The 72089-nt window shown below is 39.9% G+C and overlaps 1 protein-coding gene and 4 gene segments (V, D, J or C); 2 read left to right on the forward strand and 3 right to left on the reverse strand.

Moving 5' to 3' along the window:
* Window positions 1-2475: 2475 nt before the first annotated feature.
* On the forward strand, window positions 2476-23421 carry LOC135781668 (uncharacterized). The gene is made up of 6 exons (XM_073813274.1): window positions 2476-2683; window positions 3265-3401; window positions 5261-6083; window positions 6161-6267; window positions 6718-6862; window positions 23099-23421. Exons 1-6 carry the CDS (start codon window positions 2476-2478, stop codon window positions 23419-23421), a joined length of 1743 nt encoding a protein of 580 aa, XP_073669375.1.
* Window positions 23422-24876: 1455 nt separating this feature from the next.
* On the reverse strand, window positions 24877-25365 carry LOC135781667 (Ig kappa chain V region K29-213-like). The segment is given in 2 exon segments: window positions 24877-25202; window positions 25317-25365. Coding segments are annotated over 2 exon segments (375 nt in total).
* Window positions 25366-48067: 22702 nt separating this feature from the next.
* LOC135781665 (Ig kappa chain V region K16-167-like) lies at window positions 48068-48558 on the reverse strand. The segment is given in 2 exon segments: window positions 48068-48393; window positions 48510-48558. Coding segments are annotated over 2 exon segments (375 nt in total).
* A 19410-nt stretch (window positions 48559-67968) lies between these two features.
* On the reverse strand, window positions 67969-68437 carry LOC141281489 (Ig kappa chain V region S211-like). The segment is given in 2 exon segments: window positions 67969-68285; window positions 68389-68437. Coding segments are annotated over 2 exon segments (366 nt in total).
* A 105-nt stretch (window positions 68438-68542) lies between these two features.
* LOC135781664 (Ig kappa-b4 chain C region-like) lies at window positions 68543-70582 on the forward strand. The segment is given in 3 exon segments: window positions 68543-68584; window positions 68957-69008; window positions 70152-70582. Coding segments are annotated over 3 exon segments (417 nt in total).
* Window positions 70583-72089: the final 1507 nt, after the last annotated feature.

Here is a 72089-nt window from a genome sequence, read left to right on the forward strand (position 1 = left end):
AGCAGAGAGTTCCGTATTCTGTCGACTCGTTCTCGTGATAATATGATGTCGATAGGTCTGCGCAACACCACTTCAACTCGAACAAACTTCACGCCTAGTCGTCATTACAGTATTTATGGCACAACAACGTATGTTGTCTATGGTAATTAGTTGCGCCAAAAGAATGTGTCTTGCGTCAGTTCACGTTTGTTTTAAATTAAGACCATTCTAAATTGACAATAAAAATGATGCCCATCCTGTTACGTGTTGATTATGTTTTATAAACCGTCAAAAAAAGGAAAAAGTAGTTATACTGCAAGTCCATCTGTTTGTGCAAATACTGAAGTACAAACATTTGTGATGAAATTGCATTTATAAGGAAAAGCATTTTATTGCAATAATAAACTTTTAAATGTCTTTCAATATTTACACTTTCAATTTTCATTTATTACATACCTACATACATTTATTAATCTCAAACCAAACATTAAATTACAACACAATTGCAACTTTGAAATGCAGGATCTATTGATATTGTTCCCAGCATAATCTCACAGGGCAGCAGGCATCCAGGCCATCTATAATTCCATCCATAATAGTAAGACCTTCATCTAAAACATACAGAAGCTTCACCCTGCGTTGCATAAACATAGCCGTGACATTAAGACTGCGTCTTAAGAATTATTCTAACTAACTATCAATTAGTTAGGGCTAATCAGTCTTATTATTTGGATTTAAATTAGACCAATCTACCTTTCTATGTAACATACTTAAAACGTTATGATCAGTCTTGAAGAAAAAAATTCATGACTAACTTTAAAGACTAGTCTTAAAGTTTTATGCAACCGGCTACTGTGGTCTGCTGCTAACTTTAAAACATTCCATAAAAGATTTAGTGGTTGTGAAGACAGTTGGATTGTTGGCTCCAGTCTCATCTGTGTACAGACCGTCTTTACACACGGGCCATACATTCAGCAGAATGCCTCACACCCTGGACACCCCTTTTATCACCCTCCTAGGTAGACAGTGAACCTCATGGAACATGGACTTTATAGTTATGCAACAGCTTTTCCCCAGAGCTGGGCAGGCTGCAGAAGCCATATCCAGCTTCCCTCATACATGTACACACATGCACTCATGCAGATAACATAAACACATAATACATAGATGTACTCATGAATGGGCAGTATTTTTGATACACGTATTTCAAATACAAAATAGTATTTGTATTTGATAGGGTTGATTAAAATGCCTTTGTATTTTGCATCAAAATACGTTAGTGTTTTGTATTTTTAAAGTACTGTAACATCATACAAATGCAATTAAATTCAGATTACATATCTGGCTTAAAATACATCTAAACATATTGAATTGTTGAAATTATAGAATGTTTGTTTAACTGCTAAAAAGGAGTCCAACAATTTTATAAATAAATAACTAATTGCTGAGTATTGTCCCCCTTGTTAAAGTAGCTGTTAGTAGGATCATGATATTTTGGGTTGCAATAACTGCCTGAAACACATATTATTAGATAACCATCAAATGATTAATTAGTTAGAAACTAGTTGCTATGAATACAGGTCCCATCAGTGGTCATCTAATGAATAACTTGTTTAATGACAGTGTTGGTAATGCAAAGTAGGCCCTCGTTACTGGTTGCATGTCATATTTTTGCATGACTCAGAGTCAATGTAATGGTAAAGCAATCGATTAATGGAAGGTTTGCGAAGAAAGTTCATGCTTCCTTGTAAAAGTGTTTTTTAGTATTTTCAAAATACAAAAAGTAGTTTATTTTGATACACTTAAAAGTAAGGTATATTTGGTATTTTATTTTAAAAACACTGTAATCTTTGCCCAACTCTGGATGTATGTAACTGCAGGGTTTAAAGTTTTAATGGAGTTTGTGCAACAATGTATTTAAATGTCATTTTTATGTGATGCAAACTGGATTGTTCCAACAGAATTATATAATTTATAGATATAATTTATATATCAAATTATTTATTTCATCATATTGTTCAGGGTTCAAATAAATGCTATTGTGGTACAATAAGTTATACGGCAGGAGTGATTTGATATCAGTGTTAGTTACTGATTATTAAATTAAGTTTTTAGATTCGACAAAAAACAGTCTGCATTCCAGTCCACGAATTTACGTCAACTCGGATATATATGTCCCACCTCAACCCGGAAATGATGTCTGAAACGGCGCTTTTTTAAATTTTCCTAAACACGTTAATGTTCTAATGTTAATACATTCATTCATGTTACTTTATTCAAAAGTTATTTCCAAGTTTGATTTGTAACATATCCTTAATCCGAGTTGTCTGGGAACGCAGCATAGCAAGCTCAACCCCCAGATTGGCACCATGGCCTATCTCTAGTTAGCGCGCCGAAATTCAAAAGTAATCAAGAGACCGCGAAATTACGCGCATGCACTGACTGCAGCATTATAGAGAAGGTAGAAGCGGTATCATCAAGATAGAACGGCTGAAGATGTTCGCCCTTGTCGAGTGGAATGAAGAGGCAGACAATGAAAGCTGGAGCATTGTTCCAACATCACACATAAAAAACTTCGATAATAATAAGTACTTAGACGGACTGGATGAGAGATCTGTATATTTAATTGAATGGAGAGCTGGACTAAAGAAAAAACCTAGAGGCGGATGGCCTTTGTACGAGGCAAAGGTGCATAAAGTTGCAGGTAATTTCTCAAATTGTATTATAATTTACACGAAGAAAGTAAAAAATGTAAATAATTGCTGAATTGCATACGTTAATCCACATCCCCTAAATTAGGCTAACGTTAACGTTATAATACAAAGCTGTTGATCAGATTAAAGCATAACGTTAACTGTTATAACGTATTGTGTGCGTTGCATTTTAATTTTGTTAACGTATAATGAGCTATAAGGACACCCTGCAGTGGGTCAACGATACGATCTTTAACGTTAACGTTAAATGTTTGTCTTGTGGGAATAATATATTTTTTAATTAAGCTTTTAGATGTATAAATAAAATATTTCCCATATAGATCTAGAAGTTAAACAATACTCAAGTTAAGTAAAAACACGTCAAATTTGTCAAATGTAAACTTAACGATTCCCATCAGTATGTGTGGTAATTGTGAACACCTTCCCCTATCATGATAATTATTGTGGGTGCAAAAGCGCTTAAGTTACATGCGCATGTGTGCACTACATTTAAAGTGTGTGAAAATATGATCAGCTTATGTTGTTGTTATTGTATCTTTTGTTTTTGAATGTTCCTTTTTGTTTTCCACAGAGAGACAGTCCACCCTAGAAAAACTTATGAGTACAAAATGTCAGTCCAGTCCAAAACTTCTAAGCAAAAGGAAATGCAGGCCAAACCCCAAGTTTGAAGTGGAGACCAGTAATTATGGACCACCTAGCCCCAAAAAGGTTAGATTTTTTTTACTGAGATCCAAAACTAGCATCTGCATTCCAAATGTAAACAAATTGGCTGCCAGCTATAAGATTGTTGCTGAAAGGAAAACTACACATTTTTTCAACATTTTACTATGTTCTTACCTCAACTTAGACAAAATAATACATACCTATCTTTTATCAATGCAAGCAGTTCATCTTTGTATAGCACATTGTGAATGTGTCAGCATTTAGCCTAGCCCCATTCATTCTTTAGGATCCAAACAGGGATAAATTTAGAAGCCACCAAACATTTCCATGTTTTCCTTATTTTAAGACTGTTAAATGAGTAGTTACACGAGTAATATGGTGGCACAAAATAAAACGTGGTGATTTTAAAGCGGATAAAAAATTAGAACTATGTTGTATGGCGGAAGAGCACTTAGGCTGCGTTTACACTTCGCATTAACGTGCGACCTGTATCCGGATGTTGTCCACATACACATTGAAAAGACAAGTGTTTTGGTCAGTCGTCTGTTTCTATATCATTTAACACATTTTAAGTTACTTGAAAACACGTACAAACCATAATAACATTAACCAAAAACATTTATTCAGTGTTGGTTTTATGCAAAGTAAGTTACTTATAAATGTGTTTGTATAAAATACACTAGGCTACTTCACTTCTTACGCACTATAGAGGGAGACATGAACAGGAAATTTAGGAAATTGTTAGCTCTTTTAGTTAAATCATATTCATAAATCATAAATCAAAAACGTATAAGTTCAGGCTGAGCAAATCAAAATCCCGTTATTAAGGCAGACTAAAAAGTTGGGATGGTCATCCTAAGATTTCACACGGATTTTGTTGGTGATGAAAAGCATGCGGGTGAAAGTCAAGTTCAGGTAACGTCGGCTGAAACGTGCATTCCCAGTGCAGACGTTTCAGATAAACAAAGATAAAGCCTTTAAAGATAAAAATTAATAATAATTAAAATGTGAACATCACGGTTTTTGGGTTTGCTATTTATTCTCTGCTGTTGGCTTCTCAGTAACACTGTACAATACGGGATTGCGGTTACCGCGACAACCCTGAATAAAGTAGCCATCTGTGATTGACAGCTAACCATCCAGCACGTCTCCCTGAACGGGATCTGATCACACACTTTGATGTTGACAAATGTAAACACACTGTGTCCTGCTATACTGATGATCAGGTCTGCGTGAACGAATCACCAAGATCGCATGTTAATGCAAAGTGTAAATGCAGCCTTAGTTTGCAGCACTTCGACGTCTGGCACAATAACATCATCAGTTCACAGGAGTGATGATGTTACTGCGCCAGAGGTCAAAGTCTTCTGCCATACAATATAGTTCTCATTGTTATCTACTTAAAAAAATCACCACGTTTTATTTTGTGCCACCATACGTGTAACTACTCATGTAAAAGTCTTTAAATACCCACCCTGGTATTATTTCTGTGCTTACTGTTTGTATTTTCTTCATGTTTGTCTTATCGTTTAACAAACATGGCTCAAACTGTTAATCAAAACTGTTGTGATCTGATTCTCTATACAGTATGCTGTCTGGTTCACTCTGTAGTTCCCCAAATAAAGGTGATTATTAAACAGCTTGAAATTGCCAAAAAAGAAATACTCTAACTGCCACTGGTAATTTGAAAAAGAGGCCGAAGAAGTGATGTAACTCATTTCTGTAGTGTAGAAACATCTTGGGTGATTTTTACGTGCAGGCAGTTCCTGGTTGTGAGCTGATCACATCAAGAAACAGAGGCAGATAATTTCATGGAAAGCATAATATCATTTCATTTTTTTCATCATCATTTCATTTGATAGTAATGTTTTGTCTTATTTCATCTTTTGTCATGTTTTATAAAGAGGCAAAGTAATGGGGAAAATATGGACAGGGAGCTTTTGGAGAAAATAAAATTACACCATGGATTTAGTTCTGCTACTTCAGATACTCCACCTTCACCTACCTCATGTCCACCTCCCTCATCGTTGTCTGCTCCACCTTCGCATACCTCACCTTCTTCCATACCACCACTTCCTAAAGCTCCACGTGCACCACTGTCAGCTCCACCTACACCTTCCTCTTCATTGTCTGCTCCACGATCACATACCTCATCTAAAGCTCCACGTGCACAACTGTCAGCTCCACCTTCACCTGCCTCATGGTTGTCTGGTCCACCTTCATTTACCTCACCTAAAGCTCCACGTGCAACACTGTCAGCTCCACCTTCACCTGCCTCATCGTCATCTACATCACTTACCTCACCTAAAGTTCCACGTGCAACACTGTCAGCTCCACCTTCACCTGCGTCATGGTTGTCTGCTCCACCTTCACGTGCCTCACCTAAATCTCATCATGCACGACTGTCAGCTCCACCTTCACCTGCCTCATCGTTGTCTGCTCCACTTTCAAATACCTCAGCTAAAGCTCAACATGCACCACTGTCAGCTCCACCTTCACCTGCCTCATCGTTGTCTGCTCCACCTTCAAATACCTCACCTAAATCTACACGTGCACCAATGTCAGCTCCATCTTCACCTGCCTCATCGTCATCTACATCATCGTCACCTACATCATCGTCACCTACATCACTTACCTCACCTTCTCCTGACATGATAGCAGAATTAAAGGCGGAAAATGAAGCCCTCAAAATGGAGTTAGACAACTTGAAAACAAGTGTTATCAGTCGTAAGTTATTAAAAAAATCAAAATATTTAACTAATTTAAAGGTTCACTCTAATTCTTTTAACTGTTTTGTTCTATAGAAATGCCAAAACTTCTCAGCACAATGTGCAAGTTGGAAAAATGGCTTGAAGTGAAGGAGCAGAGCCCATTCCAACAAAGGGCATCACCTTCTACCATACAGGAATCTGTGAGTATGCAGTTTTTTTGTACATGGTCAATAATTTGTGTTTTAACCAAACTAAGTTATGAATTGGAGTTTTAAGTTCAGGATAGTTTCTAATGTTGGTGTTAGAGCTGTAGCGTCATGGCCCCTGAGCTTTGACATAAGCTGCCTCAGAGACACATCTTAAAACACACCTTTCCCCATCTACCTTAGTTTGTTACTTGGTCATTATTTGCCATATGTTAGTCAGACTTTATTGTGTTTCTGTATTATCTGTGGTGTCTTGTTCTTCGGTTCTTGAAAAATGTTAAATAATTAAAACCTTATTATAATTAATAGTACTAGTAGACTAGAAGTTGTGGATGTTGTGCAAAGCTAAATTGTATCAGGCACCATTAAAAACTTTTTGTTAGAAAATTGTTTTATTTATTAATATAACTTTAAATATTAATGTATGTTTGTCCTCCCCCACAGCTTGAAATTTACCCAGACTCAGGAGTCTGTGTGCCGAAAAATGTGTTGTGGTCAGCTAACCATGCAAACACCCCAACGACCATGGCACGGATGCTTCTAATTGGAGTGTTTGATATAGATACACTTCTAAAAAGCAATCTCAGAGGTATGTCATCGGTCATAGTGTGTGCATGTCTCTGTATAATTATTGTTTTTGGTAATTATGTAGATCGAACTTCATATCTGATCTCTTTGGGTAAGGGGACAAAATAAAAAATAAACCCTCATTTACATTCACATTTTAACAGAGGTGTAAAGAGTAGCTGAAAGCCATACTTGAGTAAAAGTACATATACCTTTCTTAAAAAATTACTACAAGTTACAAGTCACCAATTAAATACGACTTGAGTAAAAGTCTTAAAGTAACCCAAGTACTTAAGTAATTTTACTCGTACTGAATGTTGGCTCAAAGATGCACTAGTCCTCAACACACAGAGACATTGTAGGTCAGTGAAAAACAAGAAAGTTTATTTATGAGGTTTTACTTCCTAATATACAAAAGAAATCAAACACCTCAATATTTCGACATGGCAGGAAAAACACAGGTTAAACATAATCATAGTCTTTTGACTAAAATTTAATTTAGTTTTAGTCATTTTAGTCATCTAAATTGATTTAGTTTTGGTCTAGCTTTAGTCAACTTTAGTCCTATTTAATGTTAGTCTAGTGTTATTGTGTACTTGAATGTACCATGCTGACAAATATATAGCCTTACTGTTGTGATATTATATAGGGCTATCCTAAAAAACTTATATTTAAAAAGATTGTTCATTTGAAAGATTCATTGAATTTAATCATTTTTTTAAGGTAAGTGGTTGCAATCAATTTATTTAAGCTACATTTAAGCAAAAAAGATAAGTAAATTAAAATAAAATATAACACTTCTGTTTAAATGTAGCTTAAATAAATTGATTGCAACCACTTACCTTAAAAATATTGATTAAATTCAATGAATAATTTTTTTCAGTGTAGCCTACCCCTGAAAAAAACCGTTAACTGAAACATTGACTTAAAGACAACGGAGAAAGACTTAACAAACCAAATGTCCCTCAAAAAAATAATAATACTTTTCTAAATAAATGCGACTTATAGTCCAGTGCAACTTGTATATGTTTTTTTCCTCTTCATGATACGGTAAATGTGAGGACATTGACATTGTACACTTCTTATCCAGCTTATAATGTACTTAAGTTACTCAGGCAATCAGTACAGGACATCGCTGGCTTATTTTGGCTTATATGTTAAGTCATATCAAGTTATGTAACAGCTCAGGTTAGCTAATAAACATCAGTATATAAAACATTTGTGCTTGCCTTTGAGTTGCGGGATGACCCTCCTGCAATAGCGCTTCACGTTTGTTTTTATTGCAGCATCACAAGTTTAACAAAGGGTCCCTTGACAGAATCAAAAGTGATATGCATCCATATGTTTGCTCTTTATCTCTTCTCTGAGACTAGACACAAATTTTTCTCTACAGTTTATGACATACGCAACAAGCTGATGTACCGCCGAGTAGATTTTTACCTCTGCCTTTGCGCTATGGTGGCTCAATGCAAGCCGTTCAGCATTTGACATCAAAGTATCGCGAGACCAGACTTCTCCATATGCATTTGATTCGCTCTCGCAGTACTTTGATTTCAAACGATTGCCCTGCGTAGCGCCACATGAAGTCCCTCAGTTGTGTGTGTGCATCTAACCTTGCGACCACAGATTCTATCCATCATCACCCTCTGACACTTTCGTCTTGTTTATATTTGTTGATGAATAAACAATGTAGCGAGTAACGGTAAGTGTCAGTTCAAATGTAGTGGAGTAAAGAGTACAAATACCCAATCAAAAATGTAGTTGAGTAGAGAGTAAAAGTTGCTTATATTTTTGATACTCAGTACAAGTACAAAGTAGCTCAAAAAGTACTTAAGTACAGTAACGAAGTACATTTACTCAAGTGCTTTACGCCTCTGCATCTTAACATGCTTTATAAATAAATTGAGATGCACTGGTTACACTCCACAGGTTGTCCAAAAACAAAACCTTGCAGGAGCAGGCAGGGATGGGTCGAAATTAATTTTTGTACTAGTATTTAAATTGCAATTGTTCATATTAATAATAGAATTTTTGTATTTTATTCATGATTGATTCATTACTTTATTATAGACATTATTGCTCTGTAGTTAAATTAGCAAGTAAACCTATGGAACGTTTTTGCGGACAATATTTAAAAGGAATTGCAAATGGTATTTGCAATTGCGTTTCCTACTTGTGGGTGTAAAAACTGTGACTTAATTCAAACACAAACGCAAACTGTTTGCATTTCCTTTTACGTGAATGTACAATATATGCCAAATTTCAAATGTAAAATCAAAGTCCATTTGCAATTGAATTTCCTATGTCTTTCGAGTTATGACCCTGCCATATTTCAATCTCAATTGCAATTCATAATTTGCTATTTCACTTCCTCTAGCATCGCGTACGGATCTTGCCAAAACTCAAATGAAATCGCAATCCTCTTTGCATTTGCGTTTCCAATGCCTGTACTTAAACTTGTCAATCACAGTGTTGGGGGTGGGGTTATATTATAGGGCGTGTTTGGAAGCTACGTCACTCACACGCTTCACTGCGCTTAAACGGCCACAAGGGGGAGCACAAGAAAAGCTAAAATAATAAAGCAGAAAAATGTTTATACATTTAATTATATAATACCTCTGTTATATTTCAGCAATTAACTAAATAGGCTTAAGCACTGTTTATTAGCTTGCATTAACTTGCTAGTAAAGAAAGATGCCATTTTAAAGCATTTTAATAAAAAAAGCTCATTCTGTGTTAATCAGATGTGATATGAGCTAGTGAAGTATCAAGTAAATGTGGGTACATTACTTTAATTCATGCTAATAACATTTTATTTTAATAGTGATTGGTTATGGAAGGACGGGGATGACTGGTTTCTAATGCGTTTTAACTGAGAACAAAAAACACGCGCTTCTTGCGTTCTCCTTAAATAAATAAATATTCTTTCTTCAGGGTTCTAGAGCATCAGTCCACATAAATTTCTCTCACCCTCTCCAGAAATATTGCATTTGCAGCTTTTATCCTGTTTCCCCACGATGATTAATGACGAGAAACATCTCATGCTGCACCTGACCCTTACGAAAATTAACCATGGTTTTACTACAGTTAAAAAAAAACATGGTTTTGACAGCCATGGTTTTCAAAAATCATAGTTAAACTATGCTAGTGTATTAAAACCATGGTTTTGCTGATAGTAATCAATACACCAAAAACCATGGTTAATACACTTTTACCACAATAAAACCATGGTTAATTTTCGTAAGGGGAACTTTGGGACCGCTCGTCTTCCGACTCGCTGTCACTCATTGCTGACTCCATTAAGCCACCGACCACTCTTTGTTTTGTCAGACAGATTAACATTTTTACATTGTTTTACTGAAAATACCAAGGTTACAAAATCTTTGTTAAACTTTTGAAGAAAATTAGGTTATATGATATTTTGATACATAATAGACTGCATTAATTTTATAATACATTTAGTCAATAAGTCAGCTAAATGTTCACATATTATTTTTCTGATCGTAATTTCATTTAGCATACTTCATTGACTGATTTATAAAATAATACCTTTTATAATAAAACACAAGTGTTTAAAATAATACACTTATGATACACGTCTAATAATACACTTATAGCGTTTGACATGAGATAATGTCAAAACATTCTGCCATATTATTACTGACAAAAAAATCAATTGAAGGTCAATAATCAATTAATTAAGATGCGTTCCTTTAATTCATAAAACTCACACTTTTGAAACGGTGCTTATCTGGTTAATAATTGCTGCAATATAACTGAGGTAATATATAATTTAATGTATAAAAAATGTTCTGCGTTATCATTTTAGCTTTTCTTGTGCTCCCCCTTGTGGCCGTTTAAGCGCAGTGAAGCGTGTGAGTGACGTAACTTCCAAACACGCCCTATAATATAACCCCACCCCCAACACTGTGATTGACAAGTTTAAGTACAGGCATTGGAAACGCAAATGCAAAGAGGATTGCGATTTCATTTGAGTTTTGGCAAGATCCGTACGCGATGCTAGAGGAAGTGAAATAGCAAATTATGAATTGCAATTGAGATTGAAATATGGCAGGGTCATAACTCGAAAGACATAGGAAATTCAATTGCAAATGGACTTTGATTTTACATTTGAAACTTGGCATATATTGTACGTTCGCGTAAATGGAAATGCAAACAGTTTGCATTTGCGTTTGAATTAAGTCACAGTTTTTACACCCACAAGTAGAAAACGCAATTGCAAATACCATTTGCAATTCCTTTTTAATATTGTCCGGAATTTTATTCCATATAAACCTTTTAAAGTTAATGAATCACATCTTCATGATTTCCTAACATTTCTATTGTATGCTTTCACTTTACCTATAAAATTATAAAGGGGGCTATAATTCATTATAAGCATGGGCTTCATAGAATGTGTACTGAAATTTATTGCGTAATTAAATGGTATCAGAGTTTTGATTTCGTTCTAATCTCTATTTTGCTATTTTTTAGGTGGCACTTCCAAAAAAGGCAGCGCTGGGGAAACAAAGGAGGCACTGGACAGAATCAAAATTGATGCAATAATGAGTATGTATATTAATTTGTTAATTTGACTAATTTATTTGTCATAGTTAAATGTTAAATCCAATTATTTATATTTTTTACAGATGCAGTAATCCAGAAATTTCCTGGAACCACCAGAGGCCAAATCGGAGTGGCTATTAATCAAAAGGTCACTGAGCTGCGGGCATCCAAAAAGACTCTAGACACATAAAAAAATTAAAAAGATTTTAGCATTACCCACTAGCAAAAGGATCACCTTGTGATGGGTTTAATTTAGTTGTTTTAACTGTTTTAATAAAAAATATAGCGTAAAGTAGGCTTGTTTCTTGTTTTGTTGTTTTAACAGTTTTAAACAGTTTATTTTTATAGCTAAACGTTTGTTTGTTTCAATTTTTGTTGTAACTCTTATTAACTTTTGCGAATTGCAGGTTTTTTTTAGGCTTAGGCTTGTTTTATGTTTTGCTGTTCTAACTGTTTTATTAACTTTTGCGAATTGCAGTTTTTTTAAGCTTAGGCTTGTTTTATGTTTTGCTGTTCTAACTGTTTTATTATTATCTTTTGCAAATTGCCTGTTAAGGCTTGTTTCATGTTGTGTTTTTTATTTAAATAAAAATGGTTTTAATAAAGTCTTAATGTTTTAACTGTACTTCCTTTATGTTCATTGCACAGTTTAACTTTTAAGGCTTAAAGCATACTATGTGCATTGGACTTCAAGTTATATAGGTAAATGCATATAACCTATAAAAAATGTATGTTTTGTAGTTCATATACGTAATATAAGAACATATGAGACAGCTATTTTGAAAACATGCATTTCTCATATATGCATAACATATATGTTGGCACCATGTTTTTTTTATAAATGCCATTTATATATTTAATATATATAAATTAAAAATATATTTTTCATACATTTCATTTTAATATGTAAAATACATACTAAGGCTATATAAAAACATATATGCAATACATATATGTCTCATGTATATCGACAATATGCTATGCCTATATGTGTAATTCATATATATATTGTATATTCATACAATCAAATATGTCATATGTATTATTAATTATATATGTGACATATATGTCAAAGACTGTATTTTACATACATCGACATATATATTTATATGGACAAAATGTATATGTCAATATATGAAATTGTTCCATTTTCTAATAGGTTTCATATATGTTAAGGCATATATGTACATACATGTTTTTACTTTCTATGTGGATATATTTAATATATGTACATTTCATATGTGTTCATATATTACATTTCCGTATGGGTCAACACATTGATATTAGTACTGTGGAAACTCTGACAGTAATAAACTCCTGAATCTTCAGTCTGAACTCCACTGATGGTCAAAGTGAAATATGTGTTTGATCCGCTGCCACTGAATCTTGATGGAGTTCCTGACTGGAGGCTTGTTGCATAATATATGAGGAGTTTAGGAGCTTCTCCAGGTTTCTGTAAGTACCAAAATAAGCAATTACTACTATACACTGCACTGCTGACTTGACAGTTTATTTTAACTTGTTGTCCTGGTTGAACTGCTGTTATTGATGGACTCTGAGTAAGAGTGTACTGTCCTCTACACACTGAAAGAAACAACAAGAATGAAATATAAGACAACACTGAAACAAATCAATATTTCACTCTTCAATGAATTAATGATCATGATAAAAATGTTACAACACAAACCTTGAGTAAAGACTGTGAGTGTCCAGATGAAGATGATGATAAAAGTCATTGTTGTTCTTTTGGTTTGTGTGATGATGAAGATTCTGTTCTGTTCTGATCTCAGTCATGAAGTGTTAAACTCACAGCACTATAAACACTCACACATCACTGAAGCATGACAACACAATGCAAAGAAGACGACAGGAAACTTCTGCTCCTACAGACTACTACACTATCATTATTCAATGTGTACTTGCATTCTGAAAATATTAATAATTATAAAATCTTATAAATATCAAATAAATATAAAGTTTTAAATTAAAGTAAAAACAAATGTCCAAAATATATTCAACATTTATCTATCTAAAGCTGTGTATGCAGTGTTCACACAACACAAGTAAATAAATGAGAACGTCTCGGTTACGGATGTAACCCTCGTTCCCTGAAGGAGGGAACGGAGACGTCACGTCGTGACCGACGAATTGGGAACTCGCTTAGAGAGACCAATCTGCTTCGAATACTACTAAAACGCCAATGAACTTGGCATTGAGATATTTGCATAATGCTGGCGCCGCCCCGCCAGGTGCGTATATAAGCAGCAGGTGCAAATAGGGAAATTAGCTTCTTTTTCGCTGAGAAAGCCGGAAAGTGTGACCGGCCGTAACAGCAGGTGGCAGCACCTGTGGCGACGGGACGTGACGTCTCCGTTCCCTCCTTCAGGGAACGAGGGTTACATCCGTAACCGAGACGTTCCCTTTCAGTCGGTCACTACGACGTCACGTCGTGACCGACGAATTGGGAATCCCTACCAAAACGCCACTAGGGGCTGACCTCTTCCAGTGTCTGCAGAAAATCCTCCAAAATCCCCTCGGGGAAAATGGAGAAATAGGATAGGGCAGGAAGGCCGGGCACTAGATGTTCCTTTAACCCACAGAAGTGCCAGCGACTGGAAAGCGCCCTACCTGAGCGGGATAGGAATGCTGCGGAAGCCACCGCCCCTCTTAAGGGCTAATGGTGGACGATGAGAAATAAAGACAGCCGTGGCTGTGTAAGCAAAGCAGTGCTCTGCTAAGGGAAACGTGGGCTGGTAGGATTAACCCCACGGAAAAATACTCACAAAGGAACCCGGTGGGACACAATGTGGAGCCCGAGCCAACACGTAGGTTCGCGAGGATACAGCTAGTGAAGGCTGACAGCCAATGCTCCGCAACAAAGGCTGCCAAGGCAGCGGAGGAAGAACAATTCAAACCATTACGCATTTTTGTTCTGAAGGCCTTCCATACTGACACAGTTATGAAGCATCAGTTGGAGGCTGCAAGCCGACCTGCGAGTCTGTTCTCCGTGTCCTCCCTGGTGAGGAAAGAACACGAGAGGATACAGGCTCGATACGAACACTGTAAAATCTAATGAACGTATTAGGTGTCGCCCAACCAGCAGCTCTGCAGATGTCTGTTAGCGAGGAACCACGAGCTAAAGCCCAAGATGAGGCAACACTCCGTGTGGAGTGCGCTCTCAAATTAAAGGGGCAAGGAATACCCTGAAGATTATAAGCCAGGGTGATAGTATCAACTATCCAATGAGACATCCTCTGCTTAGTGACAGCTTTCCCTTTCTGCTGGCCACCATAACAAACAAAGAGCTGGTCTGAGGTCCTGAGGCTTTGCGTGCGATCCACGTAGAGTCGCAGTGCGCGTACGGGGCACAACAAAGCCATGGTTGGGTCTGCGTCCTCCGGAGGCAGCGCTTGCAAGCTCACCACCTGGTCTCTGAAAGGAGTGGTGGGAACTTTGGGCACGTAGCCTGGTCTGGGCCTCAATGTTACACTCGAGGCAGCAGGACCAAACTGAAGGCACGAGTCGTCAACAGAGAATGCATGTAAATCCCCTACTCTCTTCACTGAAGCCAATGCTAGCAGGGTCAGAGCTTTCATTGATAAAAGCTTCAGACTCGCAGACTGCAAAGGCTCGAACGGGGGGCCTGAAGGGCTTTCAGCACCATGGACAGGTCCCAGGGAGGAATAGAAGGAGAGCGCGAGGGGTTTAGCCTGCGAGCGCCTCTTAAAAATCTAATAACCAAATCATGCTGGCCAACTGTTCTGCCGTTGATAAGTGAGTGATGAGCAGAAATAGCAGCGATATCAACTTTAATGGTGGAGGGTGACAGCCTACCGTCTAACCTATGTTGAAGATATAAAAGCACGATGTTAATAGGGCATTCTCTGGGGTCCTCGCGTTGCGAAGAGCACCAGGTGACGAAAAGGTTCCATTTAAACGCGTCAGCCCGTCTCGTGGACGGAGCTCGAGCCGCGTCGATTGTGTTAGATACCGCTTGTGGTAAATCACCTAAACCTTGCGCGCGCTCAACGACCACACATGGAGATCCCACAGGTCGGGGCACGGGTGCCATAATGTGCCCCCTCCTTGAGAAAGAAGGTCCTTCCTCAGGGGAATCCGCCAGGGAGGGGCTGTCGCGAGGAGCATTAGCTCTGGAAACCAATTCTTGCTCGTCCAATATGGGGCGATCAGTAAAAGGCTCTCCTCGTCCTGCCTGACTTTGCACAATGTCTGTGCGATTAAGCTCACTGGGGGGAATGCGTATTTGCGCATCCCCCGAGGCCAGCTGTGTGCCAAAGCGTCCACGCCGAGGCTGCCCTCGGTTAGTGAATAAAATAGGCGACAGTGGGTATCGTCCGGCGACGCAAACAGGTCTATCTGCGCACGACCGAACTTCTTCCAAATTAGCTGGACCGTCTGGGGGTGGAGTCGCCATTCGCCGGGGCGCGCAGCTCGAGAAAGCGCGTCCGCCGCTGTATTGAGCGAGCCCGGAATGTGAATGGCACGAAGGGACCTCAGATGCTTCTGACTCCAAAGGAGGAGATGACGAGCGAGATGCGACAGGTGACGGGAGCGCAAACCGCCTTGACGGTTGATATACGCAACGGTCGCAGTGTTGTCGGTGCGTACTAGTACATCCTTCCCTCGCAGCTCCGTAGCGAAGCGTACAAGTCCCAGATATACTGCCCACAACTCTCGGCAATTGATGTGCCAGTGCAACTGGGGTGCTGTCCACACCCCTGAAGCTGTAAGCTCGTCGTACGTGGCACCCCAGCCCGTGTCGGACGCATCTGTATGTACAACAGCATGGTGAGCGATTTGTCTCATGGACACACCGGACCTGAGAAACGCGGGGTCCGACCACGGGGGGAATGTTAGGCGACACGCAGGTGTAATAGCTACACGGTGGATGCCGGCGCGCCACGCTCTCCTCGGGACTCGATCGTGAAGCCAACGCTGAAGCGGTCTCATATGGAGCAGTCCGAGCGGTGTCACGGCCGCTGCTGCTGCCATATGCCCCAGGAGCTTCTGAAATTGTTTCAGCGGGACCGCATTCTTCCCTCGGAATGAACCGAGGCAAGTCAGAATTGACTTGACGCGCTCTTCTGTTAAACGCGCCGATAAATCGATCGAGTCCAGTTCCATACCGAGAAAAGAGATCCTCTGCGTGGGGCAGAGTTTGCTCTTTTCCCAGTTGACCCGAAGACCCAAACGGGCGAGATGCCGAAGCGTTAAATCTCTGTGCTCGCAAAGCGTCCGTCGAGAATGCGCTATTATAAGCCAATTGTCGAGGTAAGCCAATATGCGAACGCCGCTCTCTCTGAGGGGTTTTAACGCCGCCTCCACTACTTTCGTGAACACACGGGGAGAGAGGGAAAGCCCGAACGGTAAAACTTTGTACTGGTATGCCCGTCCCTCGAATGCAAACCGGAGAAACGGTCTGTGACGAGGGAGAAAGGACACATGAAAGTACGCGTCTTTCAGTTCTATTGCCGCAAACCAATCTTGGGGGCGAATTGAATTGAATCATTGCTTCGGTGTTATCATCCTGAAAGACCTCCTCTGCAGAGATTTGTTCAGAACGCGCAAATCCAAGATCGGTCGCAACCCACCGCCTTTTTTGGGTACTATAAAATACGGGCTGTAGAAACCCGACCTCATCTCGGTTGGAGGGACCGGCTCGATCGCGTCCTTCGCCAGCAGGACTTCGACCTCTGCACGCAGTACGTGTGCGTCGGACGCTTTCACCGTGGTGAAACGAATGCCCGAGAATTTGGGTGTGTGCCGGATGAATTGAATTTCGTAACCGAGGCGGACAGTGCGTAAAACCCAACGAGACGGGCTGGGAAGCTGAAGCCAAGCCCCCAGGGACCGTACGAGGGGAATTAACGGCACTACCGGGGTACCCGCGGTGGGGCGGCTGGGCGGGACAGGTGGTACTGCCGGTACGTCTGCTGAGACAGCATAAGTATCTACAGAATGTGTGTGTGTGACACTGACCTGAGCCCGCTGAGGGTGACGGTCGTCTGGTCTCCTCAGCGGAGAGCACAGACTCCGAGGAGGGTGCTGGTGGTCCCGTCTCCTCAGCGGAGAGCTGGAACTCCTCAGGACACCCGCTGGCGATAGAGGAGAGGGAGGAAGAGCATGTAAATGCCCGCTCACATCTCTCTCGATCCTCTGGAGACCTGGAGAAGGAATAGTAATGCACTCTTTTTGTGGTTTTGTGGGTGCCGGCTGAGAAGCCGGCGGAACAGAAACAAAACGAAACCAAAGATTCTCCACCCGGCCCTCTACCGGTGGAGGGAGCGATGCCATCACCGTCTCCCGTAGAGTGATCCCATCCAAATCCAGGTCGCCCGTCTCAGGGCCGCTTCGATTTCCGTTTACCACGGGAAGCGGGTGGGGCGGGCGGGGCGGGCTGTCGACGGCTGTTCCCCCTCCGTGGCCTGGAAGATGTTCTAGTGGGGGGGGTGGAGGCAGCCGCTGCAGGGCGCCCTCGGCGAGGAGCAGAGGGCCCGCCGGCGCTGGAGGGCGAGATGCAGGTCGCTTGCGCCGGGGCATGATCTGAGCGATCGCCTCTGTCTGCTTCTGGGCGGCGGAGAACTGCTGGGCGAAGGACTCCACCGACTCACCGAAAAGACCAGCCTGGGACACTGGAGCGTCCAAGAACTTGTTCTTCTCCGCATCCGACATGTCCGCCAGACATAGCCATAAGTGGCGTTCCTGGACCACCATCGTGGACATGGCACGACCAATTGCCTGCGCTGTCACCTTCGTAGCGCGAAGAGCCAGATCAGTGGCAGCCCGGAGCTCCGAAAGGACAGGCGAGTCGTGTCCTCCCTCGTGCAGATCCCTCAAGGCCTTCGCTTGGTGAACCTGCAGCAACGCCATAGCGTGCAGGGCTGAAGCCGCCTCTCCACATGCCTGGTGGGCAGCGCCCGTTAAACCGGAGGACTGTCTGCAGGCACGAGAGGGGAGGGTTGGGCGGTCCTTCCAAGAGGGAGCGTTAGCCGGACACAGCTGCATCGCGACCGCGCGCTCCACAGGAGGGATCCCCATATAACCCTTAGCGGCTCCGCTGGTGAGGGAGGTGAGGGGGGAGGGCTGAAACGGCCGTAATCTCATAGAAAACGGCGACTTCCAGGTTCTAGTCAGCTCCTTGTGCACCTCGGGGAAGAAAGGCACCGGTGGAGAGGGTTGTGAAACCCGGGCAGCTCCAAAGAACCAATCATCCAGGCGGGACGGCTCGGGCTGAGGGGGGGAACCCACTCTAACCCGACGGTCTCCGCCGCTCGAGCGAGCACGGCCACCATCTCTGGATCGAACTCCGGCGTCCCAACCCGACCGGAGAGAGGAAGGGCGTCGGGGTCCACGTCAGGGGGAGGAGGCCCACCCTCGGATGCTGCGGCGTCGGTGGACCCGGAGGGCGGCACGATGGATTCTAGAGTCATCGTAGAACACGACGCTGAAGTCTCCATCGGCACATCAACCGGCTGTGGATGAGGAGGCTGAGAGCTGGAGGACGAATCCCCCGACCGGCTCAGCACAGTGATGCGGAGGTCGTCCTTAGAGAGCTTTACGGCCGCACCGTGGCGGCGTTCAGCACTCGCATGATGAGGGTTGCGCTTTTCCCGGAGGAAAGACAACAGTCTCCGCAAATCCACAAGGGACATGTTCTCGCAGTGAGAACACTTACCCCCAGCGAACGCTGCCTCTGCGTGCTCGATGCCCAAACACGAAAGACAACGCTCGTGACCGTCCTTCGGACCCATGTATTTGCCGCACCCAAGATCGCACGGACGAAAAGCCATCCTGAAAAGGACGCTGATGTCCGGATATACGAGAGAGTGGCTGCCTTTAACAAGGCACAAAGCTCTCTCGTATCACTCTTTTAGGGAAATTCACTCAGATGCTTAGTTGATGAGCGCACAGGAAGGCAACGCACACACTAAACTCAAAACAATAAACAGATGAAGAGCCGTGGAATTAAGCGAAGCGTCCGCTGTGGTACTGCTAGTCCAACCAACTTCAGCAATCGAATCCCAACAGAGTAAAGTAGCTTCTCAGTAGCAGATACTGCCGGCTTTCGAAGCGATAAAAAGCTAATTTCCCTATTTGCACCTGCTGCTTATATACGCACCTGGCGGGGCGGCGCCAGCATTATGCAAATATCTCAATGCCAAGTTCATTGGCGTTTTAGTAGTATTCGAAGCAGATTGGTCTCTCTAAGCGAGTTCCCAATTCGTCGGTCACGACGTGACGTCGTAGTGACCGACTGAAAGGGAACTAAATGATACAGAGAGAAAACTGGAGAAAATACATTAAAAAAATCATAAAAGATTTTATAATAGTGTTGTGCTTAGCATTCTTAACCTTAAATCATTCAGAGATTTTTACAATATTTGTTTGTGTTGTGTTAGTGTTGTATATTCTGCTGTAGTTTGTGTTCAGTCAAGTGTGTAGAGGTTTTTGTACAGTCGCTCTATTAGTTTGTATCACTGTGGTGGACTTTCAGCAGCGGCACCAGACTCGATGTTGGCAGTAAGTAAATAATTAAATAATAATTTTAAGAAAGTAGATCATTGTTTTTGAAAATATATAGGGGAGAGTGGGGTAAAGTGAGACATTGGGTAAAGTGAGACACCCCCTGTATCTAGGCAACGGAACACATTTGTGGTCCTATGACCATTATGTTTTTAAGCCCCTCAAATTTCCCCTTGGCCATGAAGGACAGGACCTCATGCTGCTGTGGTTAACATGTTTTTTTCACAAAAATATATTTTTTGCTTGTAAAAGTAAATTTTCTTGCTGTCAACTTAATCAACTGTTGTGCCAAAGCAAATTGATTCAGGTAGAAAAACTTATATCACACATGTTTATGAACTACCAACATATAAAACCTTGTGTTGATGCTAGCTGAAGATTAGCCTGAATTTCCAAGAGAGAGTGGTGGGGTAAAGTGAGACAAATGATGTGGGGTAAAGTGAGACACGAGGCACAAGTTCAGTTTAGTCTAAAACATATTTTAATGTAATATTACATTACATATGTTTTATTTTTAATGTTATAAACATTGCAGAAAAACCATTATGCCTAGTCAATACACCAGGAAGACAGCCTGGGGAAAAACACCCCTTGAGGAGATGGAGAGTGCAGCTGCTTAGGTCAAGGAAGGAAAGAATTCTCTAATGCTATGTACACACCAAACGCGAGGCATCATAGTACTGTGGGTTCACACCAGACACAAGTTCAACAATTTGCGCAAGTAGATTACATACAAAGTCAATGCAAAGACGCAATCAGACACGTCCTCGCATGTGGCGATGCGAATGATGTGATATGGGTGCCGTGTTTTCCACGAAAACACGCGCTATTCGCCGCAAACATGTTCCATTACACAATGTTAAATCCTGCGAGTAATCTAGATCAAGTAACGCACTGCCCCGCATTTGGTGTGTACGTAGCATTATTCACTCTAGATTACTCACGGGATTTAACATTGTGTCATGCAAATTTTTCGTTCGAGATAAATATTTTCAACTTGGGCGAAGACATGTTTGAGGTGAATAGTGCGTGTTTTCGCGGCAAATGCTCCGCTCATATGGCGTCATTCACATCGCCCCAGACGAGGATGCGTCTGATCGTGTCTTTGCATTAACTTTGAATGTAATCTACTTGCACAAATCGTTGAACTCACGTCTGGTGTGAACCCACAGTAAGAGCAGCTGCAAGGGATAGAAATATTGATAGATGGTTCTGATTGTCTTTTGCGCTGACCCGCAGACACTAGCTGGCTCTAAGGGTCCTTTGTTCTGACCCCCAGACTGCGTTCTAATCTAACTGGTTCTATATGTCATTTGAATGTTAATTAAAAAAAATTGAATTGTCGGAGCCAATGGTCTACAGTGGGCAGCGCTCCGACATGTGGTGCTTTCACACTTTCTGGGAGTTCGATTCCCGGCTCGTGGTTATTTGCCGATCAAATACCCTTCTCTCCTCCCTGTACTTTCCTGTCCTCTCCAAAACTCACTGTTAAATAAAGGCAAAAACTGGCCAAAAAATATAACTTTTGAATTATGTTATGTTGTATTTGATTTTGGTTCAGAGTTACTGTACTTTCAAGTGTTTAAAAATAATGTTCTTAATTGACCAATCCCCTTGATTCTGTTACTAGTCCAACATTAGTTCTGGAATGTGTGGTTGTCAAGCTAGCCGTCAGGATTTTATCTGTTACAATATGTGCTGTTATGGTAGTTTCAGAGTGTAAAAAGTAAGTGGATCAGTTTACCCCGAGCTGGTTCACTTTACCCCCTTGATTTTTCTGGTCTGTCTCAGTTTACCCCTAAGCTGGGGTAAAGTGAGACACAAGACCACTTTTTTTAAAACAATCATATTTTCACTGCTCTTCGTCCTGAATACATTCTGGTAATTTCCATAGCTAGGAAACATCCTGAATTAATGGGAAATGTGTAAATTTGACTGATATATCATTTTAGCTCGCTTAGAGGGGAGCAAATGTAAAAAATGTCTCACTTTACCCCACTCTCCCCTATCAGGTATGAAACACAAAAAGTGATGCATGTTTTACCATATTTATTTGTATTAGAAAGACATTGCGTACAGCTTAAGATTTTTGGTGTAATATTGTGAGTAATATTTGAACTCAACACTTTGTGATATTTTGTTAGGCTCACATTATGTTTGTAATGTGATTGATTTCATGTTCACTTGAATTTAATTTAGACAAAAAATCAAGTTAGAAAGCATTATCAGGTGCAAGACCTAATGGCATAAATGATTTTTAAGTGTATACTAAACTTGTAAAAAATTATTTGAATATTAGTATTAATATAATTTATAAATGTTATACAATTCAATACAGTTTGACACAACTATGAAGACTTCAACTGTCTGTCCTTTCCAACATTTCTTAATATTTTCTTTCATAATCATGAATATGGCTCAGTTTCCCAAACAGAGCTTAAGTTTTGTCCCACGCTAAAATGTAAAGCTGTCTTAACTGAAAACAGTTTGCACTGAAATATCTTAACATATCAGTGCCATTGTTTTGTCTCAAGGTGCACGCCAGTAATGTTTATTGTAAGATATGTTTGTTAAAAGTAATTTAATAACCATAATACAATTAAGCCCTAGTCTTTAATTTATATAAACCCTATCCAGGAAACTGCCTTTCTACATTTTTTCATTGATATTTTCATTAAAGTACAAATAGTATTTCTGTGATTCAAAGTCTTGAGATAACCATGACAAAAATGATATTAGCCATTTAAAGCAACACTATGTAGTTTCCATGTAAAAATGACTTACAGCTCCCCCATGTGGTTGAAAAGTGCAACAGTGCCTGGTATCAGACACTCTTTTGCAGGCAGGGGGAGGGGCGGGGCTCTGTTTCCTACCCTCCACCGCCACTTTCAGAGTGTGCTTGTAGCAGCTAGGAGGCTGCTCAGGTTGCAGCAACAGTACAATTTGTCCAGTTAAAAGTTGTTCTATCACTGAAATAATTTTAGAGACATTATTTAAAGGTAAAAAAACTACATAGTGTTGCTTTAATGCAGCTATATGATTAAAAAACCTAAAACTTCTTCAGGAGACCTAAACTTTCTTAATTTTTAACATGAAAAGAGTTTTTAACTTTCTTGTGTGAGTTATTGACTATTGATGTGATTGTCAGGCAACAGTCGTCCTAAAGTGAGCGTCCTGCCGCCGTCCAGTGAAGAGATTTCCACAAAGCAAACAGCAACACTGATGTGTGTGGCCAACAAGGGCTTCCCCTCAGACTGGAGTCTGAACTGGAAGGTGGACGGGATCAGCAGCAGGTCTCAGTACAGCAGTGTTGCTCTCCTGGAGAAGGACGGTCTGTACAGCTGGAGCAGCAGTCTGACTCTCTCTGAGCAGGAGTGGAGCTCAGTGATCTCAGTCAGCTGTGAGCTCACACAGAAAGACCAGCGTGATAAAGTCACTGGAGAATTGAGGAGAGATCAGTGTTCACAGTAGATCCACTCACTCTCACATCAAGACTAACAGACTAACTGTGTTTCTCTTCATTTCTCTCTCACATCAAACAACACAAGTCTATGTCTGCTTTATTCATTCACTCGTGATTGTGTGACAATTCATCAAATAAAATCATATTCTATCTTTATGTCTTTGACTCATTTTGTCTGTTTTGAATATGAAAGCTTACATTTTATAAATAAACCTGACTCAATGAAGCTTGAAAACACCTGCAGATGAAGTAAATTTACATAACTGTCAGTCAAATGAAGAACCTCAGACATGCAGTGATCTTGATCAATGATTATAAAGAGATATTGAAGTATAAACATTTGTTACAGGGTTTGATTGATGTGTCAGTGGGTTTAGTTTGATAGTTATTCTCATGTGACTCCTTTAGTATCTGTGATTCACTGTATAAAATTATTTGCTGTCATAATTTTTTGTTTAATCAACTTGGATTTACAAGTTTTTTCCTACTAATAGACCCCTTCAAGGTTTTTAAACATTGAATGACCATCGGGTGCTCGTGCAGCATGGGGTCAAACTGTTCATACATTTTCTAGTTTAATCTAACAGGGCTGAAAAATGATGAATTACCTGAAATGAAATGAGCACTACAAACACAAGCCTCTTGATCTTTGCATTGTCCCAGTCTGCACGTTTAATTGCTTGCAGCCACAGATGTTGTATTTTTTGTTTTTGAGATTCTACAGGAATCCCGAAAAACTTAACGGGAGGCCTGGTGTGATTTTCCAAGCCCACAACGCAAGTAGGCATTTTTGACGATACCGAATAACACGCAACTCAATCTGCTGTAATGACTTTTCTGACCCCGACATGCGCAGTGGGAACCGCATGTGCCGTGAACTGTGAAGGGGTCTATACTAATCTTGACAAGAGATGAGTTGTTATAATTCAGAAATTGTAGTTGAAATGAGTTAAAATTGTAGCAACTCATCTCTTGTCAAGACAAATAATAGTAAGTTGAAATGACTTGTAAATCTGAGTTGATTTAACAAAACAAAACAAAACAAAACAAAAATGAAAAATATAAATAAAGCAATAAATATTTTTTTACAGTGCATCTGTTGACTGAATGATACTGACTGATGTTTCTCTATATGTGTGAGTATTATCAGTTTTTATAATATTATGAATTAAGCTGAAATACAATAATAATAAAAATCATCAATGCGAAGCTGTTTTAACACAACAGAAAATAATAGACAAACAAAAAAGAAATTATACGATTTACAACAATAAAAAATAAATAAATAATCAATTAAATGTATAATTGTCTAGAAAGTTGGCTTTCAAATAAACTATAGTACAAAATAAATAAATAAGCTGTAAATGATATAAACTATCAGCATCATCATCTGCAGTATCTGTCAGGTGTATGAGTTCAGTCACTGTGAGTCTGACTGACAGAGGTTTTTGTATCACTCTTTATCACTGTGTGTACACATATTTACTGTCGATATAGTGTTCACTCTGACAGTAATAATCTCCTGAATCTTCAGTCTGAACTCCACTGATGGTCAAAGTGAAATCTTTTCCAGTGCTTGCTGTTCCACTGCCACTGAATCTTGATGGAGTTCCTGACTGAAGGTTATTTATGTGATATATGAGGAGTTTAGGAGTTTCTCCAGGTCTCTGTAAGTACCAGGCTAAGTTGTTGCTATATATTCCTACATCTATATGACACTCTATTGTAGCTGTTTGTCCTTGTTGAACACTTTTTACTTTAGGTTGAGTCAAAGTTATTCCTCTCGATTCTATAAGAGAAAAAAAAATAGTTTATAAAACATTACTATCATATAATACTAAAAATTAACATAAAACAACTACACCAGAAGTAATAACAACTCGGTTATTCTTTCATTTCTCACCCAGAATAAAAACTGAAAGAGTCCAGATGAAGATGATGATGAAAGTCATTGTTGTTCTTTTGGTTTGTGTGATGATGAAGATTCTGTTCTGTTCTGATCTCAGTCATGAAGTGTTAAACTCACAGCACTATAAACACTCACACATCACTGAAGCATGACAACACAATGCAAAGAAGTGGGCAGGATTATAAGCGACTTGTGCTAGTAAACTAATATACACCCATTAATAAACATATTGTACTAAACTGAGTAAAAACTAATTAACAGATTACATTTTTAAAACAATTTGTGTGAAGCTGCAGTTTTTTCTGTTTGTTATGATCATATGAAGAACAGAAGAATCATTATAAAGTGAGAGATGACAGCTCATGAAAACATTTATCATGATGAAAGTGGCATTTTGATAAAGATTGACTGGGATCACTCAACCCGCAACTCCAGCAGTGTGTGGGGACCTCCCCGACCCTTTGATGGGCCCTGATATACATTAAATTAATATTTGTTTGAATTTTAACTGAACTTAAATTTTTAATCTTTGCAGTGAGGGAAATTGTCAGTTAATTAATATATAAACAAATATTTTACTCCCCCCATGCACTTAACCATGTGTGCTGCTGTCCAATCAAAAAAAAGGTTTTTGTATTACGACTTTTTAAGGTGTTAGGCATTAATTCTTAATTTACTCACAGGCACATTAAGACGCATTTTATTTAACTAATCAACGTTCTAACGTAAATTGATCAACGTCTGCAAAATCCTAAGGATTATTTTAGGTTTCTGTTTTCTGTGAAATAGTTGACACATGTATAGGACAACTAAAACACAGATTCTGTGGACTGAATGAAATGGCAAAGTGCTTTGGGTTTTTGTGCCCTGGTCCTCTACTTCGCTTTTTTGACAAGACATATCTCCAAAGCACAATGTCACAGGTAAGACTTTCTAGTTTAGTTCTTCTCAGTATGAAGAAAGCACGCCTGCAACATTGACATTAAAGCTGCAGTGAACAAAATTTAGAAGCAAAACGCTCAGACTCAGAGAGTGCAAAGATTTCGGTAAAGGTTACTAACTTTTTAGGTTAATGTCAATCATTTATTAAAAATGGTCTTATTGTCAAAAGTGTTTTTGTAATGTATGGAAAGTTCTCAAAATGTAACATATAATCTTGTGTTAAATTGGCTGAGAAAGGTAAACATCTTTATAAAAATGTAAAAAAGTTTCAGGTTATATATTAGGCCATACTGTAAATATGTCCGTGTAATTTATTCTACAATCTTAAAAAAGTAGAAATTAATCTCTTAGTCTTAGACAGGCAGAAACTGAATGTTTCCTTCATCTGGGCTAGGGCTGTAAACATCATATAAAGAGTTTGGTTCTAAAACGCGATGAACGCCATTTAAAAAAAATATATTGTTACTGCCAAAATCAGTATTGTGTCAGGTCAATATTAAAAAGACAATTCTTTATTTTACACAAAATTAGATATCCGCCATGTTATTTCTGTCATCTTTTCTTTCATTTTTTTCCAAACCGTGACAAACGGCACTCCTCCTTCTCTGCAGAATGCAATAAATCTTAATAAATGCTTAACCAATCACAGCGCACCATTCCACGCATTATAAACAACAATGGCGACGCTTTGAATACACACAGAATCCTAGTTCCCTTTCAGTCGGTCACTATGACATCACGTCGTGACCGACGAATTGGGAACTCGCTTAGAGAGACCAATCTGCTTCGAATACTACTAAAACGCCAATGAACTTGGCATTGAGATATTTGCATAATGCTGGCGCCGCCCCGCCAGGTGCGTATATAAGCAGCAGGTGCAAATAGGGAAATTAGCTTTTTATCGCTTCGAAAGCCGGCAGTATCTGCTACTAAGAAGCTACTTTACTCTGTTGGGATTTGATTGCTGAAGTTAGTTGGACTGGCAGTACCACAACGGACGCTTCGCTTATTCCACGGCTCTACATCTGTTTGTTTGTTTTGAGTTTAGTGTGTGCGTTGCCCTTCCCTGTGCGCATCATCAACTGAGCATCTGAGTGAATATCCCTAAAAGAGTGATACGAGAGAGCTTTGTGCCTTGTTAAAGGCAGCCACTCTCTCGTATATCCGGAGATCAACGTCCTTTTCAGGATGGCTTTTCGTCCGTGCGATCTTGGGTGCGGCAAGTACATGGGTCCGAAGGACGGTCACGAGCGTTGTCTTTCGTGCTTGGGCATCGAGCACGCAGATGCGGCGTTTGCTGGGGGTAAGTGTTCTCACTGCGAGAATATGTCCCTTGTGGATTTGCGGAGACTATTGTCTTTCCTCCGGGAAAAACGCAACCCTCGTCATGCGAGTGCTGAGCGCTGCCACGGAGCGCCTGTGAGGCTCTCAAAGGACGACCTCCGCATCACTGTGCTGAGCCGGTCGGGGGATTCGTCCTCCTGCACTCAGCCTCCTCATCCACAGCCGGTTGATGTGCCAATGGAGACTTAAGCGTCGTGTTCTACGATGTCTCTAGAATCTGTTGTGCAGCCCTCCGAATCCACTGAAGCCGCAGCATCCGAGAGTGCCTCCTCCCCCTGACGTGGACCCCGACGCCCTTCCTCCCTCTGGTCGGGTTGGGACGCCGGAGTTCGATCCAGAGATGGTGGCCGTGCTCGCTCGAGCGGCGGAGACCGTAGGGTTAGAGTGGGTTAACCCCCCTCAGCCCGAGCCGTCCCGCCTGGATGATTGGTTCTTTGGAGCTGCCCGGGTTTCACAACCCTCTCCGCCGGTACCATTCTTCCCCGTGGTGCACGAGGAGCTGACTAGAACCTGGAAGTCGCCGTTTTCTACCAGATTACGGCCGTTTCAGCCCTCCCCCCTCACCTCCCTCACCAGCGGAGCCGCTAAGGGTTATATGGGGATCCCCCCGTGGAGCGTGCGGTCGCGATGCAACTGTGTCCGGCCACCGCTCCCTCCTGGAAGGACCGCCCAACCCTTCCCTCTCGTGCTTGCAGACAGTCGTCCGGTTTAACGGGCGCTGCCCACCAGGCATGTGGAGAGGCGGCTTCAGCCCTGCACGCAATGGCGTTGCTGCAGGTTCACCAAGCGAAGGCCTTGAGGGATCTGCACGAGGGAGGACACGACTCGCCTGTCCTTTCGGAGCTCCGGGCTGCCACTGATCTGGCTCTTCGTGCTACGAAGGTGACAGCGCAGGCGATTGGTCATGCCATGTCCACGATGGTGGTCCAGGAACGCCACTTATGGCTATGTCTGGCGGACATGTCGGATGCGGAGAAGAACAAGTTCTTAGACGCTCCAGTGTCCCAGGCTGGTCTATTCGGTGAGTCGGTGGAGTCTTTCGCCCAGCAGTTCTCCGCCGCCCAGAAGCAGACGGAGGCGATTGCTCAGATCATGCCCCGGGGCAAGCGACCTGCATCTCGCCCTCCAGCGCCGGCTGCCCCGTCTGCTCCTCGCCGAGGGCGTCCTCCGGCAGCTGCCTCCACCCCCCCTGCTAGAACATCTTCCAGGCCACGGAGGGGGAACAGCCATCGGCAGCCCGCCCCGCCCGCCCCACCCGCTTCCCGTGGTAAACGGAAATCGAAGCGGCCCTGCGACGGGCCACCTGGATTTGGATGGGAGCACTCTACGGGAGACGGTGATGGCATCGCTCCCTCCACCGGTAGAGGGCCGTGTGGAGAATCTTTGGTTTCGTTTTGTTTCTGTTCCGCCGGCTTCTCAGCCGGCACCCACAAAACCACAAAAAGAGTGCATTCCTATTCCTTCTCCAGGTCTCCAGAGGATCGAGAGAGATGTGAGCGGGCATTCACATGCTCTTCCTCCCTCTCCTCTATCGCCAGCGGGTGTCCCGAGGAGTCCAAGCTCTCCGCTGAGGAGATTGGACCACCAGCACCCTCATCGGAGTCTGCGCTCTCCGCTGAGGAGACCAGACGACCGTCACCCTCAGCGGGCTCAGGTCAGTGTCACACACACACATACTGTAGATACTTATGCTGTCACAGCAGACGTACCGGCAGTACCACCTGTCTCGCTTCGCCGCCCACCGCGGGCACATAGGTAGTGCCGTTAATTCCCCTCCTACGGTCCCTGGGGGCTTGGCTTCAGCTTCCCAACCCGTCTCGTTGGGTTTTACGTACTGTCCGCCTCGGTTACGAAATACAATTCAACCGGCACACACCCAAATTCTCGGGCATTCGTTTCACCACGGTGAAAGCGTCCGATGCACATGTACTGCGTGCAGAGGTCGGAGTCCTGCTGGCGAAGGACGCGATCGAGCCGGTCCCTCCAACCGAGATGAGGTCGGGTTTCTACAGCCCGTATTTCATAGTACCCAAAAAAGGCCACCGCTACGACCGATCTTGGATTTGCGCGTTCTGAACAAATCTCTGCAGAGGAGGTCTTTCAGGATGATAACACCGAAGCAAATATTCAATTCAATTCGCCCCCAAGATTGGTTTGCGGCAATAGACCTGAAAGACGCGTACTTCCATGTGTCCATTCTCCCTCGTCACAGACCGTTTCTCCGGTTTGCATTCGAGGGCCGGGCATACCAGTACAAAGTTTTACCGTTCGGGCTGTCTCTCTCTCCCCGTGTGTTCACGAAAGTAGTGGAGGCGGCGTTAAAACCCCTCAGAGAGAGCGGTGTTCGCATATTGGCTTACCTCGACGATTGGCTTATAATAGCGCATTCTCTGCGGACGCTTTGCGAGCACAGAGATTTAACGCTTCGGCATCTCGCCCGTTTGGGTCTTCGGGTCAACTGGGAAAAGAGCAAACTCTGCCCCACGCAGAGGATCTCTTTTCTCGGTATGGAACTGGACTCGATCGATTTATCGGCGCGTTTGACAGAAGAGCGCGTCCAGTCAATTCTGACTTGCCTCGGTTCATTTCGAGGGAAGAATGCGGTCCCGCTGAAACAATTTCAGAAGCTCCTGGGGCATATGGCAGCAGCAGCGGCCGTGACACCGCTCGGACTGCTCCATATGAAACCACTTCAGCGTTGGCTTCACGATCGAGTCCCGAGGAGAGCGTGGCGCGCCGGCATCCATCGTGTTGCTGTTACACCTGCGTGTCGCCTAACATTCCCCCCGTGGTCGGACCCCGCGTTTCTCAGGTCCGGTGTGTCCATGAGACAGATCTCTGGACATGCTGTTGTACACACAGATGCGTCCGACACGGGCTGGGGTGCCACGTACGACGAGCTTACAGCTTCAGGGGTGTGGACAGCACCCCAGTTGCACTGGCATATCAATTGCCGAGAGTTGTGGGCAGTATATCTGGGACTTGTACGCTTTGCTACGGAGCTGCGAGGGAAGGATGTACTAGTACGCACCGACAACACTGCGACCGTTGCGTATATCAACCATCAAGGCGGTTTGCGCTCCCGTCACCTGTCGCATCTCGCTTGTCATCTCCTCCTTTGGAGTCAGAAGCATCTGAGGTCCCTTCGTGCCATTCACATTCCGGGCTCACTCAATACAGCGGCGGACGCGCTTTCTCGAGCTGCGCGCCCCGGCGAATGGCGACTCCACCCCCAGACGGTCCAGCTAATTTGGAAGAAGTTCGGTCGTGCGCAGATAGACCTGTTTGCGTCGCCGGACGATACCCACTGTCGCCTATTTTATTCACTAACCGAGGGCAGCCTCGGCGTGGACGCATTGGCACACAGCTGGCATCGGGGGATGCGCAAATACGCATTCCCCCCAGTGAGCTTAATCGCACAGACACTGTGCAAAGTCAGGCAGGACGAGGAGAGCCTTTTACTGATTGCCCCATACTGGACGAGCAGGAATTGGTTTCCAGAACTAATGCTCCTTGCGACAGCCCCTCCCTGGCGGATTCCCCTGAGGAAGGACCTTCTTTCTCAAGGAGGGGGCACATTATGGCACCCGCGCCCCGACCTGTGGGATCTCCATGTGTGGTCGTTGAGCGCGCGCAAGGTTTAGGTGATTTACCACAAGCGGTATCTAACACAATCGACGCGGCACGAGCTCCGTCCACAAGACGGGCTTACGCGTTTAAATGGAACCTTTTCGTCACCTGGTGCTCTTCGCAACGCGAGGACCCCAGAGAATGCCCTATTAACATCGTGCTTTTATATCTTCAACATAGGTTAGACGGTAGGCTGTCACCCTCCACCATTAAAGTTGATATCGCTGCTATTTCTGCTCATCACTCACTTATCAACGGCAGATCAGTTGGCCAGCATGATTTGGTTATTAGATTTTTAAGAGGCGCTCATAGGCTAAACCCCTCGCGCCCTCCTTCTATTCCTCCCTGGGACCTGTCCATGGTGCTGAAAGCCCTTCAGGCCCCCCCGTTCGAGCCTTTGCAGTCTGCGAGTCTGAAGCTTCTGTCAATGAAAGCTCTGACCCTGCTAGCATTGGCCTCAGTGAAGAGAGTAGGGGATTTACATGCATTCTCTGTTGACGATTCGTGCCTTCAGTTTGGTCCTGCTGCCTCGAGCGCAGTGCCGGTCCTAGATGCTGGGGGGCCCTAAGCAAAGCTTTGTGAGGGGCCCTGTGTCAGTGCATTCAGACCCTTATAGCATAGCACACATACATCTCGGAGACGTCTATTTGATGTCTGCGTTTACATCTGCAAGATGTCTTATTTAAATTGTTTTCTCATCTGCAATACGTCTGTGAGACGTCTCCTAAAAGATGTCATATAGACATATTGAAGATGTCTGCAAGACGTTTTTGATTTAGAATGTATGTAAAGCAGCTCTTTTCCTTTATAAGATGTTTTTACACACCAGATGTATTCCAGATCTCCAGATCTTTACCAGACATCTCACAGACGTACCTGTGCTATCTGGGTAAAACCCAGTCAATGTTGCTGTTAGTTAGTTGTTAACTAACCACATAGTGTATTATCTTATAGCTGTATAATATTCCCATATGCACATTACTTTGAAACCCTGACTGATAAACTTGCTGATTATAACATGAAACATGTATTTGCTGATAAGTTGTTTTGATTTAAAATGTGTTGTGAGAAGCACTACAAAATTTACCTGATCTAAATGAATGTAATGAATCAAATTAAATTACATATAAATACATACTGTTAATACACAGGGGTTAAATTGGGATTTGTTATGTGGGGGGGGGGGGGGGGCTCTGTGGGGAGGGGTACTTCGAGGGGTAACATGTTTAATACTGATGACAGCAAAGCCACTGGTGTGTTTCAATGACATTCTGGACCTCTGATAGGATTTGATAAGTTTCAGCTTTAAAAGAGCATTTCACCCGTAGAAACATTAATCTTTATTGAAAGTGTTATATTTGTAGTCGAAATGTAACATACATTTAGAATTTGGTGCCTATTTGACAGAGAAAAGGGGTGTTTGTAGTCTCATTCCCTCAACAAAGACATTGCACTTCCTTCTTTCAATGATGCAAAATGATGATTTTTACATCATTGAAAGAAGGATGTGCAACACTGAAATCTGTATTTCTCCAGTCTCAGCGGCAACTGAGAAAATGATGCATGACCATTCAAAAACATGACTGGAGTTCTAACTATACAAAGCTTAATGCAAATGGGTGAAGTGTCCCTTTAAAGCTGTCACAGAGGTTGACCCCAAATATTTTAAAAATAGTGTCTGATTTTAAATATTGCAAATCTATGAGTTTGACACCCTATATCCATTTGTTGCACATGTCATTATGCACAACTGATCAAACTTTAAAGGAAGTTAAAAGAATCAATCTCCTTGAATAATTCTAGGCATAAGATGCCCAAAAAGACTCAATTAACAAGATAAGGTACAACACACAGTACTGTATCAGCAACATGTCTTAGAAATTAGCCATAGAGATTCCCTATGCTGGTCAGCAGCTACAATCATATAGTTAGGTTTGATTTGTGTAATCAAAATACATTATTTTATTATCTATACAATGAGTTATATCCAGTGTTATCCAGTTAACATACTGTAATTAAACGAGTGACATATACTTTAATCCTTTACAAATTTCAAGTCTTCTATTAAGTTTTCTCGACGTGGGCACCATTCTTACCTCTCTCTCTCTCTCTCTCTCTCTCTCTCTCTCTCTCTCTCTCTCGTCAAATTATCCTGCACGAGAGCGCGTTCTTGAAGTTCAAAGGAAAAAGCGCGTGTTTTCGCGGCAATTGTGTCACCCAATTCGCGTCATTTGAATCGCCCCATGCTAAGACGCGTGTCTTTACATTGACTTAATCTGCTCGCGCAAATCCTTTATCTTGTTCCCTTGCTTCACGTTTTTTCCCCTTCATTCTGCTCCAGACGGATAGCTTTGTCTTTGTTTTAAATCAATGGTGGGCATATAATATGCGCATCGTTACCAAATCACTCTTCAGCATCATGCACACGGCCGTTTCTAAATTTGAAGGCTGCAACCTCCGGATCATGTCGCATATGCGCGCTGCATACGTCATCAAGCCTGATTTATTTAAGTTAAATAAGCATTTCATTTGCAAGTCATAAGCATAATATAACAATTAACCATTAACTAAGAATAATAGTCAACATTATAATTGTTAATATTCTAAAATACGTTTTTATGATGCATATGCAGCCTACAAATGTGACCTCTGAAGGCTGCAGCCTTCGGATTGAGAAACTGCCTGCATGTTGTCCGAGTACATATCAGTGATTTAAGAAATCATTAAGTATTTTTAAAAACCCGCACAAATTCGGAAGTTTGCAAATTATTTAAATTATAGCGTCTTGTTTTCATTAAACATAATAATAATTTTTCTTTGATATAATGGTTTTAAATAATTCTGAGATCAAGGGGGCCCTCTAGTGGTGCGGGGCCCTATGCAAATTGCGTACTTTGCGTATAGGAAAGACCGGCACTGCTCGAGCGTAACATTGAGGCCCAGACCAGGCTACGTGCCCAAAGTTCCCACCACTCCTTTCAGAGATCAGGTGGTGAGCTTGCAAGCGCTGCCCCCGGAGGAGGCAGACCCAACCATGGCTTTGTTGTGCCCCGTACGCGCACTGCGATTCTACGTGGACCGCACGCAAAGCCTCAGGATCAGCAGAAAGGGAAGGCTGTCACCAAGCAGAGGATGTCTCATTGGATAGTTGATACTATCGCCCTGGCTTATAATCTTCAGGGTATTCCTTGCCCCTTTAATTTGAGAGCGCACTCCACACGGAGTGTTGCCTCATCTTGGGCTCTCGCTCGTGGTTCCTTGCTAGCAGACATCTGCAGAGCTGCTGGTTGAGCGACACCTAATACGTTCATTAGATTCTACAGTGTTCGTATCGAGCCTGTATCCTCTCGTGTTCTTTCCTCACCAGGGGGAGCACGGAGAGCAGTCTCGCAGGTCGGCTTGCAGCCTCCAACTGATGCTTCATAACTGTGTCAGTATGGAAGGCCTTCAGAGAAAAAATGGGTAATGGTTTGAATTGTTCTTCCTCCGCCGCCTTGGCAGCCTTTGTTGCGGAGCATTGGCTGTCAGCCTTTCACTAGCTGTATCCTCGCGAACCTACGTGTCTGGCTCGGGCTCCACATTGTGTCCCACCGGGTTCCTTTGTGAGTATTTTTCCGTGGGGTTAATCCTACCAGCCCACGTTTCCCTTAGCAGAGCACTGCTTTGCTTACACAGCCACAGCTGTCTTTATTTTTATCTTCCGCAGCGTTCCTATCCCGCTCAGGTAGGGCGCTTCCCAGTCGCTGGCACTTCTGTGGGGTAAAGGAACATCTAGTGCCCGGCCTTTCTGCCCTATCCTATTTCTCCATTCCCTGAGGGGATTTGGAGGGTTTTTCTGCAGACACTGGAAGAGGTCAGCCCATAGTGGCGTTTTGGTAGGGATTCCCAATTCGTCGGTCACGACGTGACGTCGTAGTGACCGACTGAAAGGGAACGTCTCAGTTACGGATGTAACCCTCGTTCCCTGAAGGAGGGAACGGAGACGTCACGTCCCGTCGCCACAGGTGCTGCCACCTGCTGTTACGGCCGGTCACACTTTCCGGCTTTCTCAGCGAAAAAGAAGCTAATTTCCCTTTTTGCACCTGCTGCTTATATACGCACCTGGCGGGGCGGCGCCAGCATTATGCAAATATCTCAATGCCAAGTTCATTGGCGTTTTAGTAGTATTCGAAGCAGATTGGTCTCTCTAAGCGAGTTCCCAATTCGTCGGTCACGACGTGACGTCTCCGTTCCCTCCTTCAGGGAACGAGGGTTACATCCGTAACCGAGACGTTTTCCTCATCTACTTTGTACTTCATGATCAACAAACAAACAAAAACAAACAATACTTTTGATGGCATTGATAAACATGTGGTGGTTTTCTGTGGCATTGAAGAAACGTAAGCCATCAAAATGAAATAATTTACGTAAGAGGCACTCGGGCAAAGGAAAAATGCCGGCTGCTGCTTGTTCTCACACGACAGCATCAAGCTTCTGTCATGCTAACACATTGACCCAGGGTTATTATAGTTTAAAAAAATATATATTAGTTTTTATTTTTATTTAGTTTTATAATGTGTTATTTTATTTCAGTGTAGTTTAAGTTCTTTTTAGTGGTGCATAAATAGTTTTAGTCTTAAGCATAATATAATGGTTGTGTACATACACCTTGCCAAATCTGGAAATGTTGAAAATAAGAGGAGAATAAGAGAATTATTTAAAAAAATAAGTTTTTTTATTTAGTCCTGTCAATCAAAGAGCAGGACAAATACCACACCAACCAACACTCTAAATTCTGTTGGGTTTTAAGCTGGCTATAAATAATATACATATATATATATATACATGTTTGGTTATAAATAATCATATGCTGGGTTGTTGTTAACCCAAACATGAGTTAAAACAACCCAGCATTGTATTGAAACAACCCAGCATATGCTTATTTATAACCCAACATGTGTTTTGTCCAATATTTTCCCAGCATTGGGTTAAAAATAACCCAGATCATTTAGAGTAAATCAACACATCCTACTTGAACAAACTTATGTCTGAGCAAAGTTTAATGTTCTGTCTATGAGTGTCCATTTCTGTACCAGAAGACATCGTTGTTCTAACATAATATAATTATTTGTTGACTAAATATTAATATATATTATTGTTGATTATTCGCAAAAGCATATAATAGTGTCAGATTAGTTCAGCGGACATTCTGTATCATAGCAACCAAAAAGCATCAGCTAACACTGCCAAGCAAGCGGTCGCTGTCAGCGTTTTCAGCCATATGTGATGTCTTGTGTCGGATCATTGTGTGTGTCACGTCTGACACCATCATGGGTCCTGTTTTGGTTTGCCATGTCTTGTTATAATTTATATTCTTGCCTTGTTTACCACCTCAAGGGTGTTTCTGTTATATAATAAAAGTCTTTTTGGTTGAGAGCTGTCTGCACTTGGGTTCTGTCCTCCACACTCATGACACACTCATTAAACCTTTTTAAGGTAACGTTACCACATTTTTTTCATGTTGTGAGTATTTCACAGTTCTGTCAGTGGAAAATGTATTCATATTTTTAAATGTTTTCTCACACAAACACATCCAGAGCAGTTTTTGATCTTTACCATTGAGGAGGCCGACTGACCAACCATCATTAACACAACAAAAACTAAAGAAATGTTACTACAAGTGAACCGATTCATTTACTCATTATGCTGTGAGTACACCACAGTTTTATCAGTGAAAAATATATTTGTGTGTTTCTCACTGCTTGGCATTGACAAATGTGGACCTGTGTCATTTTTAAATTTCATGGGAAAAGTGTATTTCTTAAAAATGTTTAAGGGCTCTATCTTACACCCGGCGCAATGCAGCGCAATGCGCGACGCAAGTGTCTTTCGCTAGTTTCCACCCTAATTTTCCCGTTAAGCGCCGCGTTGTTTAAATTGCAAATGCATTTGCGCCCCCTTTTGCGCCCATGGGCGTTCTGGTCTGAAAACGAGGTGTGTTCAGGCGCATTGTTGGCGCGTTGCTATTTTGAGGCAACTAAAATAGACTACGCCATTGACCAACAAAAACCTGGTCTAAAGTCTAAAGTCAATGGCGCAATGTGTTTCATGTTATTTAAAGAGCGCATTAGTAAAATGCGCTTATACACGGGAGGACAACGCGGGTTTGCTTATCACAAGGTACATGAATGCGCAGCAGCACAAAAATGCTTTTAAATATGAAAGATTAAAGGATTGAATGTAAAAGATTATTATTGAGTCTCTTGGACATAAATGAGGACTAATTATGAGATGTTAGAAGGCGCAAAGAGCTGCTTCACCTGCAGCCTGGTAAGTAAATAAATGCTTTGCTTTAAACAAATGCATCTGTTTTTAAATGTTTTTTTTAAATGCTACCTCACGGATTTATTGTATATGATGACTCTGTACCTGCGGATATGGTGAGATCAGAAACATTTTTAAGTAATGCTTAAAAAACTCTTTGCTAAAAAAAACGCTGTCCAAAGTGCTGAAACGCGCATAGAGCCGTTTGTAAAAGTGCTGAAACGCGCATAGAGCCGTTTGTAAATTCTTTATCTCCTGTTTGTTACAAATAAAGTATTTTTAGAGTACAAACCTTATCTTACATACTTGTAAATTATTTTTTGATGATATTGGATAGCCATTCATTTAAAGCAATTACAAGCCTGCTTTTTACTTCCATGACTAAAAGAAAACGGGTTTTAAAGGTTTTAATAAAAAAATAACAATTTCAATACAAGTGAAAAACAACACAATTATTTAACATTAATCTTAAACTGGGGATCTTCTTCCTCCGCTTAGTTTTTCAGTTTACAAAGTCCGTTATCTAAATAGGGATTAGACATAGCGCCAGCGCAACTTGCTTTTAAAGGGGATGAGAGCTGAGTCTCTCATTGGTTTACTGCACGTTACGCCCAAAATACTCCCATTACAACAGGACCAACCCTTTTCGACCATGCGCTCGGCGCAAAAACCATTTTTCCCGTCGTTAAATTAGCAAAAGTGGATTCGGACACGCCCATTTAGACGTTCCGCTGTGCGCTTTAGACAATGCGCTTAGATCGTTAAAATAGGGCCCTAAATGTTGTTTGGATTAAGGAACTGCACACTGATTTTGTTTTTAAAATATTCCTGTTTGGACAGTCTGTTAAAGTCATAAAGGAATGGTTGATACATTTCATGAGATTAAAGTTTAAATCTAATATTAGTTTTAATGTTGTGAATCTGCTCTAATCTATGGAATGTTTTTTTGGTCTTTTTTTAAATTAATTAATTAAATTATAAAATAATTAATTAAATTATAAAATAAAAATAAAATTGCAAAATATGTCCCAAATTTGAAAATTAAATGCTAAAATAAAAATTAAAACATTATTTCATTTTCATTTTTAACGTGATGAAGCATCATTCCGGCCAAATTAAAAAAGAAAATTAAATTGATGATTTGACATTTCATTTTCAATATAATCTTGAGTCAAGACTGACAATATTAAAATAAAAAGGCAAGCTTGAAAAGGAATCTGTAAATACATTTTTTTTTAAGGGTTTTTATTCATGCCCAAGCAATAATAGGGACAAAATTAAAATGTAAAGTTCAGTTTTAATTTTATGTTCTGTTTAAATTATTTGTTTTCATTTTCTTTTTCGTTTTCATTTTCATTTTCATTTTCAACTTGTATGCAAATTCAATGTTAATCAATGGGTGGCGTTTACTTGCTTAAAAAAAAGGGGATTGGCTGAAGCAGCGTTGCCAACTCAGCGACTGTGTTGCTAAAATAGCGACTTTATTGCTACATCTAGCGACTTTTAGGCCCATTTAGACAAACTTAGCGAATGTTTGGATGAATGTTAGCTTCACATCTGTACAGATAGGCTACTGTGTCGCTTGTACTGTCCCACGAGTGCCGGGTGGCCCTGTCCCGGTGAAATGTGCGTCTGGTGTCTCTGTGCATGGAGCTGGGCAGTGTAGGAGCTGACGCGTGGATGAGATTCGCATACATTTTTTACATTTCAAAGGAGGAACAAACAATAAAAAGTGGCTGGTCCGCTGTTATATATGTGCGTATTTTCACACATCTGGTCCGGTGAGGCGTCAGTTTAACGAGCTGATACACCGACCAGTCACTTACTTTTAAATGAACATTATCTGTTTATTTAGCCTATGTGTTGTCTGTAAAAGTATCAGAACTTGCGTCCTCTGTGAAATGCGAGTCTCTCGGAGTCTTCTGTGTACACTGCACTGGACACAACATACAGTTCTTCTGACCATAGCTGAAGCGTGGAAGACGAGCTACGCACATAAGGGCTGTGACGATATCACAGTAATACTGCATCACTGCTGTAATAAGATGCCAGCTGCGGTGATGTCACGGCCGCAACCTTATAAAGCGCGTCATGCCCAAGTGCTCTGATTTCTTGAACTGTACCAACTCACTCCCTGGTTTTAAACCCCTGCGCGAATAACAACATCTCTACAAGAAAATGTCAGAGCCATGCCCATGAAATTTCATGTGCAAGGAGTCCGAGCCACGCGCATATTAAGCTTTCTCATTCAAGGAGAAGCACTGCGCTGGTGATGATAATGATGACAGCATAATAATAATTTAAAACTATAATGTGCAAACATGACAACTATCGTTATGAAGGCAGGAGCGCGTATACTGACAGCACAACTCGTTATTTGGTTGAATGCTGTGCTTATATCTGGAGCTACTGTAAGCGAATTTCTGAAAGCAATGATTGGAGTATCCATAAGTTTTGCGCAGTTATTTACGTAATGATGCAATTGTCGATTTCGTTTTGTATCCACTTTGAGAAAATCTAATTAAACATACTAACAATAATAACATTAAATAATATTTATTTTCTATATCTTTTGAGTTTAATATCAATTATGGAACAGTTTTTGTCATTGTTTGTAACCCATTTTTTGTACAATAAATTATTAAGAGTTTCAACATGTTTGGAGAAGTGTGTTTCTATTCACGGAGAGTTTACCGAAAATGAATGTCTAAAGAAATAGGAATCAGGTTTTGCACAACTCATCAGAAACAATCTTAAACTCTGCATGTTCTTTCTGCAGGTTTTCAGGTTGTTATTCTATGAAATGTATTGTATAAAATGGGTTATAAACGATGACATAAAAGGTCTATAAATCATTGTATATTCAAAAGATATAAAAAACAAAAGTTAACATATAGAAATACATATTATTTCACATTGTTATTGCTAATATAATTTGTTGTTTTAATAATATGGGGTGGGTTGTTGTGCTAACAGTCTAACCGCGTGATTCTGTTGCTTCTTCACCACGGTAAAATAAAATCCCGTACGGTCACAGCCCTACTCACAAATCAGCGTTACAAATGAGGACCACTTACAAATACCACAAAGGCTGAAGGTCTGCTCTGCCAGTGTGCCCGTTGCAAAAGTAAGTGACTGTTCACTCATGTCCATTTTCATGAAATGCATACAAATAACACGCAGTGTGATTATAGTGCTATATATACGCCAATTTTGCGAGCATATGATACTCCAGTCCTTAACGGATTTTGGCATAATTATGTATTGCACGATAATCACACTGTGCTATGTGTATGCATTTGATGAGAATGGCTGACGCCTCACCGGATCAGATGTGTGAAAATACGTACATATATAACAGCGGACCAGCCACTTTTTATTGTTTGTTCCTCCTTTCAAATGTAAACAATGAACGCGAATCTCATCCACGCGTCAGCTCCTACACTGCCCAGCTTCATGCACAGAGACACCAGACGCACATTTCACCGGGACAGCGCCACCCGGCACTCGTTGGCCAGTACAAGCGACACAGTACCCTATCTGTACAGATGTGAAGCTAACATTCATCCAATCATTCGCTAAGTTTGTCTAAATGGGCCTAAAAGTCGCTAGATGTAGCAATAAAGTCGCTATTTTAGCAACACAGTCGCTGAGTTGGCAACGCAGCGTTAGCCAATCCCACTGATTAACATTAAATTTGCATACAAGTTGAAAATGAAAATGAAAACGAAAAAGAAAATGAAAACAAATAATTTAAAGAGAACATAAAATTAAAACTGAACTATACATTTTAATTTTGTCCCAATTATTGCTTGGGTATGAATAAAAACCCTTTTAAAAATGTATTTACAGATTCCTTTTCAAGCTTGACTTTTTATTTTAATATTGCCAGTCTTGACTCAAGATTATATTGAAAATTAAATGTCAAATCATCAATTTAATTTTCTTTTTTAATTTGGCCGGAATGATGCTTCATCACATTAAAAATGAAAATGAAATAATTTAATATATAATGTTTTAATTTTTATTTTAGCATTTAATTTTCAAATTTGGGACATATTTTGCGATTTTATTTTTTATTTTATAATTTAATTAATTATTTTATAATTTAATTAATTATTTTATAATTTAATTAATTAATTTAAAAAAGACCAAAAAAACCTTCCATACTAATCGAGCAGACCTGAACAACTAATCAAGGTCTAAAAAGTCACCTGAAAACTGCAGGTAGCCAAGGTTTTATCAGGGTTGGTGCTAAAATCTGCAGGACATTGGCATTCCAGGACTGACGTTCCCTACCCCTGGCCTAGTGCATCACAAATTTTAACACTACAGTCATTATGGCCTTTAGAAAAAGTTTTTTTTTTTAAGGAGATAGGGTAATGCACAATAGGCCCCTGTGGCGCAGCCTATAGGCTTTTGTCCTTAATGGCATTTTTCCTTACATTACTTTTATACTTTAAGTAGTTTGGCAACCAGTACTTTACACTTTTACTTGAGTTTTACTTTTACCAGAGTAATGAATGGGAATACTTTTGACACCACTGGATTTATTTTAATGGTGTGTATTTCTGTGATTTACTCTCAATGATTAATTTTCTTACTGTACATTCACACGGGTTGGAAGCGTTAATGCTTGAAGGAAGGCGTGTCTGAAGTATGGCCAATAGCCAATCACAGTGACCGCAACACTTGCATAAACGTAATTGGCTGGCTCTGCACTAGGTTATCTGCAGAAGGCGATCTGATTGGCTGCGAAAAGTTAAGAAATGTTCAACATCTGCCACAAGCAACTGCAGTGACGCGGCACCGACGGATCCACAATTCAGTTGGGCAACGCATGACATCACCCTTAAAAAGTAAATGAGAAAGGTTACAGTTTACGCTCCATGTGAATGTACTGTTATGCATGTTATTTGTGGGCTGGATACAAATTTACAACGGGCATAGTTTGGCCCACGGGCCTTGTATTTAACACATATTCACTATAGGAAGAGTGGAGGTCAGCAGAAGCAGTGTTATGTGTTCTGTTGGGAAATCTTGTGTTCTAGCATGAATGTGGATGCTAACTTTTACCAACTAATTTTTTGTACAGTAAATCACAATGTCTTGGTGCCAGATACCACAGAGGTCTTGTGAAGTTCATATCTTGATGCATCAGAGCTGTTTTGCAGCACAAGGGGGATGTACACAATATTAGACAGGTGGATATAACAGATTCATTATTCAATAGGGGCTTTGAAGCAAATAAAGCAAAAATTAGTTTTGATATTACAATCTGATCATATCAAATAATCAAATAATTTTAAGCTAGTGCACTCCCTGTGGCATTAATATGTACAAGCAGTTTGGATAGATGATTGTTAAAATGGTCTGTATTTGTCTTCATAAATACTGATGAACTTATTTGTGTGTTTCCTCTGATCAGTGTTGTGTGTTTTTGGGCCCTATCTTGCACCCAGCGCAATTGACTTTGTCAGTGACGCATGTATCATTCGTATTTTGCGCCGGCGCACAGCGGGGTTTTTCCCTCCACAGATGCACGTCAGCAAACTAGGGAATGAACTTGCGCTCCCTGGGCGGTTCAGCGCAAAAAGGAGGCGTGTTGCGGCGCAAACCATCTCTTATGCTATTTTGCAGTTTCAAAAAACAATTGCGCTACTAACCAAAAAAAAACTAGTCTAAAGTCAGTGGCGCGTTGCGCGTGGTTCATTATGCTATTTTAAGGGCGCATGCTTGACCATAATGTATAGCGTGCACAACGCGCATACACTTTGCTTATCTAATCTACACAGATGCAACAGTTATTTTTGCAAATCATAAATTGTTACACTTAAAAATATTAATACACGAGATAAGGGGAATCATAGTGGTGAGCATTGTGGTGATAGTTTTTATTTATTCTCATGCAAATAACGATTAAAATATTTTCATAACTTTGTTGTGTGGCTGTATTACGTTTATTTTATGTAAATAATAGTTAAAATGTTTTCATAAGAAACCTTAATGTATATGAACTTGATTTGTAAGAGTACTTTGGGGTTGGAACTTGCTTGCGTTTCTTGGGTCCGATTTCAAAGCCCCCAAACCCTTTCAGCGGTGAGGGTGGACGCAGCGATGTCCTCTGCTGGCGTCAAGTCCTGAGGCAGATCCACCTCCCGTTACACGGCGTGCCCGATTTATGCTGGCAAGCGTGGGATTCCCCCGTACAAGGACGTCGGTCTCCTCTGCTGTGAACCGCTCCTGGCGTGCGCCTGGTAAATCCGTCATAATAATAGCAACCCGCCATGGAACTTGCGCCCTTGCGTTTAAAGGGAATGTTGGCTAGCGTTCTGATTGGTTTATTTGACGTTACGCCCAAACCACACCTATGAATAATGAACCTACTTCAGACCAACCCCTTATTGATTTGCGCCCGGCGCAAGAGTTATTTCTCACGCCGGGAAAATAGCAACAGCGCCCAAGATCCGCCCACAAACTCACTTGCGCGTTGCGCTTCGCACTTGCGTTTCAGATCGTTAAAATAGAGCCCATTGTGTTGTTTGATCATCTGCAGTATCTGTCAGGTGTATGAGTGCAGTCACTGTGCAGTCTGACTGACAGAGGTTTTTGTATCGCTCTTTATCACTGTGTCTACACATGAATGCTACTTGGATAGTGAAAACTCTGACAGTAATAATCTCCTTAATCTTCAGTCTGAACTCCACTGATGGTCAAAGTGAAATCTGTGTTTGATCCGCTGCCACTGAATCTTGATGGAGTTCCTGACTGGAGGGTGTTTGTTTTATATATGAGGAGTTTAGGAGCTTCTCCAGGTCTCTGTAAGTACCAGTGTAGGTAATCACCATTATAACTGTACACTGCACTGCTGACTTGACAGTTTATTTTAACTTGTTGTCCTGGTTGAACTGCTGTTATTGATGGACTCTGAGTAAGAGTGTACTGTCCTCTACACACTGAAAGAAACAACAAGAATGAAATATAAAACAACACTGAAACAAATCAATATTTCACTCTTCAAAGAATTAATGATCATGATAAAAATGTTACAACACAAACCTTGAGTAAAGACTGTGAGTGTCCAGATGAAGATGATGATGAAAGTCATTGTTGTTCTTTTGGTTTGTGTGATGATGAAGATTCTGTTCTGTTCTGATCTCAGTCATGAAGTGTTAAACTCACAGCACTATAAACACTCACACATCACTGAAGCATGACAACACAATGCAAAGAAGACGACAGGAAACTTCTGCTCATACAGAATACTACAATACAATCTGAATAATAAAATAAATAACAAATAAATATAAAGTTTTTAATTAAAGTAAAAACAAATGTCCACAATGTTCATAATAAATTTGTCTAAAGCTTCAGGTTTGGGTGTGCAGGTTAAAGAGTTACAAAGTGTCCACACAACACAATTAATGAGAATTTTGTAATAGTTTTGTGCTTAGCATTTTTGACTAAAATCATTCAGAGATTTTCACAATAGTTGTTTGTGTTGTGTGATGTTAGTGTTGTTTATTCTGTTGCAGTTTGTGTTCAGTCAAGTGTGCAGAGGTTTTTGTACAGTCGCTCTATTAGTTTGTATCACTGTGGTTCACATTCGGCAGCGGCACCAGACTGGATGTTGGCAGTAAGTTAATAATTCAATAATAATTTTAATAAAATATATAACTGTTTATAAATATATACATCAGGTATGAAACACTAGATTGAAATGGATTTATGGAATAAAATAAGGAGTTAAAATAATTGAATGCATGGCAGGCTGTTGATAATTCCTTAAGTATTAATAATATATTGTGTAGATCACCTTAGAATTTTGACTTTAGTGTTTTGGTATAATTTAATAATGTAACTAATATTCATTCGTACATAAAGTTGAATTTTCCAATCTGTTTTCACATACAAAATTTGTTACAAATTTTCTAATATTCATTTGAACTCTGACAACTAATCTTATTCTGTTTAGACTCAATATTTTGTTAACAAAGTAAAGCTTCATTTTAATATTCAGTTTGTTATATATGGAGCAACAAATGTAAAATTGAGTTACAAAAACATTATTATTTATAAATAGTTTATGGAGAACTGTAAGGTAAACTCTTTAAACTGCACTAGCACATAAATGTGTTCATGTGTATTTAGGTAAATTAAATTATTTTGGTTGTTTTGTCTGTATTCACCTACAACTAAAATTTAAGTTAGTAAGTGTTAAGCGTGATAGAAGCGCATGTCAAACATGTATCTGTACAACATATTTACGTTATGTAAATTGTATATATTTATATTATCTACGTATAATACATACATATTGTAATTAAACTGTAAAGATTTTCTAACTGTTGTTTTTGTAGAATTATATTTACATTTATGTTCTTATTACATTTTTGTTTTTTACTTTATTTTACAGTGTAATTATACATTTAAATACTGAGTAATAATGATTAATAACATGAACTTACTATAGGATTGGGGTTTGGTTTAGGGTTAGCTGCATGTAATTATGCATAATTTACTGTTATTACTATAATAATTACTGTAAAATAAAGTTTTACCATTATTGTTTTAAGAACGATCATTTTCAAACCTGACAAACAGTGAAATCAAATACTGTAAATATGAGCTTTCACGTCAAAAAAGAAAAATATATTAGGGGTATAATTCAGCCATATAATAAAACATCTTGATTATTGGTTATTTAATGTTTAACATGGAAAGAGTGAAGTTATTTTCTTTCTTGTGTGAGTTATTGACTATTGATGTGATTGTCAGGCAACAGTCCCCCTAAAGTGAGCGTCCTGCCCCCGTCCAGTGAAGAGATTTCCACAAAGCAAACAGCAACACTGATGTGTGTGGCCAACAAGGGTTTCCCCTCAGACTGGAGTCTGAACTGGAAGGTGGACGGGATCAGCAGCAGGTCTCAGTACAGCAGTGTTGCTCTCCTGGAGAAGGACGGTCTGTACAGCTGGAGCAGCAGTCTGACTCTCTCTGAGCAGGAGTGGAGCTCAGTGATCTCAGTCAGCTGTGAGCTCACACAGAAAGACCAGCGTGATAAAGTCACTGGAGAATTGAGGAGAGATCAGTGTTCACAGTAGATCCACTCACTCTCACATCAAGACTAACAGACTAACTGTGTTTCTCTTCATTTCTCTCTCACATCAAACAACACAAGTCTATGTCTGCTTTATTCATTCACTCATGACTGTGTGACAATTCATCAAATAAAATCATATCTTTATGGCTTTGACTCATTTTGTCTGTTTTGAATATGAAAGCTCACATTTTATAAATAAACCTGACTCAATGAAGCATGAAAACACCTGCAGATGAAGTAATTTTACATAACTGTCAGTCAAATGAAGAACCTCAGACATGCTGTGATCTTGATCAATGATTATAAAGAGATATTGAAGTATAAACATGTGTGACAGGGTTTGATTGATGTGTCAGTGGGTTTAGTTTGATAGTTATTCTCATGTGACTCCTTTAGTATCTGTGATGCACTGTATAAAATTATTTGCTGTCATAATTTTTTGTTTAATCAACTCGGATTTACAAGTTTTTTTCCTACTAATAGACCCCTTCAAGGTTTTTAAACATTGAATAACTATCTGGTGCGTGTGCAGCATGGGGTCAAACTGTTCATACCATTTAGGCTTTCTAGTTTAATCTAACAGGGCTGAAAATGATGAATTACCTGAAATGAAATGAGCACTACAAACACAAGCCTCTTTGATCTTTGCAATGTCCCAGTCTGCACGTTTAATTGCTTGCAGCCACAGATGTTGTATTTTTTGTTTTTGAGATTCTGCAGGAATCCCGAAAAACTTAACGGGAGGCCTGGTGTGATTTTTCAAGCCCACGACGCAAGTAGGCATTTTTGACGATACCGAATAACACCCAACTCAATCTGCTGTAATGACTTTTCTGACCCCGACATGCGCAGTGGGAACCGCATGTGCCGTGAACTGTGAAGGGGTCTATACTAATCTTGACAAGAGATGAGTTGTTATAATTCAAAAATTGTAGTTGAAATGAGTTAAAATTGTAGCAACTCATCTCTTGTCAAGACAAATAATAGTAAGTTGAAATTACTTGTAAATCTGAGTTGATTTAACAAAACAAAACGAAACAAAAATGAAAAATATAAATAAAGCAATAAATATTTTTTTACAGTGCATCTGTTGACTGAATGATACTGACTGATGTTTCTCTATATGTGTGAGTATTATCAGTTTTTATAATATTATGAATTAAGCTGAAATACAATAATAATAAAAATCATCAATGCGAAGCTATTTTAACACAACAGAAAATAATAGACAAACAAAAAAGAAATTATACGATTTACAAACAATAAAAAATAAATAAATAATCAATTAAATGTATAATATAGTACAAAATAAATAAATGATCTGTAAGTGAAATAAACTATCAGCATCATCATCTGCAGTATCTGTCAGGTGTATGAGTTCAGTCACTGTGAGTCTGACTGACAGAGGTTTTTGTATCACTCTTTATCACTGTGTGTACACATATTTACTGTCGATATAGTGTTCACTCTGACAGTAATAATCTCCTGAATCTTCAGTCTGAACTCCACTGATGGTCAAAGTGAAATCTTTTCCAGTGCTTGCTGTTCCACTGCCACTGAATCTTGATGGAGTTCCTGACTGAAGGTTATTTATGTAATATATGAGGAGTTTAGGAGTTTCTCCAGGTCTCTGTAAGTACCAGTATAAGTGGGTGCTATATATTCCTACATCTATATGACACTCTATTGTAGCTGTTTGTCCTTGTTGAACACTTTTTACTTTAGGTTGAGTCAGAGTTACTCCTCTCGATTCTATAAAAGAGAAAAAAAAATAGTTTATAAAACATTACTATCATATAATACTAAAAATTAACATAAAACAACTACACCAGAAGTAATAACAACTCGGTTATTCTTTCATTTCTCACCCAGAATAAAAACTGAAAGAGTCCAGATGAAGATGATGATGAAAGTCATTGTTGTTCTTTTGGTTTGTGTGATGATGAAGATTCTGTTCTGTTCTGATCTCAGTCATGAAGTGTTAAACTCACAGCACTATAAACACTCACACATCACTGAAGCATGACAACACAATGCAAAGAAGTGGGCAGGATTATAAGCAACTCGTGCTAGTAAACTAATATACACCCATTAATAAACATATTGTACTAAACTGAGTAAAAACGAATTAACAGATTACATTTTTAAAACAATTTGTGTGAAGCTGCAGTTTTTTCTGTTTATTATGATCGTATGAAGAACAGAAGAATTATTATAAAGTGAGAGATCACAGCTCATGAAAACATTTATCATGATGAAAGTGTAATTTTGATAAAGGTTGACTGGGATCACTCAACCCGCAGCTCCCGCAGTGTGTGGGGACCTCCCCGACCCTTTGATGGGCCCTGATATACATTAAATTAATATTTGTTTGAATTTTAACTGAACTTAGATTTTTAATCTTTGCAGTGAGGGAAAATCTCTGTTAATTAATATATAAACAAATATTTTACTCCCCCCATGCACTTAACCATGTGTGCTGCTGTCCAATCAAACAAAAGTATTTGTATTACGACTTTTTAAGGTGTTAGGCATTCATTCTTAATTTACTCACAGGCGCATTAAGACCCATTTTATTTAACTAATCAACGTTCTAATGTAAATTGATCAACGTCTGCAAAATCCTAAGGATTATTTTAGGTTGCCGTTTTCTGTGAAATAGTCGACACATGTATAGGACAACTACAACACAGATTCTGTGGACTGAATGAAATGGCAAAGTGCTTTGGGTTTTTGTGCTCTGGTCCTCTACTGCGCTTTTTTGACAAGACATATCTCCAAAGCACAATGTCACAGGTAAGACTTTCTAGTTTGTTCTTCTCAGTATGAAGAAAGCATGCGTGCAACATTGACATTAAAGCTGCAGTGAACAAAATTGAGAAGCAAAACGCTCAGACTCAGAGAGTGCAAAGGTTTCGGTAAAGGTTACTAACTTTTTAGGTTAATGTCAATCATTTATTAAAAATGGTCTAATTGTCAAAAGTGTTTTTGTAATGTATGGAAAGTTCTCAAAATGTAACATATAATCTGAGAAAGGTAAACATTTTTATAAAAATGTAAAAACGTTTCAGGCTATATATATAGGCCATACTGTAAATATGTCCGTGTAATTTATTCAACAATCTTAAAAAAGTAGAAATTAATCTCTAGTCTTAGACAGGCAGAAACTGAATGTTTCCTTCATCTGGGCTAGGGCTGTAAACATCATATAAAGAGTTTGGTTTTAAAACGCGATGAACGCCATTTAAAAAAATATATTGTTACTGCCAAAATCAGTATTGTGTCAGGTCAGTATTAAAAAGTCAATTCTTTATTTTACACAAAATTACGTGTTCTCACACGACAGCATCAAGCTTCTGTCATGCTAACACATTGACCCAGGGTTATTATAGTTAAAAAAAAAAAGTTTTTATTGTATTTAGTTATTTAGTTCTAATGTGTTATTTTATTTCAGTGTAGTTTAAGTTATTTTTAGTGGTGCATAAATAGTTTTGATTTCGTTTCTATTTTTTCAAAAATCATTACTTTTAGTTCCCTTTCAATACGGTTCACTTCGCATTGCGTCAGTTAGCTGACGCTATGGGGGAAACTCCTGTTTACTCCGTGACTGAAGCCTATTGGTTAACGTCTGTACAAAGTACAGACCAATGACGTTTGAACCCGCGCGCTAAAACACTTATTATAGAGCTTTACTGGCCTGAGCCTGTCTCACTTCGGATAGCTTATTGTTCGTCTGCCCGGTCATTTCTCTCTCAAACGAATTTGTTTATGATATACTGAGGCCCGAATACCTCCCTTTATTCAGTCCCGTCCTATATCAGTGCGCTGAATATTGATACATTCTTATATACCCTGTTTTTCTGCCCTTTTAATAAACGGCAAAACCGCGGGCCTCACGGCAGACTTCCTCTCTGCGATGGGTTCAGTCTGACATTAAACCACCTAGACATACTGCTCTGCTCCGTGAGCCGTTCGGTCACTGTCACTACTGAGGCTTGTGTACCTGAACGGCTGAGCTCTGGTCTCCGCAGCACAGCTGCATCAACAGAGAACGAAACTGTCTGGGAGAAAAGGGGTTATGTCGCGCCTAGGCTGGACAGCCCTGAAATGTTTTCTGTGTGCTGTTTATCCAAACATACTGTGTAATACTGTCGGTTATGCGACCTCACTATAGTGGCGAACAGTATTTAATTCCTCTAAAAGAGTAATTTCCGTGCTTACTATACTGTGTATTGACACCCACGGTTGTACGGTGTCTCTAAACACTTTATCGCCTTACTGACAAGCAATCAGTAATACGCACACACGGCCCGCTGTCCATAATTCTATCGACGCTTGCCGGAAAAAAAAAAAAAAACCCGGTTTGGCCATATACTGTGTATTGACACCCCACGACTGTACGGTGTCTCTAACACCTTTCTGCCAAATTCGCTCGCAGCCCACCTCAGTTTCTCCGCTACGATGCTGATGGCGCAAACGAGCACGGTCTTACGGCTGTTATTCTCACTTCCTAGAGAGACGACAGCCTCAGACTTTTGCATGGCTCCAAGCGTTTGAATCGCGCCCTCTCCGGACGGCCACTCAAAGGCTTACAGCCAAGCGGTTTATGACGTTTTTCGGCCATATAGCTGATTTATATTAGCGGATCCGAAGACGCTCACACCTCCGCTCCAATACTCGGAGATATTAAAGGTAATATCAACCTCAAGTGAGCTTGCTACCTGCCACAATAAGTTTCAAAGCTTAAAGCGTGCGCACAGTCAGACGCGCGCGGCATCTCGTTTAAGACGGGCACACGTACCCCTCTAACGAGCCTCAGTTTGACTAAGCAAGGTCCCGCCCCGAGCTGACGGCCGGGAAGCTTGCTTAAGTTACACACGGCTGCATGAAGTGCTGTCATTACGAGCTAGCCCAGCATCTGCTGTGGGTTGAACACGCTTTACGACGGCAATCAGCCTTCGGCGCGTGGAACGCCGTTTGTCTCATATAAATCACCTTGTACTGTGAATACGGTACATTAAGAGGATGATTTAGCACTGCAGCACTCTCGACCGTGTTATTGTGATAATGCGGTCGGGCAATCTACGGTGGTTTCATTATTTACCGAACCAGACTGAGATCTCGCCCCCTGAACAAGCTGACGAGTCATCTCCTTTATAAACTCATTGCATCGCTTTATAAGCTATGTTCAATCAGAGTGATACGCATCTCATGCTTAAACTACCAATATTGACCCATTACGATGGGCTTGCGGAGATGGCATCCGTGGGACACGACCTACATTACGTGCCTTATGACACATTGACACAAGCTGCTAGGACCCCTTTCACGAGGCGTCCTTATGCAAAGTCTGATCCATTCTGTCTAGTGACATTTGAAAGTCTAAACCCCCCGCGAATCGTGGGTGGAACACTTTTCTCCTCACTACAGAGGCACGGCGGCTCTCTCCCCTACCTATATATATGTGGCCGTGATAACAGCGAACCACGCTTTTATGACCGACCATTCGTTTAATTCACAAGCCTGTCATCTCTCAGATGTGGACGGCGGCGGTAACAGCGAACCATGCTTTTACGGCTAGCCATTCACTTTATTCATAAGCCTGTCATTTCTCAGATGCGGACGGTGCCCGAGGCACAGCGCTCTGGAACTGTCCAAGGTCCTGTATGACACATACGTCTGACGTACATCAGACGATCAGCTGTTCATCTGCGTCACAGATCACTCACTAGAGCACCTGTCAATACAGGCTATTTATGGATCGTTGACGTTATCACCTCCCGTGACAATTATGCTCACTTGTCTTAGAGCATGGGCATGGTCTTAGAGGTTTCTCATTTGACAATTGTGACACGGCCGGCTGGTCCCCGCCGTCCACGTTGTCAGTTTACAGCTTCGACATCCCTGCTTCGCGCACTACTGAGGTTTGTTGCATTAAAGGTGCGCCCATTAGCTCACCTGTATGCACGATATGGTTTTTAATTATATGCGTCCACCGTGCGCTTAGAGAAGCTCACATGTACACGCTATAACATTTTGGTATACAATAAGATGCGCTTGCAAAAGCTCACCTGTATACACAGCTGTGTTATGCTTTGTGACGCATACATTGTTGTTCATCTGTGTACGTTCACGGTGCGTTGGGTGCCCACCGTTACGTTCATCAATCATATCTGTACACATTCACGGCGCGTTCTGTGCACTGATTTATCTATACGCATTCACGGTGCACTGAAGAGTTCACCCGTGTGCGCACAATTTATTATCAGAACACATGACGGCGCGCTCGAGAATCTTGCCGGCCTGTGCATTATAACACTCTGATTCATCTATATGCATTCACGATGTATTCAAGTGTTCACCTGTGCCCGTGCAATTTATAGTCAATACACATTTACGGCGCGCTTGGAAAGCTCACCGATCTGTGCACTATAATACTACCTATATGCATCCCGATGCGCTCGAGGGTGCACCTGGGTTCACACTATTGTGGTATCTGTATAATCCCACACTACGAACCGTTCTGCCGCATATTATAGTCAGATCGGCCGTTCGTGAGCTTCGCAGATCACTCACTACGTATGTCTGTTGCTAACAGTGGTTATTTAGATGGATCGTTGAAACCATCGCACTGGCTCACGCCCCTCTATGAGCTATGTCCTATATAGAGCCCACTCTGTGCGAGTTTGGTTTCTTCATGAACTTGGTCTACAGGGGTATCTATATCTATATTTGATATCTGCTACGCAGCCGGCTGGTCTTCGCCGTCTACGTTGTCAGATTGTACAGCTTAGACGTCCCTGCCCTACGAGCGCAGGTTCTCTCGGCTCAATCATGCACGCTCATGCGTTTTATGTGTACACCACGGTGCGCTCAGCGAGCTCACCAACGTGACTCTGAATTTACTTATCTCGCACAGCCGCGGCGCGCTCGGTACCTCGCCGTCTTGTGCTATGTTATGTGCCCCCGGTGCGTTTAAAACCCCACCATGTGCGCGTCAACAATTTATATGGTGCTTACACATTTGCTTTTAAAGCTGTGAATATGCCGGGTATAGGGCCACACGCAGTGTCTCTCCGGTAAGGCACTTCAGTACATTGTGTATGCCATGGATTAAAGTGAAAAAAATTCTTCTGACTGAAATTTTTTTCAGGCCAAGTCATATTTCTTTAACCAAAACTTAATGTAGGCGAGACCAATAGCATTTTAAGGGTGTATTTTTGCCATTAATTCCATATTAAAGTCTCCTGTGGCATAAATAGGTAGCTGTAGTTTGCATGGCATTTAAGATGAAGGCGAAACAGCTAAATAACCCACTATATAAAAAGAAAACATGAATATCACCACCTTTAATGAATATTTTATTAATTATTTATTAATTGTAAATGTATTTATTTTAGCATTTACTAATAATTTTTTAATCAAAGTTGAAACTCTTAACATTAGTGAATGCACCATGAACTACCATCAATTACTGTAATGACATAAACAAGAATTAATAAATGCTTATATATTCTATATTTTTCATTGTTTTTTCAAGTTATATAATGCATTTACTAATGTGAACAAATACAACTTTTTCATATCATATTATTCAGTACACATAAACGAATAATCCAGGGTCTGTTCTGTTCACACAACAGCTTACAGTAACGTTATGTATGAATATAAACCCTGAACGTGTAACTCGAGTTAAACTAGTGTACAATTCGCACAGGATGTCTGTAACCATAGTGACAGTTGTTAATTGATGACTGTACCTTTATCAACAAATTATTATGTTACAATAGAGGCAGCGCTGATGTGCTATTTTATGCGCAATGGTTCTGCTGTTTACTTTCTCCTAAGACCTAAATGGTCGTGTTTATATGAGGATACTTGCAAAGACGGGATTTTTGACACATATTTGTATTTAAGCCCAATAAAGTGGCAAAAATACTCACAAGCGCAATGAGAAGCGAATGCGCGGCTTACGTGTTCAGCTCTGACACAGAAACAGCGAACGCATTTAACATTAACACTGTTGTTTGTGTTTGAATGGCTTAATATCACTTGTTTATAAAGTGCGGTGCTTAAATATATGTACAAATGTTACGTTTTTTGAGACCACACGCAAATGAAACTGCAAGAACCGACAGGTGGATGACATCAAAGTGCCGCGAGAGCATTTCGGAAGCAGTCTCCTCTTATGATTCCTGAAATCGCTCTCACAGGATGTGGATGTCATCTGCCTCTTGGTTCTTGTGGCGCCACATGAAGTTTACCCACAAGTTTAACAAACCTGTTGTATCAGCAACTGGCCTGATGAGCATAGCAGTCAAAAACGGGACGCGGGTTATCACGTACGTGAGAAAATACAGGACCCCTAATCGCAAAGACACGTAAATTACCTGGCGGTTTGGTTTTCTTATCCCACGAACTGAAAGGCTTGCCAATCTTCATCATTTCGCTAAGCCAAGTCAATCTCCATTGGTCTTTTACACCTTTATCAATCGCTAAAACATCGGAGCCTTTCTGCATTACAAGTTTGTCCATGCTAGCTGAAAGTTTTACCTCAGCTTAACGTGATACAGCCAGAAAACCCGGAGTGGATCCGGTGCGTAGTGATTACAGAACGCTTACAGTGGAGAGAGGAACGTGATTTGGCTCCACCCCAGGCTTTGATCACATCCAACTTAAAAAAAGGTGAATACACGTCGTCTTTATTAAAAGTGAATTTAATAATTTTGCAATTGACGGAAATCCGTCTAGCGACGGAAAACTTTAATCCATGTGTATGCACGGCGTGATGGGATTACGTTCCCCCATAGCGTCAGCTAACTGACGCAATGCGAAGTGAACCGTATTGAAAGGGAACGCTTAGGTTACTCACGTAACCCCGGTTCCCTGAAATAACGGGAACGAAGCATTGCGTCTCTTGCCGTGCTACAAACGTCTACGCACCGAGTGTTATTCGGCTGCGCGCTTCAGTCGAATAATAATGAGCTCCTGACGATTGAACCGCGCTTATATAAGGACGTGTTCCTCCCGCGCGCGGGTTCAAACGTCATTGGTCTGTACTTTGTACAGACGTTAACCAATAGGCTTCAGTCACGGAGTAAACAGGAGTTTCCCCCATAGCGTCAGCTAACTGACGCAATGCTTCGTTCCCGTTATTTCAGGGAACCGGGGTTACGTGAGTAACCTAAGCGTTTTTATTTAGTTTTAGTATAGTTTTAGTCTTTAGCATAATATAATGGTTGTGTACATACACCTTGCAAAATCTGGAAATGTTTAAAATAAGAGAAGAATAAGAGAATTATTTAAAAAAAAAATAAGTTTTTTTATTAAGTCCTGTCAATCAAAGAGCAGGACAAATACCACACCAACCAACACTCTAAATTCTGTTAGGTTTTAAGCTGGCAATATATAATATACATATATAAATATACATGTTTGGTTATAAATAATCATATGCTGGGTTGTTATTAACCCAAACATGAGTTAAAACAACCCAGCATTGTATTGAAACAACCCAGCATATATTTATTTATAACCCAACATGTGTTTTGTCCAATATTTTCCCAGCATTGGATAAAAAATAACCCAGATAATTTAGAGTAAATCAAACTTATGTCTGTGCAAAGTTTAAAGGTATTGCGGAGGATTTTCTTTTTCCGGGTGGATCATCAAGACTATTGGTCCTCCTAGTTGTCAATCAGGAGTGTTGCGCAATTGCATTTTTAAAAAAAGTGGAGAGGGCGGTTCTTTTCTGAAATTTAAGAAAATCCTCCGCTACACCTTTAATGTTCTGTCTACGAGTGTCCATTTCTGTACCAGAAGACATCGTTGTGCTAACATAATATAATTATTTGTTGACTAAATATTAATATTAATATAATATTATTTTATTAATATAATATTATTTGTTGATTATTCGCAAAAGCATATAATAGTGTCAGATTAGTTCAGCGGACATTCTGTATTATAGCAACCAAAAAGCATCAGCTAACACTGCCAAGCAAGCGGTCGCCGTCAGTGTTTTCAGCCATGTTTAACGTTTAAATGCTTCTGTTACAGTACATTGATATAATTAAGGCTTCTTCAGATATATTAAGGGTTTGCCAGCAGAAGACAGGTTGTCTTAATAAAGCAACATGATTTTTTCTGAACCGGCCTGTTGGCTCAGGGGCAGGGATCCAGTGCCAAGACAGCATCATAACTGTGGGTTCACACCAGCCGCGTAAGAGGCGGCAAAAACGCGATATTCGCGCGTAGTTGGACGCTTGAACATTTGAGTTCACTCGCGTGAAATCCGCGGGTGAAATTCTAGTCATTCGAGAAATTCACGCGGAAATCCGCGTCATGGGAGGGGCTTCTGCGACTCCGCGGAGACTACACCACTCCGCTCGCTTCCTGTAATCACGTCACTACTACAGCAAGCTCCTGATTGGTTAACGTGGCGCGAAATACCGCAAAAGTTCAGATTTTTGAACTCGCGCGTTTCCCGCGACAACGCTCAATTCGTGCGGAACGCCACGCGCCTTCCGCGCGTTCCGCGACATCCGCGCCGCGGCTACCGCGTGTACCGCGCCGCAGGATGCCTAATCGCGTGTTTGCATTGACTTAACATGTAAATCATCCGCGCTTGCCGCCGCTTCCGCGGCTGGTGTGAATGCACAGGAGGGGTGGGCCGATCCACTTTTTCCATTAGCGATCCGATTTCGATTCCTAAATTCTGAGTATCGACCGATACCGATCCCGATCCAATTGTTGTATTTTTCTTGATCCATTTAGAAATGTGTGTGTGTGTGTGTGTGTGTACACACATAAATATATATATAAGGTTATTGTGTTTGCGTGTGTCTTGTGGGTGTATGACGCGTTTTATTCACTGCTACTCCAGTGCATTAACTCCGCGAGCACCAGACCAACCAGAGTTTTTGTGACCTTAAATATCTTCATATATGCAATTGTTTTTCACATAAAGCTGTTGAATATATTAGGAAGACTTTGAATATAGTGTGTAAAAATGTTTATGGTGCTTATATGGTGTTTATGGTTATAATAGTCTGACTTTTCTATAGCATGATAGTAACAACAATGAGTAACGCACAGTATCGAATTTGGATCGGCCCCGTTATTCCGATATCCGATCCAGCAAAAAAGGTCCGGATCGGCTCGATATCCGATCCAAAGTATTGGATCGGCCCACCCCTAATGCACAGTAATACACATCACGTGACGCTGCTGTGCAGGTCAGGGGTTCTAATAGACATTAGTCTGCCACCTATTGGTCATTAATAATTCAGCAACATCTGCTGAACATTTGCTTATGATCCGGTAATGTAAGTGACTCCGTGTTCAACTGCTGATCCAATAACATTTAAAAAAGGAAAACACAAGTTTTGTTTTCCAACATTTTAGTTAGTTTTGCAGGTTCAGTTGTAGTTTTTTTTAGAAACCTTCGTTTTTATTTTATATCAGTTGTAAGAAAAAATGATGACGTTGAAGGTCTCAATCAAAAAGTCGTTTATTCAATTGAAGCAGTAGCAAAGTACATGAAGCACTCTGGGTTCATCGAAGTTGGAGTGAACCCTGAGCAAAGTCAGTCTTAACACTTTATAGTTTCAAACCTGTTTTCCCACCCCAAATGCTAATGAAGTATCCCTTTAAATGTAAATTAAGACTAATACTACAAATGACCTCTATATCTCCCACTGTGCCCAAATGGGTCATTGTATTTATATGATCAGATTATCTCAGTACCCAACTGTGTGCTCAACTAAGTGATCAGATAATGTTTAGATAGATGTCTTGACCTGTGTTGGTTCAAGAAGTCTCACATTTGCTCCCATACTACTAGTAAGAAAGTATTACTTCAGGTTATATTATTGTATTGCTTGAACTGAGATTACCTTTTATGATTATCAAGCCTTTAAGCGGGATGAGCTTGTTTCAAAATCTAAATTGGAGTGGAATCTTTGTCAAGGCTGACTATAAATTCTTACAATCCCCCGTTTGATGCTCTTGGCAGAGAAGCATCACATCCACTCCATTCATAAAGATTACACCTCCCTTACGATCAGGGCAGGTGCCCAGTGGCGGTAATACCCTGGCTTAGGTTGTCCCCCATCTGGCCACTGGAGAATCTTACCCGTCTTTGGGTCATCACCTCATGCACACTGGTTATGGCTCCATCCCTTTAGGCAAGATTATCATAGGGTCTCTTCTAAAATTTGGCAATATGAAACAAACATTTCTTGGGTTTGGGAGAGAAATATTCAAGAACCATCACAGCCAAAGGGAACGTCCTAAGGTGATCATTGAAGTATCTGCAATCTGCCGTCTTAATAGAGAACACATACAGCATAGAATAATACATTTACAAACCATGAGTAAGATACACACATAGCAGTTTTGAAGCTTACATCCCAAAGTAAATTTGAATATGCAAAAGCTAAGTCCCCATTACCCTATCTTTCTCATTAAAATCAATGACATTAGCACATTGTCTAATTCTGGCAATTTAAAATCAAATTGTGGAATATTTTCTACAAATAGGATAGTAGTTGTCGGGTCACATTCACATAAAGAAAGTTATAATAACCCATTGACCATGCTGATTCTGTATTTATACAAAATGAAGTACTATAATGAGGTATTGGCTACCATTGACAAGTTGGAAAAATTATTCAAGGTTGTAGTAACACCATTTCTCTCATCTTTGACTATTATCCTAGAGAAATGATTCTGAATATGAGTGAGTTTAACTTCACAAGCATCAAAGTCAGTTTCTGGTGCTCAACACAATAATTGTTTTTCCACCATGTCACACTCGCACATGAAACCGAATGGGGTTTTGTCACAACAATCTGTGTTTACTCCCCGCCCTTCTTCTGATGACAACTTTGCAACAAATCTAGGAAGGTTCTTGCTTTCTTTTAAGAACATGTTCCTGTAATGTTCCTAGATTGTCCACCTTAATGAATTTTCTCAAACTCAAAATTTCCTTGCTCCTGGAAAATTGTTTAAAGCATAGCATACATTGTAGTCTCATTCTAGTGTCATGTGTAGTGAGACTTTTCATCGTATGGATATATGACATTTGTCCACTTGTTTTCCACCTTGGTAGGAAGACTGTCCATACTCTCTGGAAATTGTTTGATTTCTTTGTGCTTCTCCTATCGATTTGTCCAATCTTTTCAATTTTGAAAACAGTTCCTTCTAGATGAAGCATTCAAAGCTGTTGCTCCAATATATGCAGTTTTTCAGTTCCATCCATCCTGTGGTATGTCATAGAGTTGCTGGATCTTTTCAGACCTGTCTTTCGGGATCTTAGCATGTTTGGAAATGTTTGGATTTCCTACTCTATTGGTAATACTCCGACTGGCTGATCGGGCTGATTCCTTTTTCTTGAGGAAGGACCCTGCCATCACTTTTCCTGTTGGCCTTCTGGTACTTGTCCTTTATGTCTTTCTCCGAAAGGTTACACATTTCAGACATCTCCATGCTTACATCTGAAACGAGAACAAAAGAAGAGGTTGCCCCCCTTTTCCCCACAAGAATCTTTTCACATTCAAAACATCAAATTCACATACGTTTAATCACAGAACATCAAAAATGTTACAAATTAAGGCCATTAAAACATTTCTTAGAAATAAATTTACATATCAATCACATTAAATCATTTTTCATGAATCTTCAAGAATCACCCCCCTTTTGATAGTAAACTTTTTTTTCCTAAAATGTGCTACTATCATAAAACAATTCTCTAGTTCACATTAACATCTGCTTGTGACTGAGTTACAATCATGTTGTTCACACAGTGATGTGTCTGGCAAGGTTTCTTCCTTCTTTCCATTCAACAGTGCTAACTGGGTTTCTAAATTGTCAACTTTCTAAAGCAAATCATAAAAGCCCATCTGTCTTTTATGTGAGAAGTGAATCTGTCTTGCCTTGTGTCCTGTCTTTCCACATCTGAAGCAAACAGCTTCCTGATCTTTCCATCTTTTCTCTGAACAATGCCTAGCAATGTGACCATCTTTTCCACATGCATGACAGACAAAGTTTCGATATCTCTCTTTGTCTTGACAATGCCTAGCAATGTGACCGGCGTTTCCACATGCATAGCAAAGAATAACAACACCTGAATTTACTCTTGTAAATCTCCTTTGTCTATGATGGAAGCCATCAGTTAATCTAGAATATTCTGTTCTGCCAAAAGCAGCAACTGGGTGTCTAGATTTGGCACCCTTCATTTGACTATTAGCATTATTGTTGTAAAACTGTGTCATTTTAGCAATAATGTCATCAAATTCAGAGAAAGGTGTCACAAACATTGACACAGCAGAATGGGTGAGTGGATCACATTTGTTAATCAAGGCAGACTTGAAAGTGACATCATTCTTAGTAATATCAGGATTGCCACTGAAAGTTTTAAATGTCTCCAGTAATCGTTCTGAAAACGCTGCTGGGTGCTCTCCTTTCCTCATGTGCATCTCAGATATTTTATCCCAATCAATTGACATCATACCCAAAACTTCAAGAAGTGCCTGTTTCCTCTCTGACTTATTTGCTGTTCTGTCCTTTACTTTCTGAGTTAAGGCTCCAGACAAAGTATCAGGCAGACACATTTTTAGCACAACACAGGCATCACCATCAGTAAAATTATACAGATCTGCATATTGTTCCAGATTCTTTAGAAAATCTAATGGATCCTGCTTGGCAGGGTCAAATTTCCCAATGTTCTTGATCACAGTTTCTAGTTCAGTTGGATTAAATGCTCTGACCATGGTAGAGGTCATTCGCTCTCCCCTTCCTTCACTAGCACGCATAGTTGTAGTCACATGAACTGGTGCCATTGGAAATCTAACTGTACAGTCAGAGTACTGACTTCTGAATGACTGAGAATCTCTTTCCCAAGCCTCAGGACTTTCTTCCTGCAAATCTGGCATATCTGAAACTGGATTACACACTGTTACATCTAACAATGTCTTCCTAACATTTTTCTCAGTTGTGCCATTCATTATCATACATTGACAAGCTGTCCGTGCTTCCTCCAAATTGTTGGCCAAAATTTCCACAGATGATTTAAGCATGTCCTTGTTAGTTCTAAGGAGTGCAATCATTCTGCATCTTGACCTTTTCTTCTTTCCATATTGTTTCAATGGCCTGGTAATTTTTTGTAGAAATTACCTCAACACTGAGTCGCTCATGTTCAGCTTTTAACTCATCTACTCTCTTCCTAATTACGTTGTACGAAGCAAAAACTGCTTGGAGCGCATTGGCAATCTTTCCTTTTTCATTTTTAGGCATTTTAGAAGTTTCAAACTTAGAGATAGCCCATTCATATGGCTTATCAACAAAGTTCTCTATCCCATCAAACATTCCCTGTGATCCGTGCTTGGTAATGTATTTAACAATCAGCTTTTCCATTTCAAACGTCTTACTGAATTTTGTGCAATAATTCAATAGGTATTTACAACTTACACTTACTATGACTACACGTTATCTAGTTGCTTTAAGATATTTGTTAGTCTGGTAGTTCCTGTATGTCGGACACTTATGAATTACAACACAATATGTCAGGCCTCTGAACCTGAAAATTCCTGCTTCAGACATGGCCACAGTCTTTCGGACCTTAAGTTCATCTACACAAATGCTCACAAGCAGTTTAAAATATAACACTGTCACAATACGTTGGACACACCACACTGTATTATATTTTACAACAGTCTACCTAGCGTAGCACTTCAGGGGTAACAACAGTTATCGAGTTTAAAACACAGCTGCAATACCTCGTGCAAACCCACACTGGTTCAGGTTTTTGTTTTAAACTTCACAGAGCCACGGTGCGTTGGGCTCTCTACACAACAATTTCAGTTACTTTAGGAACTCATTTGTTATAATTCTGCAACCACACTACGTTGGGTTAATTCAATTACTTTAGAATCTTAACAGAAATTATAACAATTCCAAACCAAGTTTCTTTTAACTTGAAAGTCTCACTACTTTGGAGGCCACACTCCTTTGGGCCTCAAACTCTGCTTCACCAATACTCACAAATAGATTCAAATATAACACTGTCACAGTACGTTGGACAAAACCACACTACGTCGGGCTTCTGTGTTATCTCTTAAACTATCTAGCCACAGTACTTCGGGCTTACAACACTATATATCACGTTTAAAACTCTGCTACAGTACGTCGAGCAAAACCACACTGCTTCGGGTTTTTAGTTTTAAACTTCACAAAGCCACAGTTCGTTGGGCTCTCACTACAAGAAGTTTCAGTTACTTTAGAAACTCTTTTGTTATAATTCTGCCACCACACTACGTCGGGTTGATTCAGTTACTTTAGAATCTTAACAGAAATTATAACAACACAACCCCACGTTTCAGTTATTTTAGAAACACACAAACTTAAAGGAACAGTATGTAGGATTGTGGCCAAAACTGGTATTGCAATCACAAAACGTGTGGCTAAAACTGGTACTGCAATCACACAACTGGTGGCCAATATACCAAACGACAACATAAACATCAGTTGAGGGCTGCAACTCCACTTTTAAAATGATAATATCCTGGCAGGACCGCTGTTGTGAGTGATATAAGTATTTGAAATGAAAATGATTTCTTAATGTCTAGTGGCATTTCAGGGCCATTTAATGATTAATTGATATAAATTTCTTACATACTGTTCCTTTAAACACTTTGCTTCAATTACGTTAGAAACAAAAATTCCAATACAACTCTGCCACCACACTGCGTCGGGTTAATTCAGTTTCGTTAGAATCTCAAACAGAATTGTATAGAATAGGCTTAAGAACTCCTCCTGCTAAATTAAACAACTAAGTTCCTTCCTCTCTTTACAATTTTCTTTTCTAGATTTTTTTAAACGAGGGGGTTCCCTAAAACAAAAACAGCATTAATGAAGAAAATCCGCTTTTCTTACCTTTCCCCGCTTTTTTTTTAGGAAATCCCTCGCTGGTTGGCTCGCCAATGTAAGAAAAAATGATGACGTTGAAGGTCTCAATCAAAAAGTCGTTTATTCAATTGAAGCAGTAGCAAAGTACATGAAGCACTCTGGGTTCATCGGAGTTGGAGTGAACCCTGAGCAAAGTCAGTCTTAACACTTTATAGTTTCAAACCTGTTTTCCCACCCCAAATGCTAATGAAGTATCCCTTTAAATGTAAATTAAGACTAATACTACAAATGACCTCTATATCTCCCACTGTGCCCAAATGGGTCATTGTATTTATATGATCAGATTATCTCAGTACCCAACTGTGTGCTCAACTAAGTGATCAGATAATGTTTAGATAGATGTCTTGACCTGTGTTGGTTCAAGAAGTCTCACATTTGCTCCCATACTACTAGTAAGAAAGTATTACTTCAGGTTATATTATTGTATTGCTTGAACTGAGATTACCTTTTATGATTATCAAGCCTTTAAGAGGGATGAGCTTGTTTCAAAATCTAAATTGGAGTGGAATCTTTGTCAAGGCTGACTATAAATTCTTACACAGTTAACACATTTTTTTTCACTAATAGTTTTTAGTTTTGTGATAGTTTTCGTTTATGATAATAACCCTGCATTGACCCCAGTGGATCTTATAAAAAACTTTCCATTATTTTAAGCAAAGTCAATGAAAATCGAGCAGGACCAATACATTTTACAGCTGATCGCTGTCAAAAAAGTTCAGCGATGACATCCCAAGGATGACAACAGCAATGACAGTGTTCTTAATATGACAAAGTAAGTGTTTTGATTAATGCTATTAATGTTTTTTTTATCCGTGTATACCATTAGTCAACTAAATGAATAACAACATGGCAAAGATGAATACACATTTATATTAAAGCAATAAGCCCCAAAAAAACAGTGGGTTACCAGTGCATTTTATAACAGCTTAGGGGCGTTGTTAGGCACGACGTGAAGCGGAGTGCCTTAAACCCCCTTAGCTGTTATAAAATGCACTGTAACCCCACTGTTTCGCGGGGCTTATTGCTTTTATAAAACGGTTACTTCATATACATATCAGGATTTCATAAAATAAAACACAAATAAGTTGTAATTATATTAGTACAAATATTACTCTTCCGCCAAACAAAGTAGTTCCTCAGAATCAAGAGTGGCTGCAACAGAGCGCAGTTCACAACCAACACAGACGCAGCAAAGACACAATGAAAATATGATTTAAGACTGTGGTGTTTATTTTATAAATCAACATTCATCTAATTTAATTTATACATTAACATTTATATTGTGCAACTGTTGAAGTGATGATCAAATATTCTTGGAAGCATGCTTAACTCTTTCCCCGTCAGCTTTTTTTTTTTAAGTTGCCACCCAGTTTTAGTTTTATGCCTTACAGAAAAAATGATCTTCTTCAAATAAACATAAAATATCAAATGAAAGAACAGACCATCCGCTTTCAAACAACAACAACAAAAAAACGTTTCATCCTACCTTCATTTGTTCTCTTATCACCTCTCAAATTTTCAGTTAAAAGCAGAGATAATTCCATTTTTGTGAAAAACTTTTACAATAGATCAGATTCAGAGCCATCAAAACTTACACGTGACGCTAAATCCACCACAACGCTGTTGTGTCAAGTGAATGCGTCAGTGTTTAAGTTGGGTAAGATTGCCATCTAGTGGATAATAGGAAATATCAATTTAAGACAAAAACAACTCAGAGAACGTTTTCTCTTTATTGACAAAATGAGTTAACACTATCTATGACATTTATCTGGATATCGCCATAATTGTGCAAATGTAGAAAAATTTAAAAATGCTTAAAGACTTGTGGTGTTTATTTTCATAAATCAGAACGCAGGAACAGTGGCGCAGTGATACTTATGTAATACGGTCTGAACCGTGGGTTTACCAGGGTATTTTATCACGGCTTAGAACGCGTTTCAACCAATCAGAACGAGACGTTTTATAAATTGATTTAATAGTGTGATGTCTTGTGTCGGATCATTGTGTGTGTCACGTCTGACCCCGTCATGGGTCCTGTTTTGGTTTGCCATGTCTTGTTATAATTTATATTTTTGCCTTGTTTACTACCTCAAGGGTGTTTCTGTTATATAATAAAAGTCTTTTTGGTTGAGAGCTGTCTGCACTTGGGTTCTGTCCTCCACACTCATGACACACTCATTAAACCTTTTTAGGGTAACGTTACCACATTTTATTTTCATGTTGTGAGTATTTCACAGTTCTGTCAGTGGAAAATGTATTCATATTTTTGAGTTTTCTTTTTTTTATAATAATTTTTTGGGCCATTTTTTGCCTTTATTGATAGACAGTAGTTGTAGGAGACGACAGGAAAGTAGAGGGTGGAGAGAGGGGTATGGGGTCGGCAAAGGACCTCGAGCCGGGATTCGAACTCGGGTCGCCGGAAGTGCGTTTGCTATGGGAAGCCGATCTCCTCAAAAGAAGGACGAAACTGCGCCACTCGATTGATCCGCGCTGCGCGGACCAATTATACGCGCGGCCCAATGGACAGAGCCGCGCGACTGTCTGGGAAGCGCAGCGCGACTCTGATGGAATAGACTCGATTTACCCACAATTCTCTGCTAGTGGGACAAAACAGTGTTAGTGCTGTCAAAACATTATTAAATATTAAAGATAAAAAAAATAAAAGTATAATTATTCGACTGTTTATTTATTGGCAGGCAACTTGTGTGAATTCCACTCCCTCTCTCAAAGAAGCAACTTAAACCATTTTGAGTTTTTAAACCATATTTGTGTGTTTTCTCACTGCTTAGCATTGACAAATGTGGACCTGTGTCACTTGGAAATTTCATGGGAAAAGTGTATTTCTTAAAAATGTTTAAATGTTGTTTGGATTAAGGAACCGCACACTGATTTTGTTTTTAAAATATTCCTGTTTGGACAGTCTGTTAAAGTCATAAAGGAATGGTTAATACATTTCATGAGATTAAAGTTTAAATCTAATATTAGTTTTAAGTTTGTGAATCTGCTCTAATCAAGCAGACCTGAACAACTAATCAAGGTCTAAAAAGTCACCTGAAAACTGCAGGTAGCCAAGGTTTTATCAGGGTTGGTGCTAAAATCTGCAGGACATTGGCACTCCAGGACTGACGTTCCCTACCCCTGGCCTAGTGCATCACAAATTTTAACACTATAGTCATTATGGCCTTTAGAAAAAGTTTTTTTTTTAAGGAGATAGGGTAATGCACAATAGGCCCCTGTGGCGCAGCCTATAGGCTTTTGTCCTTAATGGCATTTTTCCTTACATTACTTTTATACTTTAAGTAGTTTGGCAACCAGTACTTTACACTTTTACTTGATTTTAACTTTTACCAGAGTAATGAATGGGAACACTTTTGACACCACTGGATTTATTTTAATGGTGTGTATTTCTGTGATTTACTCTTAATGATTAATTTTCTTACTGTACATTCACAAGGGTTGGAAGCGTTAATGCTTGAAGGAAGGCGTGTCTGAAGTATGGCCAATAGCCAATCACAGTGACCGCAACACTTGCATAAACGTAATTGGCTGGCTCTGCACTAGGTTATCTGCTTAAGGCGATCTGATTGGCTGCGAAAAGTTAAGAAATGTTCAACATCTGCCGCAAGCAACTGCAGTGACACGGCACCGACGGATCCACAATTCAGTTGGGCAACGCATGACATCACCCTTTTCTCAAGTAAATGAGAAAGGTTACCGTTTACGCTCCATGTGAATGTACTGTTATGCTTGTTATTTACAACGGGCATAGTTTGGCCCACGGGCCTTGTATTTAACACATGTTCACTATAGGAAGAGCGGTGGTCAGCAGAAGCAGTGTTATGTGTTCTGTTGGGAAATCTTGTGTTCGAGCATGAATGTGGATGCTAACTTTTACCATCTAATTTTTTGTACAGTAAATCACAATGTCTTGGTGCCAGATACCACAGAGGTCTTGTGAAGTTCATGTCTTGATGCATCAGAGCTGTTTTGCAGCACAAGGGGGATGTACACAATATTAGACAGGTGGATATAACAGATTCATTATTCAATAGGGGCTTTGAAGCAAATAAAGCAAAAATTAGTTTTGACATTACAATCTGATCATATCAAATAATCAAATAATTTTAAGCTAGTGCACTCCCTGTGGCATTAATATGTACAAGCAGTTTGGATAGATGATTGTTAAAATGGTCTGTATTTGTCTTCATAAATACTGATGAACTAATTTGTGTGTTTCCTCTGATCAGTGTTGTGTGTTATTGTGTTGTTTGATCATCTGCAGTATCTGTCAGGTGTATGAGTGCAGTCACTGTGCAGTCTGACTGTCAGAGGTTTTTGTATCACTCTTTATCACTGTGTCTACACATAAGTGCTTCTTGGATAGTGAAAACTCAGACAGTAATAATCTCCTGAATCTTCAGTCTTAACTTCTTTGATGGTCAAAGTGAAATCTGTGTCTGATCCGCTGCCACTGAATCTTGATGGAGTTCCGGACTGACAGCTTGTTGCATAATATATGAGGAGTTTAGGAGCTTCTCCAGGTCTCTGTAAGTACCAGGCTAAATGATTACCACGATGCACTGCACTGCTGACTTGACAGTTTATTTGAACTTGGTGTCCTGGTTGAACTGCTGTTATTGATGGACTCTGAGTAAGAGTGTACTGTCCTCTACACACTGAAAGAAACAACAAGAATGAAATATAAGACAACACTAAAACAAATCAATATTTCACTCTTCAATGAATTAATGATGATGATAAAAATGTTACAACACAAACCTTGAGTAAAGACTGTGAGTGTCCAGATGAAGATGATGATGAAAGTCATTGTTGTTCTTTTGGTTTGTGTGATGATGAAGATTCTGTTCTGTTCTGATCTCAGTCATGAAGTGTTAAACTCACAGCACTATAAACACTCACACATCACTGAAGCATGACAACACAATGCAAAGAAGACGATAGGAAACTTCTGCTGGTACAGACTACTACACTATCGGATTTCCATGCCAAAATATTCTGAATAATACAATCGTATAATAACACATAACAAATACATTTTTGAACAAAAGTAAAAACAAATGTCCAAAATGTTCAGAATTAATTTGTCTAAAGCTTCAGGTTTGTGTGTGCAGGTTAAAGAGTTACAAAACACAATTAATGAGAATAAATAATAAAGAGTGAAAACTGGAGAAATTTTGTAATCGTTTTGTGCTTAACATTTTTTAACTTAAATCATTCATAGTTTTTCATAATAGTTGTTTGCGTTGTGTAATGTTAGTGTTGTTTATTCTGCTGTAGTTTGTGTTCAGTCAAGTGTGCAGAGGTTTTTGTACAGTCGCTCTATTAGTTTGTATCACTGTGGTTCACATTCGGCAGCGGCACCAGACTGGAAGTTGGCCGTAAGTAAATAATTCAATAATAATTTTAATAAAATAAATAACTGTTTATAAATATATACATCAGGTATGAAACACTAAATTGAAATGGATTTATGGAATAAAATTAGGAGTTAAAATAATTGAATGCATGGCAGGCTGTTGATAATTCCTTAAGTATTAATAATATATTGTGTAGATCACCTTAGAATTTTGACTTTAGTGTTTTGGTATAATTTAATAATGTGACTAATATTCATTCGTACATAAAGTTGAATTTTCCAATCTGTTTTCAGATAGAAAATTTATTTTACAAATTTTTTAATATTCATTTGAACTCTGACAACTAATTTTATTCTGTTTAGACTCAATATTTTGTTAACAAAGTTCAGCTTCATTTTAATATTCAGTTTGTTACATATGGAGCAACAAATGTAAAATTGAGTTACAAAAACATTATTATTTATTAATAGTTTATGGTAAACTGTAAGGTAAACTCTTTAAACTGCACTTGCACATAAATGTGTTCATGTGTATTTAGGTAAATTAAATTATTTTGGTTGTTTTGTCTGTTTTACCTACAACTAAAATCTAAGTTAGTAAGTGTTAAGCGTGATAGAAGCGCATGTCAAACATGTATCTGTACAACATATTTACGTTATGTAAATTGTATATATTTATATTATCTACGTATAATACATAAATATTGTAATTAAACTGTAAAGATTTTCTAACTGTTGTTTTTGTAGAATTATATTTACATTTATGTTCTTATTACATTTTTGTTTTTTACTTTATTTTACAGTGTAATTATACATTTAAATACTGAGTAATAATGATTAATAACATGAACTTACTATAGGATTGGGGTTTGGTTTAGGGTTAGCTGCATGTAATTATGCATTATTTACTGTTATTACTATAATAATTACATGTAAAATAAAGTTTTACCATTATTGTTTTAAGAACGATCATTTTCAAATCTGACAAACATTGAAATCAAATACTGTAAATTTGAGCTTTCAAGTCAAAAGGAAAAATATATTAGGGCTATAATTCAGCCATATAATAAAACATCTTGATTATTGGTTATTTAATGTTTAACATGGAAAGAGTGAAGTTATTTTCTTTCTTGTGTGAGTTATTGATTATTGATGTGATTGTCAGAAAACAGTCCCCCTAAAGTGAGCGTCCTGCCGCCGTCCAGTGAAGAGATTTCCACAAAGCAAACAGCAACACTGATGTGTGTGGCCAACAAGGGCTTCCCCTCAGACTGGAGTCTGAACTGGAAGGTGGACGGGATCAGCAGCAGGTCTCAGTACAGCAGTGTTGCTCTCCTGGAGAAGGACGGTCTGTACAGCTGGAGCAGCAGTCTGACTCTCTCTGAGCAGGAGTGGAGCTCAGTGATCTCAGTCAGCTGTGAGCTCACACAGAAAGACCAGCGTGATAAAGTCACTGGAGAATTGAGGAGAGATCAGTGTTCACAGTAGATCCACTCACTCTCACATCAAGACTAACAGACTAACTGTGTTTCTCTTCATTTCTCTCTCTCATCTCACATCAAACAACACAAGTCTATGTCTGCTTTATTCATTCACTCATGATTGTGCGACAATTCATCAAATAAAATCATATTCTATCTTTATGTCTTTGACTCATTTTGTCTGTTTTGAATATGAAAGCTCACATTTTATAAATAAACCTGACTCAATGAAGCATGAAAACACCTGCAGATGAAGTAAATTTACATAACTGTCAGTAAAATGAAGAACCTTAAACATGCAGTGATCTTGATCAATGATTATAAAGAGATATTGAAGATATATTTGATGCGTCAGTGGGTTAAGTTTGATAGTTGTTCGGTGTGTTTCCAGTATTACTGTGACATTAAACTCCTGTGAGGATTCTGAACATCTGCTGATGGATCTGAGAGAAACACAAACACTCACACTGATGATGTAAATATGAACTGAAGTCAATCAGTTTTAATGTTTAAAACTTTATTGTGTGAAATGAGACTCAGTTGAGTTTAACTCATGGAGAGATTTGGAGTTTTGTTTCTATTCATCAGTTTACATTGAGTCTCCTCTCAGCAGTCATACTGAACTTTAATCAATGTTTTATTCTCATGTGACTCCTTCAGTATCTGTGATACAGCTGTTGGCTAAATGATACTGGCAGTATGTTCCGCTGCAAGAGTATCATCAGTTTAAAGGGACAGTAAGTAGGGTTTTAAGTGTTTTATTAATCAAAATGAATGTCTTTATTCATAAAAATGTCCTCGTTTGTGTCAAACAGTGATGCGTGGGTTGATCCAAAATGAGCGGGTGCCTGCGGTCACCCGTGGTTACGAGTCATCCAAAAATATATTTTTAATGATATTCAGGTCGCGGTCAGTCGGGACGTTTGAAATTAAAATGCCAATTAACCAGTGCTTAATTTGTAAAACAAAAGGTGCCGCAAAATGCCTATTAGAGCAGATGGGTAAGGTTCCGGAATGGGCAAAAAAAACGGTGCTGAAAACGGCCAAAGATAAGTGTATTACAGGGAGTATTCTATGTTTACATTCATGTGTTTACCTTTACACATTACTTTTGCCACGTTTGCGCCTTTCAGTTGGATTTCTCCACTGTTTTCGACTCTCATAAACAGATTCATTCGTAAACGCTGTTGTCACTGGCCTCACTGTTAATTAATCAATAAATCCAGTTATCCAACCGCTTAACACTTCCACAATAAACTCCACAAAAATGCAGTTAATGAAGTTTAATCTTGAAAAGTGTGAAACTACAGAGAATAGAAAAATACAAAATAATAATTTTCATAAAGTTAACAAATCATCAAATAAATGAGCATTCTGAAGTACACAAGGCAAATACAAGCCAACAATATAGTTGTATATCAACAGCATAGATGAATACCTTGCAAACTTAAATAGAAAGTTACAAACATGCTTAACTGAATACTATAACAAGTAGCACAGCAATAAAGTACTCATAAAGTACTCACTTACAGATATTGTATTTCAAAGGGCTTTGAGTGGCATGATGATGTGGGAGACTGCAACCACACAGAGTACCTTGTAAAACTAAAGCACAAAAGTAA

The sequence above is a fragment of the Paramisgurnus dabryanus genome, chromosome 23, assembly GCF_030506205.2.
Source record: "Paramisgurnus dabryanus chromosome 23, PD_genome_1.1, whole genome shotgun sequence".
Lineage (NCBI taxonomy): Eukaryota > Metazoa > Chordata > Actinopteri > Cypriniformes > Cobitidae > Paramisgurnus > Paramisgurnus dabryanus.

Coding starts and splice junctions, on each gene's coding strand:
- LOC135781668 (XM_073813274.1), top strand. CDS start 2,476: ATGTTCGCCCTTGTCGAGTGGAATGAAGAGGCAGACAATGAAAGCTGG. Junction 2,684..3,264: donor AAAGGTGCATAAAGTTGCAG/GTAATTTCTCAA, acceptor TGTTTTCCACAG/AGAGACAGTCCACCCTAGAA. Junction 6,268..6,717: donor CTTCTACCATACAGGAATCT/GTGAGTATGCAG, acceptor CCTCCCCCACAG/CTTGAAATTTACCCAGACTC.